Source organism: Nerophis ophidion, linkage group LG08, assembly GCF_033978795.1.
Source record: "Nerophis ophidion isolate RoL-2023_Sa linkage group LG08, RoL_Noph_v1.0, whole genome shotgun sequence".
Taxonomy (NCBI): Eukaryota; Metazoa; Chordata; class Actinopteri; order Syngnathiformes; family Syngnathidae; genus Nerophis; species Nerophis ophidion.
Window position 1 is genome coordinate 4950655 of NC_084618.1, and position 72089 is coordinate 5022743.

Consider the following 72089-nt stretch of genomic DNA (forward strand, 5'->3'; position numbering starts at 1 on the left):
GATCATAATATTAAGGAAGTAAAAATCCATGTTTGAATACTTAAATGTCTTATTAAACCCTTTTTTTTTTAGTTAAATTTGGTAGAATTTCCCATGTATTGAATTATAATACACGTAAAACAATCTTAAATACAATTAAATATGAATTTACATATGTCATAAAATGTGCTAAACAAAACAGTAGAAACTACTGACTTAAAAAAACAACAATTATTAAACCAAAAGTGTTGTTGATATAGTAAAAAAAATTAAATAAAAATGCCCGGGTTTAAACAGATCATAATATTAAGGAAGTAAAAATCCATGTTTGAATACTTAAATGTTTTATTAAACCCTTTTTTTTGTAGTTAAATTTGGTAGAATTTCCCATATATTGAATTAGAACACACATAAAACAATCTTAAATATAATTAGAAATGAAATTACATATTATAAAATGTGCTAAACAGGAAGAGTCAGAAACACGGACTTAAAAAAACATCAAATATTTAACTAAAAGTGTTGTTAAATATAGTAAAAAAATGCCCTGGGTTTAAACAGATCATAATATTGAGTAAGTGGAAATCCATGTTTGAATACTTAAACGTTTTATCAAACCCTTTTTTTTTTTAGTAAAATTCGGTCAAATTCCCCATATATTGAATTAAAATACACGTAAAACAATCTTAAATATAAATAAATATGAATTTACATATATCATAAAATGTGCTAAACAAAAGAGTAGGAAATACTGACTTAAAAAAAAACATCAATTATTAAACTAAAAGTGTTGTTGATATAGTAAAAAAATAAAAATAAAAATGCCCGGGTTTAAACAGATCATAATATTAAGGAAGTAAAAATCCATGTTTGAATACTTAAATGTTTTATTAAACCCTTTTTTTTTAGTTAAATTTGGTAGAATTTCCCATATATTGAATTAGAACACACGTAAAACAATCATAAATATAATTAAATATGAAATTACATATTATAAAATGTGCTAAACAGGAAGAGTCAGAAATACGGACTTAAAAAAACATCAAATATTTAACTAAAAGTGTTGTTGATATAGTAAAAAAAACAAAAACAATGACCTGGTTTAATTGGATCATAATATTAAGGAAGTAAAAATCCATGTTTGAATACTTAAATGTTTTATTAAACCCTTTTTTTTTTAGTTAAATTTGGTAGAATTCCCCATATATTGAATTAGAACACACATAAAACAATCTTAAATATAATTAGAAATGAAATTACATATTATAAAATTTGCTAAACAGGAAGAGTCAGACATACGGACTTAAAAAAAAATCAAATATTTAACTAAAAGTGTTGTTGAATATAGTAAAAAAAACAACAACAATGCCCTGGTTTAATTGGATCATAATATTAAGGAAGTAAAAATCCATGTTTGAATACTTAAATATTTTATTAAATTATTTAGTTCCCATGTATTGAATTACAATACACGTAAAACAATCTTAAATACAATTAAATATGAATTTTAGATATAATACTGACTTAAATAAAAACATCAATTATTAAACTAAAAATGTTGTTGAATATAGTAAAAAAAAAAACAAATTCCCGGGTTTAAACAGGTCATAATATTAAGGAAGTAAAAATCCATGTTTGAATACTTAAATGTTTTATTAAACCCTTTTTTTGTAGTTAAATTTGGTAGAATTTCCCATATATTGAATTATAATACACGTAAAACAATCTTAAATACAATTAAATATGAAATTACGTATTATAAAATGTGCTAAAATGGGAGGGGTGGGAAATACGGACTTAAAAAAAATCAAATATTTAACTAAAATTGTCGTTAAGTATAGTAAAACAACAACAATAACAACAAAAAACAATGCCCTGGGTTTAATTAGATCATAATATTAAGGAAGTAAAAATCCATGTTTGAATACTTAAATGTCTTATTAAACCCTTTTTTTTTTAGTTAAATTTGGTAGAATTCCCCATGTATTGAATTATAATACACGTAAAACAATCTTAAATACAATTAAATATGAATTTACATATGTCATAAAATGTGCTGAACAAAAGAGTAGAAACTACTGACTTTAAAAAAACATCAATTATTAAACTAAAAGTGTTGTTCATATAGTAAAAAAAAATAAAAAATAAAATGCCTGGGTTTAAACAGATCACAATATTAAGGAAGTAAAAATCCATGTTTGAATACTTAAATGTTTTATTAAACCCTTTTTTTTGTAGTTAAATTTGGTAGAATTTCCCATATATTGAATTAGAATGCACGTAAAACAATCTTAAATATAATTAAATATGAAATTATGTATTATAAAATGTGCTAAACAGGAAGAGTAGGAAATACGGACTTAAAAAAACATCAAATATTAAACTAAAATTGTCGTTAAGTATAGTAAAAAAAAAACCCAACAACAACAAAAAACAATGCCCTGGGTTTAATTAGATCATAATATTAAGGAAGTAAAAATCCATGTTTGAATACTTAAATGTCTTATTAAACCCTTTTTTTTGTAGTTAAATTTGGTAGAATTCCCCATGTATTGAATTATAATACACGTAAAACAATCTTAAATACAATTAAATATGAATTTACATATATCATAAAATGTGCTAAACAAAAGAGTAGAAACTACCGACTTAAAAAAAACATCAATTATTAAACTAAAAGTGTTGTTGATATAGTAAAAAAATAAAAATAAACAGATCATAATATTAAGGAAGTAAAAATCCATGTTTGAATACTTAAATGTTTTATTAAACCCTTTTTTTTTTTAGTTAAATTTGGTATAATTCCCCATATATTGAATTAGAACACACATAAAACAATCTTAAATATGAAATTACAAATGAAATTACATATTATAAAATTTGCTAAACAGGAAGAGTCAGAAATACGGACTTAAAAAAATATAAAATATTTAACTAAAAGTGTTGTTGAATATAGTAAAAAAAACAACAATGCGCTGGTTTAATTGGATCATAATATTAAGGAAGTAATAATCCATGTTTGAATACTTAAATGTCTTATTAAACCCTTTTTTTAGGTAAATTCGGTAGAATTTCCCATATATTGAAATAAAATACACATAAAAAATCTTAAATATAAATAAATATGAAATTACATTTATCATAAAATGTGCTAAACCGAAAGAGTAGAACATACTGACTTAAAAACACTAAAAGTGTTGTTTTATATAGTAAAAAAAAAAAAATAAAAAAAGGTTATATTATAATAGATTGGATATTATGACGTAAAAAGTAGACAGAGTTGTGAATTTTAAGAAATTAATACATAAAATGTACAATATTATATGCAATACATTATTATATTGATTGTATTGTTTCATAAGGAATATATTTATTGCACATATTATTTCTTTATATTCCGTGGCGCTGAATCTCTATTCAATGATCTATAGAAATAAAAGAACTATTTTTAAGTTTGAAAGTAAAATGATTTATCCCTTCAGGAAAGTCATGCCCCAGTGAGGAAAATATGTAAAAATATCTGCAATTTTTCAACACGTTCAAGAAAAAATATCAAAATAAATAAATAATATTGTGACCAGACACATGAGGGGAAACTACCCCCCTCCCCCCCACAAAAAGGTTCCAATGACCCCAATTTAGCTTTCTGTTCTACCTCATTAAAAATTAAAAGACAAAGAGGAAAAATCAATCATTGAACTTGCTGACGGAGATTCTGCTATCTGATATCAGCAAGGAGAGAAAGTCTAGCCAGCGGTTCATTATTCTCAAGCAAATTAAGATCAGCAGTAATCTCATTTAGCTGTAAAAAAAAAAAAAAAAAAAAAAAAAAAAAAAAAACCTGAACGTGGACAATGCTCCCTTTTTAAATGGTGCGGGAAGAGCAAAAAACAATAATAATAGTCCATTTAAGACTTTCTTTCATTTGTTGTTGTCAGCTTTATTTTGGATGAACACTTTCTTCTTAATGGGAGTGTTAACTGCACACTGTGCTGCGTTCAAGAACGCTGGGAAATATGCCACTTGACAATTTACTTACATCGAATACAGAATAATTCCGTTAATATTTCAATTACTTTTCTAGTAAAGTAACGAGTAATTGATTACTTTTTTATTTATTTAACTATCCCAATATGTAATGTGTTACATTATTTCATAAAACTACTGTAGTTGCTTGTAAAACATTTTATTGCAATGTTTTTATAAATACCGTATGTCCTTGAATTGCCGCCGGGGCGCTAACTCATTTAAAACCTCTTCTCACTCCTGTACTTACCAAAGGCATGCGGTAAAAGTAAGCATGCGCTAATTATTTTAAAACCCCTACTCACTCCGGCACTTACCAAAGGCATGCAGTAAAAATTTGAGTGTGATGTAAGCTCGGACCTTAAATGCTACTGAATAGCTCTTAATCTTCTTCCCTTTATGCGGCTTCAAATTAACGGTATTAAAATAACCTCATCCATTTTGAAAATGATGACAGGGGAAGTGTCACGGAACAAAAATAACAAAAAACTTGTATCCCGAGGTACTAGTGTATACTTACTGTACATGTTTGCACAGGATTTACGGGTACATAAACTACAGACATGAAAAGCTACTTTTAGAAATAATAATCGTGAACTATCAAAGAACTGTCAACTCACTCTTTTGAAAAAAGGGAATTAATTCATTTTTGTCCTCAAAATTCTACACACAATACCCCGTGTCATGGCCGGTGGAAGTTTATTTCGAACATGTAGACAATTTAAATATGATACATTACACATCATTTTTCTTAACAGCATGTCCGAAAAGGAGTAGGAAGAAGCAGAGCTTACTACCTTTTTTTCATTTCATAGCAATTCCAGCACTAACATGTTTACTTCCTGTCTTTCTTTTGTACATAATTTACATCAATTCATTTTCTACCGCCTGTCCCAGCTGCATACATAAGTAGATGTGATTCACATAATGAGATGAATGATATTTTATTTTCGATAAGTTCAATGTCTTTGTCATCATTCTTCCTTGTAGTTTGAACAGTTTCTTCAAATTAATCATATTATTAATGTCATTTAATTCCATATACTGATATGCTAAATGTTTTAAGTGTTGTACGTGCATCTTAAATGAGATTGTCCTCTAAACTTATATTTTTATCTCTTTTGTGGAGATGAATTGTTGTACATTCTTGGTTAGCAGCTTAAATTTGGATTTGTTCATCATTTTGCACCAAGTCGTTGAATTTCAATATTTTTGTATGTTCTCTATATCAAACATTATGGATTATTCTAACTCACTGGTGTCAAAGTCAAGGCCCGGGGGCCCGAGCTGGACCACCACATCCTTTTATGTGGCCCGCAGACACCCGAAATTTGTAAAGTACCTTATATTTTTCAATTAAACTTTTCAACTTGAATAGTATCTAACACTGCAACAAATATCATAGTATCATGCTGTTTTTTTTTTTTCAAAATACAAATAAATACAGAGCAAGCTATCTTTTAAATTGGACTGTGTGTATATGTATTTATATATATATATATATATATATATATATATATATATATATATATATATATATATATATATATATATATATATATAATGTATATATATATATATATATATATATATATATATATATATATATATATGTATATATATATATATATATATATATTTTTTTTTTTTTTACATATATATAGATAGATAGAGGCGCCTCCCCCCTGACCCCAAAAGGGACAAGCGGGAGAAAATGGATGGATGGATAGATAGATAGATAGATAGATAGATAGATAGATGGATAGATATAGTCGAGGTTACTGTGGTTTGTCCGTTATACAGTGCTCAATAATATAGTGTTAGAAATCCCCTGAAGAGCAGGGAAATCTGCGAAACAGGCTTGTAAGGATGAAATAGTCTGTGTTATTTCCCGACTTAATATTTATATATATATTTATATATATATATACATACATATACATATATATATATATATATATATATATACATGCATATAAATATATATTTTTACACACATATATTTATATATATATATTTATTTATACACACATATATATATATATTTCTCTATTTATTTATACACATATATATTTATACATACATATACACACATTATACATACACACACACACACACACACACATATATATATATACACATATATGCATGTATATATACACATATATACACACATATACATGTGTATATACACATATATACACGTATATATACACATATATACACGTATATATACACATATATACACGTATATATACACATATATACACGTATATATACACATATATACACGTATATATACACATATATACACACGTATATATACACATATATACACGTATATATACACATATATACACGTATATATACGCGTATATATACGCGTATATATACACGTATATATACACGTATATACACACACGTATATACACGTATATATACACATATATACACATATATATATACACATATATACACGTATATACACACATATATACACGTATATACACACATATATACACGTATATATACACATATATACACGTATATATACACATATATACACATATATATACACATATATACACGTATATATACACATATATACACGTATATATACACATATATACACGTATATATACACATATATATACATGCATATAAATATATATTTTTACACATATATATATATATATTTATTCATACACATATATATATATATATTTCTCTATTTATTTATACACATATATATTTATACATACATATACACACATTATACACACACACACACACACATATATATACACATATATGCATGTATATATACACATATATACACACATATACATGTATATATACACACATATACATGTGTATATACACACATATACATGTATATACACACATATATACATGTATATACACACATATATACACGTATATATACACATATATACACGTATATATACACATATATACACGTATATATACACATATATACACGTATATATACACATATATACACGTATATATACACATATATACACGTATATATACACATATATACACGTATATATACACATATATACACGTATATATACACATATATACACGTATATATACACATATATACACGTATATATACACATATATACACACATATATACACGTATATATACACATATATACACGTATATATACACATATATACACGTATATATACACATATATACACACATATATACATGTATATATACACATATATACATGTATATATACACATGTATATATACACATATATACGTATATATACACATATATGCATGTATATATACACATATATGCATGTATATATACACATATATGCATGTATATATACACATATATGCATGTATATATACACATATGCATGTATATATACACATTTTATGCATGTATATATACACACATATATACATGTATATATACACATATATACACGTATATACATACACATATATACATGTATATATACAATATATACATGTATATATACACATATATACATGTATATATACACATATATACACGTATATATACACATATATACACGTATATATACGCATATATACATGTATATATGTGTATATATACACATATATACATGTATATATACACATATATACATGTATATATACACATATATACATGTATATATACACATATATACACACATATATACACACATATATACACACATATATACACGTATATACACGTATATATACACGTATATATACAGATATATACACACATATATACACGTATATATACACGTATATATACACATATATACACGTATATACACACATATATACACGTATATACACACATATATACACGTATATATACACATATATACACGTATATATACACATATATACACATATATATACACATATAAACACGTATATATACACATATAAACACGTATATACACACATATATACACGTATATATACACATATATACACGTATATACACACATATATACACGTATATATACACATATATACATGTATATATACACATATATATGTGTATATATACATGTATATATACACATATATACATGTATATATACACATATATACATGTATATATACATGTATATAAACATGTATATATACACATATATACATGTATATATACACATATATACATGTATATATACACATATATACACGTATATATATACATATATACATGTATATATACACATATATACACGTATATATACACATATATACATGTATATATACACATACTTCCAAAGACATGCACCTGGGGATAGGTTGATTGGCAACACTAAATTGGCCCTAGTGTGTGAATGTGAGTGTGAATGTTGTCTGTCTATCTGTGTTGGCCCTGCGATGAGGTGGCGACTTGTCCATGGCGTACCCCGCCTTCCGCCCGATTGTAGCTGAGATAGGCGCCAGCGCCCCCCGCGATCCCAAAAGGGAATAAGCGGTAGAAAATGGATGAATACATATATACACACACATATATATATATAGGGGGGGGGGGTGTTGCCCACATATGTGGTCCTCTCCAAGGTTTCTCATAGTCATCATTGTCACCGACGTCCCACTGGTGTGAGTTTTCCTTGCCCTTATGTGGGCCTACCGAGGATGTGGTAGTGGTTTGTGCAGCCCTTTGAGACACTAGTGATTTAGGGCTATATAAGTAAACGTTGATTGATTGGTTGATATACACACACACACACATATATATATATATATATATATATAGTATATGAAAATTTACAGTGGTTTTAATAGCATATAACGCTAAATTGGAAAACTAGCACTTTTTCTTTTTACAGTAAAATTCTGTCGACTGAGCTGCTACTGTTTTACCATAAAATCTGTATTTGTTTTAACGGTGTTTTACTGTAAATGGAATTTAAAGTAAAAAAAAAAAAAAAAAGGTAGATCTTTTAATTTCCGCCTTCCGTAGGCTTCAAACTTGTACTTTTGCGCCCTTCCGGTTGACTTCTATCCCAATTCAGCAATCAATGAATGTTTATTTATATAGCCCTACATCACAAGTGTCTCAAAGGGCTGCACAAGCCACAACGATATCCTCGGTTCAGATCCCACATCAGGGCAAGGAAAAAACTCAACCCGACGGGACAATGAGAAACCTTGGAGAGGACCGCAGTTTAGGACCTTTCTCTTAGGAGGTGGGAATCGTCCGACAGATTTTTGCGCACTGGCTTTCTTATCACGCAGACGACATCGCCGAACGGCAAACCGCCGCCACAGAAATGGACGAGAGCGCGTTTTCAGGGATCAAACAGAGGCCACCGCGTAGATTTCATGTCTGGGCTTTGGCCAATTTCTCACAATAGCTTCTGGGATGGAAAGTCACAAGATCAAGAGCTTTTTCTTTTCTCCCCTCGCGTGTTTGGAATATTGGGGGAGGGGTTAATGCTGAGGAGGCCATTGCTTTTCTGCAGGGCTGCCATTAAGTAGCAGGTGAGGATGCCTTCTCTGTCGCCGTGGGCAACGGGCGAGCATCAAACTGATGAGATGCTGACTGCGACACAAAGGACTCGGTGAAGTAATGAAAGATTCAAACACGCCAGAGAAGGGAAGAAGAAAGTAATGACTCATCCAACAGATCGTGGCGTCGCTCCTTGGCTTCTCCTCATTACATTTGGCTCAGCTCTCGTTAAATAAATGATGAGGCCCAGGACTCAATAGCAGACATTAATAACAATAATAGCAACGGCGGCCACGTTCACGCCAAACAGCACGGAATGTAAACAAAGTCGGCATATTCCTGCTGCTAAACTGACCTGTGAGTCATCTGCAAACTACAAGCGGAAGAACAGAAGAGGAAGCTGGTCCTCAATCACATAAACTGAAAGGCAGCGCCCCCTGGTGTCTGGATGAGTCACCACCCAAGTAAGAAATAATGCAATATGCAGTTGACGGGCACTAATAGACTACGTCCTATTCTCCCCCGGTCATGTCCTCTTTTGCAGGGCTGTCCGGGCTGTCTGGGTGGAGTATCTTAAAGGCCTATTGAAAGCCACTACTACCGACCACGCAGTCTGATAGTTTATATATCAATGATGAAATATTAACATTGCAACACATGCCAATACGGCCTTTTTAGTTTACTAAATTGCAATTTTAAATTTCGTGCCGAAGTATCATGCTAAAACGTCGCGGTATGATGACCTGTGCGAGTGACGTCACGCATTGTATCAATCAATCAATCATCAATCAATCAATGTTTACTTATATAGCCCTAAATCACTAGTGTCTCAAAGGGCTGCACAAACCACTACGACATCCTCGGTAGGCCCACATAAGGGCAAGGAAAACTCACACCCAGTGGGACGTCGGTGACAATGATGACTATGAGAACCTTGGAGAGGAGGAAAGCAATGGATGTCGAGCGGGTCTAACATGATACTGTGAAAGTTCAATCCATAATGGATCCAACACAGCAGCGAGAGTCCCGTTCACAGCGGAGCCAGCAGGAAACCATCCCAAGCGGAGGCGGATCAGCAGCGCAGAGATGTTGAAGAGGACATTTTGTTCACGGAACCGTTCAGAGCTATAAGTCGTCTCTTTTCATCACATAAGTGTATATGTGTCTTTTAGTTTGTATTCATAGAAGTGGCTGGTTGTATCCACTGCTTTATGTCTTTGATGTCCTTTGATGTTTGATGTTTCCCTCTTACACACATGGCTATGAGTTGTTGTTTTTTTTCCCTTGGCCTCAGTCTGGACCCCCTCTCCAGGGCCCAGGCTTAGACGGATTTATTTTACTTTATTTTATTTGAATCTTCTATTTTTTTCTCCGATCCTCCCCCCTTGTTTACCTGTTTCTCATATTTTTTGTAAGGAGCGCTGGAAGCCGGCAGACCCGTCAGCGATCCTGTTCTGTCTCCCTGTAATGTTTGTCTGATCTTAAATGGGATTGTGCAGAAAATTTTAATTTTCCTGAAGGAACTCTCCTGAAAGAATAAATAAAGTACTATCCATCTATCTATCTATTTAATTCCACAGTATTCTGGACATCTGTGTTGCTGAATCGTTTGCAAGTTGTTCAATGAATAATGGAGACGTCAAAGAAGAAAGCTGCAGGTGGGAAGCGGTGTATTGCGGCCGCCTTTAGCAACACAAACACAGCCGGTGTTTCATTGTTTACATTCCCGAAAGATGACGGTGAAACTTTACTATGGAACAGAGCGGTCAAGCGAACACAGTTTCCCTTGGCCTCAGTCTGGACCCCCAGACTTAGACCGATTTTTTTATTTTATTTTATTTTAATCTTCTATTTTTTTCTCCCATCCCCCAGCCCCCTCCCACCCCACCGCTTGTTCACCTGTATCTCATCTTTTTTGTAAGGTGCGCTGGAAGCCGGCAGACCCTTCGGCGATCCTGTTCTGTCTCCCTGTAATGTTTGTCTGATTTTGAATGGGATTGTGCTGAACATTTTTATTTTCCTGAAGGAACTCTCCTGAAGGAATAAATAAAGTACTATCCATCTATCTATCTATCTATTTAATTCCACAGTATTCTGGACATCTGTGTTGCTGAATCTTTTGCAAGTTGTTCAATGAATAATGGAGACGTCAAAGAAGAAAGCTGTAGGTGGGAAGCGGTGTATTGCGTCCGCCTTTAGCAACACAAACACAGCCGGTGTTTCATTGTTTACATCCCCGAAAGATGACGGTGAAACTTTACTATGGAACAGAGCGGTCAAGCGAACACAGTTTCCCCTGGCCTCAGTCTGGACCCCCAGGCTTAGACCGATTTTTTTATTTTATTTTATTTTAATCTTCTATTTTTTTCTCCCATCCCCCAGCCCCCTCCCACCCCACCGCTTGTTCACCTGTATCTCATCTTTTTTGTAAGGGGCTCTGGTAGCCGGCAGACCCGTCAGCGATCCTGTTCTGTCTCCCTGTAATGTTTGTCTGATTTTGAATGGGATTGTGCTGAAAATGTTAATTTTCCTGAAGGAACTCTCCTGAAGGAATAAATTAAGTACTATCTATCTATCTATCTATCTCTATATCTATCTATCTATCTATCTATCTATCTCCACAGTATTCTGGACAACTGTGTTGCTGAATCTTTTGCAAGTTGTTCAATGAATAATGGAGACATCAAAGAAGAAATCTGTAGGTGGGAAGCGGTGTATTGCGGCCGCCTTTAGCAACACAAACACAGCCGGTGTTTCATTGTTTACATTCCCGAAATATGACGGTGAAGCTTTACTATGGAACAGAGCGGTCAGGCGAACACGGTTGGATTGGACCACACACACAAAGTACAGTGTATTATGCGGCGATCATTTCGAAAGATCGTGTTTCGAAAAGGGTCCCTTGCAAAGGGCAGAGATGGGCATCGTCACCACCTGTCGACTGGTGCTGAAGAAAGGTGCGGGGTCGACCTTCAGGTTGTACAAGTACGACCATATAATCTCACTAAAACACTAGTAAGACAATAAGCAGATAAGGGATTTTCCAGTATTATCCTAGTAAATTCGTCTGATAACATCTGAATCGCTCCCACTGTATAGTCTTTTTTTTTCTAGTCCTTCACTCTCACTTTCCTCATCCACGAATCTTTCATCCTCGCTCAAATTAATGGGGAAATTGTCGCTTTCTCGGTCTGAATCGCCCTCGCTTCTGGTGGCCATTATTGTAAACAATGTGAGGATGTGAGGAGCTCCACAACCCGTGACGTCACGCGCACATCGTCTGCTACTTCCGGTACAGGCAAGGCTTTTTTATTAGCGACCAAAAGTCGCAAACTTTATGGTCGATGTTCTCTACTAAATCCTTTCAGCAAAAATATGGCAGTATCGCGAAATGATCAAGTATGACACATAGAATGGAGCTGCTATCCCCGTTTAAATAAGAAAAAATCTCATTTCAGTAGGTCTTTAAAAATGCCTTAAATGCCCAGCATTTTGAGTCAGGGTTGCGTGTATTTTCAATGTACGTTCAGGGTTAAGAAGGGGTTGAAAACAAAACAAAATGTGAAGGTGTGCACACGCAGCAACATTCGTGAGGGAGGGGTAGAGACAGAGCAAGTGAAAGAGTTTTTATCGATAGATTTATCAGATTTAATTTTTCATTATCTATAGTAGGAGTGTCAGATGCCATTCGCGGCCCACAGCTAATGTTTTACATTCTAAAAATATGATTGAAATAAACAAAAACATAACAAAAGTAAAATAAAGTTTAAAGGTGCAATGTAATTTAGAAAAAGTTGCAATGTTGACTAATAAAAAAATGCTGTTTTTTTTTTCTTTCAAACTGCCATTGCTGAAAAACATAATATTGAATCAAAATTAATATTATTATGAAATATTGACCAATCCAAGGCTCCGATTACGTCACATCATATATTCCACTTTGAAAAATATTTTTGGGGCGGAAGATTTTGCATATTTTGTGTGTTTGCCATTTCAATCAATCAATCAATCAATGTTTACTTATATAGCCCTAAATCACTAGTGTCTCAAAGGGCTGCACAAACCACTACGACATCCTCGGTAGGCCCACATAAGGGCAAGGAAAACTCACACCCAGTGGGACATTGGTGACAATAATGACTATGAGAACCTTAGAGAGGAGGAAAGCAATGGATGTCGAGCGGGTCTAACATGATACTGTGAAAGTTCAATCCACAATGGATCCAACACAGTCGCGAGAGTCCAGTCCAAACACAGCAGCGAGAGTCCCGTTCACAGCGGAGCCAGCAGGAAACCATCCCAAGGGTAGCGGACCAGCAGCGCAGAGATGTCCCCAGCCGATACACAGAGGGACATAGAAGAAAAAGAAAAGAAACGGCAGATCAACTGGTCTAAAAAGGGAGTCTATTTAAAGGCATAGTTTTGAGATCTGTGTGCATGTGTGTATATATATATATATATATATATATATATATATATATATATATGTATGTTTGTATTTATCTTATTTTTTTTACGTTTATTATTATTATTAATGTATTATTATTAATGTATTATTTATTTTTTGTTCATTTAATTGATGTATTTGTATATACTACATAGTTTTTTTTTGTTTTTTTTTGCTTTTTTTGGGTAGGGGGTGGTATGATGGGGATTTGAAAAAAATACTTCTGACATTTAGGACAGACAACAGTTATATGATGTATGTGAATATGATGTTAGGGATAGAAATGTCTGATGCTGGATGACAATAAAAATAAAATGAAAAAAAATTAAAATAAAAACATAGTTTTGTTTGACAAAAAAGGATGGAAAACAAAAAAACAACATAAAAAAATACTAAAACATTCTAAAATGAGGGATGGATCAGTAAGACCAGACCTGTCTCCCATTGAAAATGTGTATAAAGTAGATGATTCGTAAGAAATAGCGATTGTTGAAGAACCATGAATGGCGTGTTTGCCACTAAGTTGTGAACATATGTGAGTTGAAAATTAACAACCATAAAAAACACATTTTATAGCCATTCATATGTTACATTTGTTTTCACGCATTTATTTTGCAAAGTAGTAGTAGTAGCGACTTCCTTGTTTATTTATGGAATCCGGTCAACTTGCTTTGTTTTCACTTTATCGAACTGCGCATGAATGTGACCACAATGGGGCCTGTGCACAAGTCTGATAAAGATCACTTTTTAGTTGTAATCTGAACAGTAAAGTGGAAAAAAGAAATCAGATTTGGTCCACTTTGGCCTGCAGTAAAATAAAATGGAATAGAATAGAATATAAGTACTCTATTGATGCCTGGGGGAAATTCAGCACCATAGTTCGCTCACAAAAGACAATAATAATAATAAATAATATAATATATATCATATATTATATATACAAAATATATGAATAATATAAATATATTCTAGATTTAAGTGCAGTCAAGAAGGAACAAGTAAAAAAACAGAACAAGTAAGTAAATTTAGGACAATTAAGGATGCTGTAACAAAAATGATCGATTCACATCCGAATCACGGTTCCTATTTATTATATGACTCATTTCAAAATTCACAACAAAAAAATAAATCATAATCTTTTTTTGAGACCATCTCCAAACTAACATTATAGAAGCTTTTGTGACCTGTTTTGAAAAGTTTTATTCAATCAATCAATCAATGTTTATTTATATAGCCCCAAATCACAAATGTCTCAAAGGACTGCACAAATCATTACGACTACAACATCCTCGGAAGAACCCACAAAAGGGCAAGGAAAACTCACACCCAGTGGGCAGGGAGAATTCACATCCAGTGGGACGCCAGTGACAATGCTGACTATGAGAAACCTAGGAGAGGACCTCAGATGTGGGCAACCCCCCCCCTCTAGGGGACCGAAAGCAATGGATGTCGAGCGGGTCTAACATGATACTGTGAAAGTTCAATCCATAGTGGCTCCAACACAGCAGCGAGAGTCCCGTCCACAGGAAACCATCTCAAGCGGATCAGCAGCTTATTGAAAAGTATACAACAAATGATATCGGTCTGAATAGAGCGGGGGTCTCACACCTGCGCCGCCCTAATGGTTCCCTGGAGCTTTTTAAAAAATGTATGAAAATTTAAAAAAAAAAGGGGGAAAATATATATTTTTGTTTTAATATGGTTTCTGTAGGATGACAATATGACACAAACCTCCCTAATTGTTAGAAATACCACTGTTTATACTAAACAAGATTAAATCATGAGATAATTCATTAAATATACTTTTACATTACATTAAATACAGACTCATTTAAAAACATGTATGTTTTTGATTATGATTAATCAATGAAGTTTAGGTAAATATTTTAATATGTATTTATTTAATTTTGTCCCATTTGACCCTCCATACTTATGAGTCCTATCACTCTTCCTCCTATCCAGGAGATCGCAAAAAGCCGCTGCCTGACCAAGGCTCTGTTTTCACTGCTGGACTCTAGGAAGAGGTTCCGCAGCCTCCGAAGCAGAACCTCTAGGTTCTGTAACAGCTTCTTCCCTCAGGCCGTAAGACTCTTGAACGCATCATAATTCAATTATTCCATCAACTCCCCCCAAAATGGATTAACTCGCTGGAATAAAAATACAATATAACATACATCCATAAACCTGGATGCAAAGTGCATATATTTATCTGTACAGTAATCTATTTATTTATATCTGCACCGTATTGATTTTTTTTTATCCTGCACCACCAAGAACTAATGCAACGAAATTTCGTTCTTATTTGTACTGTAAAGTTCAAATTTGAATGACAATTTAAAATAAATAAATAAATAAATAAATAAAATAAAACAGGAGTCTAATACTTTTCCTTTAAATCAGGGGTCGGGAACCTTTTTGGCTTAAAGAGCCACACTAGCCAAACATTTTAAAAAGTATTTCCGTGATAGCCATATAATATTTTTTTTTAAGACTGAATACAACTAAATGTGTGCATTTTTAAGTAAGACTAACATTTTTAGAGTATAATAAGTCTCTTGTTCTTTTTTAATAACGTTGTTATTCTGAAGCTAACCAACAATAAATAAAATACTTCTTACTATTAATGCGACTTCTTGAACAGTCCCTGACAGTTCGACTATGTCTTAGTTTTTCCTCTGCATTTGTCTTTGTCTCCCTGAGTGCTGTGTCCCCTCAGCTGTGGCTGATTGACATCCGGCCACACCTGGTGTCAATCAGCCCGAGACTATTTAGACCTGCTTTCTCATCCAATCAGGGCTGGATTATTGTTGCTAACACCTGTCGATGTCGTGCTACCACTTGTCGCTGTTCCTGTATGCCGTGGACTGCTTTTCGTCTTTTTGGTTCCTAGTTCCTGTTTGCTGGTTCCTGTTTCCAGTTTGTCCGTTCCTGGTTTGTGTTTTTCCTTTATATTTTGGACATTAAATCATGTTTTCCTTTACAATGCCTGCCACCATCCCTGCATCTTGGGGTTCGTCAACAACTCAACCTGACAGGATGGATAAATTAAAATGCATGAGAATGTTTTATATTTTGAACGTTATTTTTGTGATTACCAGCGGAATTATTCATTACTTACCATTTTAAGCAGTGTCAGCTAAGATTACAGTTGGTACAAAATGCGGCTGCTAGACTTTTGACAAGAACAAGAAAGTTTGATCATATTACGCCTGTACTGTATATACCTTTATATACATATATACATACATATATACCTGTACTGTATATACCTTTATATACATATATACATACATATATACCTATACTGTATATACCTTTATATACATATATACATACATATATACCTATACTGTATATACCTTTATATACATATATACATACATATATACCTGTACTGTATATACCTTTATATACATATATACATACATATATACCTATACTGTATATACCTTTATATACATATATACATACATATATACCTGTACTGGCTCACCTGCACTGGCTTCCTGTGCACTTAAGATGTGACTTTAAGGTTTTACTACTTACGTATAAAATACTACACGGTCTAGCTCCATCCTATCTTGCCGATTGTATTGTACCATATGTCCCGGCAAGAAATCTGCCTTCAAAGGACTCCGGCTTATTAGTGATTCCCAAAGCCCAAAAAAAGTCTGCGGGCTATAGAGCGTTTTCATTTCGGGCTCCAGTACTCTGGAATGCCCTCCCGGTAACAGTTCGAGATGCCACCTCAGTAGAAGCATTTAAGTCTCACCTTAAAACTCATTTGTATACTCTAGCCTTTAAATAGACTCCCTTTTTAGACCAGTTGATCTGCCGCTTCTTTTCTTTCTCTTTTGTCCCCCCCTCCCTTGTGGAGGGGGTCCGGTCCGATGACCATGGATGAAGTACTGGCTGTCCAGAGTCGAGACCCAGGATGGACCGCTCGCCTGTATCGGTTGGGGACATCTCTACGCTGCTGATGCGCCTCCGCTTGAGATGGTTTCTTGTGGACGGGACTCTCGCTGCTGTCTTGGATCCGCTTTGAACTGAACTCTCGCGGCTGTGTTGGAGCCACTATGGATTGAACTTTCACAGTATCATGTTAGACCCGCTCGACATCCATTGCTTTCGGTCCCCTAGAGGGGGGGGGGGGGGGGGTTGCCCACATCTGAGGTCCTCTCCAAGGTTTCTCATAGTCAGCATTGTCACTGGCGTCCCACTGGATGGGAATTCTCCCTGCCCACTGGGTGTGAGTTTTCCTTGCCCTTTTGTGGGTTCTTCCGAGGATGTTGTAGTCGTAATGATTTGTGCAGCCCTTTGAGACATTTGTGATTTGGGGCTATATAAATAAACATTGATTGATTGATCTGAGAGCCAGGTGCAGTCATCGAAAGAGCCACAGGTTCCCTAGCCCTGCTTTAAATGAATGCCAAAAAATATTATATTTCAAGAACTTTTTTTTTTATAATTATAAGGTGGCAACTTTTGGTGTAAGAAGATCCCAAAAAAAAACATTTGCATAATTAACAGCAGCAGCCGGAAGCGAACAGCTCTGACGTCATGAGCGTCACAAGATAAGCGTGACGTCTGTAATTTAAGCAGCCAACCCCCCACCCGGCATAAAAAAACCGAATGATTTTATTAAGACGCAAACAACACGAACGTCATAGCCAAATAATGAATCAAAGAAATCAAGCATAGTAAAAAGGTCATCTCCTAAAACAACCATTTTGTCTGTATTGCGCCAGCACAATGACAGGTGCGAACGCTAGCTTGCCAGAATAAACGTCCGGTTTGGACAGAGAAAACTTCAAAACAAAAGCTTCGAACGTTCCGTTAAACTCGTTCAACTGTACATCCTGAAAATATTATTTCCGTATAAATATTGAAAAATGGTGTTGTTGTTTTTTTTTAATTAACTCAGCGCATTCTGGTTGTTATTTGTCTTAAAATTCTGCTTACAATGAACGGCAAAAGCTTTATTGTGAAAATCTCACTATCTAAGTTGGCGTTGACACCGAGCCGCTTCATAATGTCAAACGGAATAGTATTTATTTGTTACTTAATGCTCTGTAAAGGACATTTTTTATTTTTATTTGAACCAAATAGTGGGCTTTTGACATTTATTGTGACGAGCATCAAGGTGAACACCATGTGGGTCTTCGGCTACGGCTCCCTCATTTGGAAGGTTGATTTCCCTTATGAGTTGAAAAGAATAGGTTACATTAAAGGTTTCAGCCGTCGCTTCTGGCAGGGGAGCACCGACCACCGGGGAGTGCCGGGGAAAGTAAGTCCGTCCAACTAACGTCCGGCGTTTTTTGTTATTTTACCAATCATGAACGATGGTTGGTAAAATAACAGACTTGTGATGCGTTTGGGGGTCGATCGGACATCTGAGTTGCGTCATACACTCTGTTAATAGTTACGCAGATATTACAAACCCCGTTTCCATATGAGTTGTGAAATTGTGTAAATATAAACGGAATACAATGATTTGCAAATCCTTTTCAACCCATATTCTATTGAATGCACTACAAGGACAAGATATTTGATGTTCAAACTCAATTTTTTTTTTTTTTTTGCAAATAATCATTCAGTTAGAATTTCATGGCTTTAACACGTGCCAAAGTAGTTGGGAAAGGGCATGTTCACCACTGTGTTACATCACCTTTTCTTTTAACAACACTCAATAAACGTTTGGGAACTGAGGAAAGTAATTGTTGAAGCTTTGAAAGTGGAATTCTTTCCCATCCTTTTTTTATGTAGAGCAGGGGTGTCAAACGTAAGGCCCGCGGGCCGAATCAGGCCCTCAAGCAGGTTTTATCCGGCCCGCGGGCAGAGGTGGGTTGTAACGCGCAACATTTACTCCGTTACATCTACTTGAGTAACTTTTGGGATAAATTTTACTTCTAAGAGTAGTTTTAATGCAACATACTTTTACTTGAGTATATTTATAGAGAAGAAACGCTACTTTTACTCCGTTCCGCTACTTTTTTTTAATCGATCTATTAATGTTTGTTTTGGTTTTACAAAGTAAGATCTATGCATGCCTGCGTTTCACCAATCACATGCAGTCACTGGTGACGTTGGACCAATCAAACAGAGCCAGGCGGTCACGTGACCGTCACACGTAATACCCGACTTAAACAAGTTGAAAAACTTATTTGGGTGTTAAAACATTTAGTGGTCAATTGTACGGAATATGTACTGAACTGTGCAATCTACTAATAAAAGTTTCAATCATCCATCCATTTCTACCGCTTATTCCCTTTTGGGGTCGCAGGGGGCGCTGGCGCCTATCTCAGCTACAATAGGGCGGAAGGCGGGGTACACCCTGGACAAGTTGCCACCTCATCGAACAATCAATCAAAAATGTAAAGGAAAAACGACACTTTCTATTTCAACCATACTTTCCATCAAAAGCCTGAAGAATGATCGCACAGTTCCTGTCTTCACAATAAAAGTGCCGCTCCATCGCGCCTGCGTTGACAAAATAAGAGTCTCCGAAAGCCAGCGCAAACAAGCTAGCAAGCTACGGAGTTTGCCGCCAACGTATTTCTTGTAAAGTGCATGAAAACGAATATGGAAGCTGGACAAATAAGGTGCCAAAAACCAACGACTTTCATGTGGTATTAGACAGAAAGGAGGAACTTTTTTTCTCCTCCATTTGAAAACGTGGACGTTATCAGCACTATACTGTCTGATTCCAATCAATGCAAGTCATCAGAATCAGGTAATACACCAACTTATATTCTTGTCTTCATGAAAGATAAGAATGTACATGTTAAACATACATGTATATTCATTAAAACACCTTCAATATGTGAACAAAAACGGCAAAATAAATAAATATAAATTATATACTGTAAATATAAATGTGTATATATATATATATATATGAAATGTGTGTGTATGTATATATGAGGTAGACCTCGACTTGGTCATTTATTAAGCAATTAATTAACGTTGAAAAACTTATTGGGGTGTTACCATTTAGTGGTCAATTGTATGGAATATGTACTGTACTGTGCAATCTACTAATACAAGTTTCAATCAATCAATCAATCAATCAATCAATCAATGCCTACTGAGCCTGTTGTGCTGTTATGTTATTGTGGCTCAAAGTGCCCTATTTTTTTTTTATTTTAATGTACTATTATTTAATATATATTATTGTTTTAGTTGCTTAAGAGATATCCCCGGCTCTGAATTTGCTCGTTGCTATTTTTATGTTTTTGTGCATTACTTGTTGCCGTAATCATTTAACAAACAGGTTACTCATCAGTTACTCAGTACTTGAGTAGTTTTTTCACAACATACTTTTTACTTTTACTCAAGTAAATATTTGGGTGACTACTCCTTACTTTTACTTGAGTAATACATCTCTAAAGTTACAGTACTCTTACTTGAGTACAATTTCTGGCTACTCTACCCACCTCTGCCCGTTGGATGAGTTGCCTAAGTATGAAAATGAGCCAAAATGTTTGAATGAAGGAAACTGCTGTTCTAAATGTGTCCACTAGATGTCGCAATAGCAATTATTTGTATCTTTGTAGATTATGCTACGAATGTAGACAAAAAACAGACCTGTCAATGAAAATAATCAAACTAAATAAATAACACCCTGTAATTTGATTTTAATACTATTTTTTTATATTGATAGATTGAAAATTAACACCCAACCAGTTGACTGATGAACATTATCACATAATTTATTCAGAAAGTATAAATAACGAGAAATAAAGATAGAAGTGTAAAATTAAAGTTATTTTCAGAATGTGCTTGTTCTATTTTTGAACAAAGAAAACAATCTAAAGTTGTCTTTATTTTTAAGTTTTCATGCCACGAGTTTACCAGTCCGGCCCACTTGGGAGTAGATTTGTCTCCATGTGGCCCCCCCCATCTAAAATGAGTTTGACACCCCTGATGTAGAGCTTCAGTGGTTCAACAGTCGTATTTTACGCTTCATAATGCGCCACACATTTTCGATTAGAAACAGGTCTGGACTGCAGACGGGCCAGGAAAGTACCCGCACTCTTTTTTTTACGAAGCCACGCTGTTGTAACACTTGTCTTGCTGAATGAAATAAGCAGGGGCGTCCATTATAACGTTGCTTGAATGACAACATATGTTGTTCTAAAACCTGTATGGACCTTTCAGCATCAATGGTGCCTTCACAGATGTGTAAGTTACCCATGCCTTGGGCACTAATAAAGTTAAAGTTAAAATACCAATTATTGTCACACACATACGAGATGTGGCAAAATTATTCTCTGCATTTGACCCATCACCCTTAATCACCCCCTGGGAGTTGAGGGGAGCAGTGTGCAGCAGCAGTGCCGCGCCCGGGAATCATTTTTGGTGATTTAACCCCCAATTCCAACCCTTAATGCTGAGTGCCAAGCAGGGAGGTAATGGGTCCCATTTTTATAGTCCTTGGTATGACTCGGCCGAGATTTGAATTCACGACCTACCGATCTCAGGGCGGACACTCTAACCACTAGGCTGTATTCAACGATGCCAGAAAAAGATCTCTTCTATGCCACTCCTCCTTTTTCTCAGTTTGTCCACCAAACTTTTTATACTGTCACAGATGCTGGCTTTTGAACTTTGCGCCTATAACAATCCGAATGGTTATTTTCCTCTTTGTTCTGGAGGACACCACGTCCCCTGTTTCCAAATATAATTTGAAATGTAGACTCATCAGACCACAGAACACCTTTCCACTTTGCATCAGTCCATCTTAGTTGAGCTCGGGCCCAGCCAAGCCGGTGGCGTTTCAGGGTGTTGTTGATAAATGGGTTTGGCTTTGCATAGTAGAGTTTTAACTTGCACTCACAGATGTAGCGACAAACTGTAGTTACTGACAGTGGTTTTATGAAGTGTTCCTGAGCCCATGTGGTGATATCCTTTACACACTGATGTCGATTTTTGATGCAGTACCGCCTGAAGGATCAAAAGTCCGTAATATCATCGCTTACGTGCAGTGATTTCTCCAGATTCTCTGAACTTTTTGATGATTTTTACGGACCGTAGATGTTAAAATCCAATAATTCCTTGCAATAGCTCGTTGAGAAATGTTGTTCTAAAACTTTTCGACAATTTGCTTACAAATTGGTGACCCTCACCCCATCCTTGTTTGTGAATGACTTAGCATTTCATGGAAGCTGCTTTTATACCCAATCATGGCACCCACCTGTTCCCAATTAGCCTGCACACCTGTGGGATGTTCCAAATAAGTGTTTGATGAGCATTCCTCAACTTTATCAGTATTAGTTTGAACATCAATTATGTTGTCTTTGTAGCATATTCAACTGAATATGGGTTGAAAAGGATTTGCAAATCATTGTATTCTGTTTATATTTACATCTAACACAATTTCCCAACTCATATGGAAACGGGGTTTGTACGCAAGCGACTTCAAAGTCGCTGGGAAATTACATAACTGTGTTGTTTTTTTATTTAATGTATTTAAAGTGTTCATTTTGATATTGGTTTACACGTTTCTATTTTCTTTTTTTTTTTAACAGCCTGGCCGAGTCGTGACTCTCGTTGAGGATCCTGAGGTAAGTAAAACCATCATAAAAAAATAACGAACACATTATTTTAAAAGCACAAACCCCTAAACCAGTGAAGTTGGCACGTTGTGTAAATGGTAAATAAAAACAGAATACAATGAACACCATCGTGGAACGGCAAAACGCCGCTTCAAACGTGTGCTTTTGCGCCCTTCCGGTTGACTTCTATCCCCGTTTAGGACATTTTTACCAGAAGGTGGGAATTGTCCGACAGATTTGTGCACGCCAAGCAGCAAAAATTGCGCATTAACTTTCTTATCCGGAACGGCAAAACGGCGCTTCAAATGTGTGCTTTTGCGCCCTTTTGAGTGACTTCTATCCCCGTTTGTGACATTTTTACGAGGACGTGGGAATTGTCCGACAGATTTGTGCACGCCAAGCAGCAGAAATTGCGCATTGGCTTTCTTATCACGCAGACGACATCGTGGAACGGCAAAACGCCGCTTCGAACGTGTGCTTTTGCGCCCTTCCGGTTGACTTCTATCCCCGTTTGTGACATTTTTACAAGGAGGTGGGAATTGTCCGACATTTTTGTGCACGCCAAGCAGCAAAAATTGCGCATTAACTTTCTTATCCGGAACGGCAAAACGGCGCTTTAAATGTGTGCTTTTGCGCCCTTCCGGTTGACTTCTATCCCCGTTTAGGACATTTTTACCAGAAGGTGGGAATTGTCCGACAAATTTGTGCACGCCAAGCAGCAGAAATTGCGCATTAACTTTCTTATCCGGAACGGCAAAACGGCGCTTCAAACATGTGCTTTTGCGCCCTTTTGAGTGACTTCTATCCTCGTTTAGGACATTTCCCCCAGAAGGTGGGAATTGTCCGACAGATTTGTGCACGCCAAGCAGCAGAAATTGCGCATTGGCTTTCTTATCACGCAGACGACATCGTGAAACGGCAAAACGCCGCTTCCAACGTGTGCTTTTGCGCCCTTCCGGGTGACTTCTATCCCCGTTTAGGACATTTCACCCAGGAGGTGGGAATTGTCCGACAGATTTGTGCACGCCAAGCAGCAAAAATTGCGCATTAACTTTCTTATCCGGAACGGCAAAACGCCGCGATGTACGTGTGCTTTTGCGCCCTTTTGAGTGACTTCTATCCCCGTTTGTGACCTTTTTACGAGGACGTGGGAATTGTCCGACAGATTTGTGCACGCCAAGCAGCAGAAATTGTGCATTAACTTTCTTATCCGGAACGGCAAAACGCTGCTTCAAACGTGTGCTTTTGCGCGTTTTTGAGTGACTTCTATCCCCGTTTAGGACATTTCACCCAGGAGGTGGGAATTGTCCGACAGATTTGTGCACGCCAAGCAGCAAAAATTGCGCATTAACTTTCTTATCCGGAACGGCAAAATGCCGCGATGAACGTGTGCTTTTGCGCCCTTCCGGGTGACTTCTATCCCCGTTTAGGACATTTTTATCGTTACCATGAATTGATTAACATGGACCCCGACTTAAACAAGTTGAAAAACTTATTCGGGTGTTACCATTTAGTGGTCAATTGTACGGAATATGTACTGTACTGTGCAATCTACTAATAAAAGTATCAATCAATCAATCAATCAATCAATCAATCAATCGTCCGACAGATTTGTGCACGCCTAGCAACAGAAATTGCGCATTGGCTTTCTTATCACGCAGACGACATCGCAGAACGGCAAAACGCCTCTTCAAGCATGTGCTTTTGCGCCCTTCCGGTTGACTTCTATCCCCGTTTAGGACATTTCTTACACATCTGTGAAGGCACCATTAATGCTGAAAGGTACATACAGATTTTGGAGCAACATTTGTTGCCTTCCAAGCAACGTTATCATGGACGCCCCTGCTTATTTCAGAAAGACAATGCCAAGCAACGTGTCACAACAGCGTGGCTTCATGCTAAAAGAGTGCGGGTACTAGACTGGCCTGCCTGTAGTCCAGACCTGTCTCCCATTGAAAATGTGTGGCGCATTATGAAGCCTAAAATACCACAAAATACCAACTTACGCTGTACATCAAGCGAGAATGGGAAATAATTCCACCTGAAAAGCTTCAAAAATGTGTCTCCTCAGTTTCCAAATGTTTACTGAGTGTTGTTAAAAGGAAAGGCCATGTAACACAGTGGTTAAAATACCCCTGTGACATCTTTTTTGCAATGTTTTGCTGCCGTTAAATTCCAACGATTATTTGCAAAAATAAATAAAGTTTCTCAGTGTGAACATTAAATATCTTGTCTTTGCAGTCTATTTATTGGAATATAAGTTGAAAAGGATTAGCAAATCATTGTATTTTGTTTTTATTTACCATTTACACAACATGCCGACTTCACTGGTTTTGAGTTTTGTAGAATGCATTAAAAACATGTGTTCTTGTGTTACATATAAATTGTGAGTAATAGGCAAAAATCCCCTCAAAAACTGCAGTTTCCCTTTAAGTATACGTCAATGTTTCCGTACGAGGAGGCCCTGGCAGGAAATAGCTGATACGTACAGTATGACTTACAGTATAGTGCAGGGGTCAGCAACCTTTTTGAAAGCAAGAGCTACTTCTTGGGTACTGATTAATGCCAAGGGCTACCAGTTTGATACACACTTAGATAAATTGCCAGAAATAGCCAATTTGTTCAATTTACGTTTAATAAATAAATCTATATATATATATAAAAAATGGGTATTTCTGTCCGTCATTCCGTCGTACATTTTTTTTTCCTTTTACGGAAGGTTTTTTGTAGAGAATAAATATGAAAAAAACACTTAGTTGAACGGTGTAAAAGAGGAGAAAACACAAAAAAAAATGAAAATAAAACTTTGAAACATAGTTTATCTTCAATTTCTACTCTTTAAAATTCAAAATTCAACCGAAAAAAAATGAATAGAAAAACTAGCTTATTCGAATCTTTTTGAAAAAAATGAAAATAGAATTTATGGAACATCATTAGTCATTTTTCCTGATTAAGATTAATTTTAGAATTTTGATGACATGTTTTAAATAGGTTAAAAATACAATCTGCACTTTGTTAGAATATATAACAAATTGGACCAAGCTATATTTCTAACAAAGACAAATCATTATTTCTTCTAGATTTCCCAGAACCAAAAAATTTTAAAGAAATTCAAAAGACTTTGAAATAAGATTTAAATTTGATTCTACAGATTTTATAGATTTGCCAGAATCTTTTTGAATTTTAATCATAATAAGTTTGAAGAAATATTTCACAAATATCCTTCGTCAAAAAACAGAAGCTAAAATGAAGAATTAAATTAAAATGTATTTATTATTCTAAAAAAAAATATTAAAAAAAATACTTGAACATTTATTTAAATTGTCAGGAAAGAAGAGGAAGGAATTTAAAAGGTTAAAAGGTATATGTGTTTAAAAATCCTAAAATCATTAAGGTTGTATTTTTTCTCTAAAATTGTCTTTCTGAATGTTATAAGAAGCAAAGTCAAAAAATAAATGAATTTATTTAAACAAGTGAAGACCAAGTCTTTAAAATATTTTCTTGGATTTTCAAATTCTATTCGAGTTTTGTCCTCTTAGAATTAAAAATGTCGAGCAAAGCCAGACCAGCTTGCCAGTAAATAAATGAAATATTAAAAAATGGAGGCAGCTCACTGGTAAGTGCTGCTATTTGAGCTATTTTTAGAACAGGCCAGCGGGCGACTCATCTGGTCCTTACGGGCTTCCTGCAGTATGTGATACGTCTGCACAAAAAGCAGAATAAACCAGCGATGAATCTTCACGCTTGGCTCAATATTTTAACAGCTAATGACCTTTTTTCAAATTACAACGGCGTGTGTGCACGCATAACATTTACTGCGCGTATACTTCCCTTCACCTTTTGATGCAATGGCATAAAAATTAATGGGACAACGCCCCCGTTATGCGGCCATTAAACCACCACCTGACAATCATTTTATTTTACCACCTTGTCATCTGTCACTTGTGTTCATTAAGAGTGAACTTGGAGGGAAGACAATGCAGAAAATTCACGACTGGAATGGAAAAAAAAACATGCAGTAGTATCCTTAGAAGGTCAATAATAGTGCGCACGGATGCAGGAAACAATAGATATGCATCTCGCTCGGCTGAAACAAAAGCCAGGAGGACGCCTCGTATGGCGACCTTGGACGGGAGATCATTTGGCGATAAAAGAAATATGCACTGAGTGGGGAGTGATGCATATCTGAGAACATTACGCTGTGTTGACGATGTTTAGGAGAGAAAAACATACAAACCCTGTTTCCATATGAGTTGGGAAATTGTGTTCAATGTAAATATAAACAGAATACAATGATTTGCAAATCCTTTTCAAGCCATATTCAGTTCAATATGCTACAAAGACAACATATTTGATGTTCAAACTGATAAACATTTTTTTTGTGTGTGCAAATAATCATTAACTTTAGAATTTAAAACCAGCAACACGTGAAAAAAGAAGTTGGGAAAGGTGGTAAAGTTGAGGAATGCTCATCAAACACTTATTTGGAACATCCCACAGGTGTGCAGGCTAATTGGGAACAGGCGGGGTGCCATGATTGGGTATAAAAAGCAGCTTCCATGAAATGCTAAGTCATTCACAAACAAGGATGGGCCGAGGGTCACCAATTTGTAAGCAAATTGTCAAACAGTTTAAGAACAACATTTCTCAAAGTGCAATTGCAAGGATTTTAGGGATTTTACCATCTACAGTCCGTAAAATCATCAAAAGGTTCAGAGAATCTGGAGAAATCACTCCACGTAAGCCATGATATTACGGACCTTTGACCCCTCAGACGGTACTGCATCAAAAAGCGACATCAGTGTGTAAAGGATATCACCACATGGGCTCAGGAACACTTCATCAAACCACTGTCAGTAACTACAGTTGGTCGCTACATCTGTAAGTGCAAGTTAAAACTCTACTATGCAAAGCGAAAGCCATTTATCAACAACACCCAGAAACGTTGTCGGCTTCGCTGGGCCCGAGCCAAATATAAGATGGACTGATGCAAAGTAGAAAAGTGTTCTGTGGTCTGACTAGTTCACATTTCAAATTGTTTTTGGAAACCGAAGACGTCGTGTCCTCCGGAACAAAGAGGAAAACCATCTGGATTGTTACAGGCGCAAAGTTCAAAAACCAGCATCTGTGATGGTATGGGGGTGTATTAGTGGCCAAGGCATGTCGTGTCCTCCGGAACAATTAGCCTGTTCACCTGTGGAATGTTCCAAATAAGTGTTTGATGAGCATATATATATATATATATAAATATATGTATAAACACATTTCCTCAATTAAATATTTATCCTGAAAATGGGACGGGATAATCTTTCTGTGAATGTTCTGATCTCCTGTTTCCATGCCAGTGTCTTACTGGTAATGCAGAGTAAAACCATTATGGTCTTTTTGCTCTTTAGAATTCCAGTTACACTAAAGCAACAGCGCCTGTGCTGGCCTCAGGCAGGTACTGCGTTCCATTTGGACTTCTTAATGATCAATTAAATTGATTAGTATGCCCGTATCTGGGTGTACCTTACAAAAATGACGGTAACCGTTAACTCCTCCTGTGACGTTTGGGTCGCATGGTGATGCGGAGTCATTGCATCCCAATGATGCAGTCGGGCTTCGAACATAGCGTGGCGGTAAAAAACAAATGATTTCCATCGTCTTCCGGTCATCCGAGGTCGGGTCGCGGGGGCAGCAGCCTAAGCAGGGAAACCCAGACTTCCCTCTCCCCAGCCATTTCGTCTAGCTCTTCCCGGGGGATCCCGAGGCGTTCCCAGGCCAGCCGGGAGACATAGTCTTCCCAACGTGTCCTGGGTCTTCCCCGTGGCCTCCTACCGGTTGGACGTGCCCTAAACACCTCCCTAGGGAGGCGTTCGGGTGGCATCCTGACCAGATGCCCGAACCACCTCATCTGGCTCCTCTCCATGTGGAGGAGCAGCGGCTTTACTTTGAGTTCCTCCCGGATGGCAGAGCTTCTCACCCTATCTCTAAGGGAGAGACCTGGAAACTCATTTGGGCCGCTTGTACCCGTGATCTTATCCTTACAGTCATGACCCAAAGCTCATGACCGTAGGTGAGGATGGGAACGTAGATCGACCGGTAAATTGAGAGCTTTGCCTTCCGGCTCAGCTCCTTCTTCATCAAAACAAATAATTTATTAAAAATAAATCAGACTTTGACAAAAACAAACAGAACTAGCATGGGAGCAAGAAAGAATAAAGGGACTTAGCATGGAAGCCTGCACAATCAGAACTGGTAACCAAAGTCGTCACTGTTGTGTGAACACAAACTACGAAGCAAGAACAAATGAACAAAAAAAGCAGGTTTAAAGGCCTACTGAAAGCCACTACTAGCCACCACACATTTTGATAGTTTATATATCAATGATGAAATATTAACATCGCAACACATGCCAATACAGCCTTTTTAGTTTAGTAAATTGCAATTTTAAATTTCCCGGGAGTTTCTTCTTGAAAACGTCGCGTAATGATGACGTCACGGGCTGTTAGGAAATATGAGCGCTGCGCACACACACAGCTAAAAGTCGTCTGCTTTAACGGCATAATTACACAGTATTTTGGACATCTGTGTTGCTGAATCTTTTGCAATTTGTTCAATTAATATTGGAGAAGTTAATGTAGAAAGATAGAGTTGGGAAGCTTTAGCCTTTAGCCACACAAACACACGGCGATTCCTTGTTTAAAATTCACGGAGGTGAAACTTTACTATGGATCGGAGCGTTCAAGCGAACATGGATCCCGACCGAATGTCAACCAGCCGGTTTCGGTGAAAAAAATTGTGGTAAAAAGTCGGTTCCATAAAGCTACCGTCGACTTCCCTGAGACATTGGCGTCAAAACACCTGTGGACACACGCCTCCGACTATCAGGTACTGTTAAACTCACTAAAACACTAGCAACACAATGGAAAGATAAGGGATTTCCCAGAATTATCCTAGTAAATGTGTCTTAAAAGATCTGAATCCGTCCCAATGCAATTGTGTTTTTTTTTTTTACTTTTTTTTTTTCTAGTCCGTCGCTATCAATATCCTCAAACACAAATCTTTCATCCTCGCTGAAATAATGGGGAAATTGTCGTTTTCTCGGTCCGAATAGCTATTTTTGTTGGAGGCTCCCATTAAAAACAATGTGAATATGTGAGGAGCCATCAACATGTGACGTCAGCGTCTGCGACTTCCGGTAGAGGCAGGGCTTTTCTCTTAGCACCGAAAGTTGCAAACTTTATCGTGGATGTTCTCTACTAAATCCTTTCAGCAAAAATATGGCAATATGGTGAAATGATCAAGTATGACACATAGAATGGACCTGCTATCCCCGTTTAAATAAGAACATCTCATTTCAGTAGGCCTTTACCTCAAGACAGTAATCACAATGAGTAACCATGGAAACAAACTTAGAGGTGCACAGACAGGAACCGAAAGAGTCCAAAACAAACAGACAAGCCAAAAGACTCAAAAATAGGATCCGGGCAGGGGATCATAACACCTCCTCCAACATTTAGTGTGCAGAATGACCTATTTTCTGACTCCTGCTACTCTCTGCCGTCGAGTAAACAAACAGGCGTCGTTTTTCATTAGGGCTGCGTTTGGGGCGTGGCCTACAAGCTCCCCACGGGCCGCGAGCAGGAAGTGAAGCGCTACCTGGACTACCGGGAGAAGGGCGGCTACCGGGTCATGCCCGTGGCCTTCCACCCCAGACGGGACGACGGCCTCACCCCCGCCCAGACGCTCCTCTACATCGGCGCGCGGGACAACCCCGACTACCTGGGCCCCGCCCCCCTGGAGGAGATCGCCGAGCAGATCGTGGGCTCCAGGGGGCCGAGCGGGCAGAACACGGAGTACCTGTTCCAGCTGGCCCACGCCGTCAGGAGCATCCTGCCCGAGGACAAGGACGCGCATCTGTTCTCGCTGGAGACCCTCGTGCGGCAGAAAGTGGAGCGGGAATAACAACTCCCAAGGTGACAATGGAGATCAGGGGTTCTCCATCTCTCTCTACTACACCAGTGTTTTTCAACCACTGTGCCGAGGCACACACGCCGTGGGAGATGATCTAATTTCACCTATTCTGGCTAAAAATATTGCTATGGGAGAGTGTAATACTCTTCCATAGCAGTAGGTGGCAGCCGGTAGCTAATTACTTTGTAGATGTTGGGAACAGCGGGAGGCAGTGTGCAGGTAAAAATGTGTCTAATGCTTAAAGAAAAAATAAACAAAAGTAGAGTGCCTCTAAAAAAAAAAAGGCATTGAAGCTTAGGGAAGGCTATACAGAACACAACTAAAACTGAACTGGCTATAAAGTCAACAAAAACAGAATGCTGGACGACAGCAAAGACTTACTGTGGAGTAAAGACAATGTACATCCGAACATGACATGACAATCAACAATGTCCCCACAAAGAAGGATAAAAACAACTGAAATATTCTTGATTGCTAAAACAAAGTACTGTATTTTTCGGAGTATAAGTCGCACCTGCCGAAAATGCATTATAAAGAAGGGAAAAAACATATATAAGCCGCACTGGAGTATAAGTAGCATTTTTGGGGGACAATTTTTTTGATAAAACCTAACACCAAGAATAGACATTTGAAAGGCAATTTAAAATAAATACAGAATAGTGAACAACAGGCTGAATAAGTGTACGTTATATCAGTGGTCCCCAACCTTTTTGTATCCGCGGACCGGCCAACGCTTAATAATTTGTCCAGCGGCCCGGGGGTGGGTGGGGGAGAATCGTTTTTTTTTTGTTTTTTTTTTCTTTATCATGAAAAGGTGAGTTTTTTGTGGTTGGTGCACTAATTGTAAGTGTATATTGTGTCTTTTATGTTGATTTAATTAAAAAAAATAAAAAAAAATGAATAAAAAAAAATTCTGCGGCCCGGTACCAATCGGGCCACAGCCCGGTGGTTGGGGACCACTGCGTTATATGACGCGTAAATAACCAACTGAGAAGGTGCCTGGTATGTTATGGTAAGAGTCATTCAAATAACAATAACATATAGGGCAGGGGTGTCAAACTCAAATACAGAGTGGGCCAAAATTTTAGAGTGAACTAAGCCGCGGGCCAAGGTTGAACAAATTAACCTTTTAACAGGGACCCAAACAAGTTTTGAATTGAATATTGAACGAGCAATGCTTGTATAACTTTATGTTGACATGTAAAATCGATTTTCAAATAATAATAATAATAAAATATCAATGGTATATTAAATAAAATGGAAATAAAAAATTGAATGCCTCTTTCCTATTTGCAGCTTTCTGATGTAAATATCAACAATAACTTGGCGGGGTTTGGTGGTAGCGGAGGGGTGTATATTGTAGCATCCCGGAAGAGTTAGTGCTGCAAGGGGTTCTGGGTATTTGTTCTGTTGTGTTACGGTGCGGATGTTCTCCCGAAATGTGGTTGTCATTCTTGTTTGGTGTGGGTTCACAGTTTTGAATTGAATATTGAACGAGCAATGCTTGTATAACTTTATGGTGACATGTAAAATCGATTTTCAAATAATAATAATAAAAAAATATCAATGGTATATTAAATAAAATTGAAATAAAAAATTGAATGCCTCTTTCCTATTTGCAGCTTTCTGATGTAAATGTCAACAATAACTTGGCGGGGTTTGGTGGTAGCGGAGGGGTGTATATTGTAGCATCCCGGAAGAGTTAGTGCTGCAAGGGGTTCTGGGTATTTGTTCTGTTGTGTTACGGTGCGGATGTTCTCCCGAAATGTGGTTGTCATTCTTGTTTGGTGTGGGTTCACAGTTTTGAATTGAATATTGAACGAGCAATGCTTGTATAACTTTATGGTGACATGTAAAATCAATTTTCAAATAATAATAATAAAAAAATATCAATGGTATATTAAATAAAATTGAAATAAAAAATTGAATGCCTCTTTCCTATTTGCAGCTTTCTGATGTAAATGTCAACATTAACTTGGCGGGGTTTGGTGGTAGCGGAGGGGTGTATATTGTAGCATCCCGGAAGAGTTAGTGCTGCAAGGGTTTCTGGGTATTTGTTCTGTTGTGTTACGGTGCGGATGTTCTCCCGAAATGTGGTTGTCATTCTCGTTTGGTGTGGGTTCACAGTGTGGTGCATATTTGCAACAGGGTTAAAAGTTGTTTATACGGCCACTCTCAGTGTGACCTGTATGGCGATTGGCCAAGTATGTCTTGCATTCACTTGTTTGTGTGTAAAGTCCGCATATAGTATATGACTGGGCTGGCACAATGTTTGTATGGAGAAAAAGCGGACGGGACGACAGGTTGTAGAGGACGTTGAATGCAATGATGTTGTTTGGGTGGAAATCGAGAGAAATTCGGGAGAATGGTTGCCCCGGGTGATTTTTGGCAAGGGCACTGAAATTCGGGAGTCTCGTGTTATAATAACGGCGGGCCAGCTCTAATGTTAATTTGATATTGCCTCAAGGGCCAATTTAAATAACACGGTGGGCCAAATTTGGCCCACGGGCCAGAGTTTGACACCCATGATATAGAACATGCTATAGGTTTACCAAACAATCCGTCAATCCCGATCGCTAAATCCCATGAAATCTTATACGTCTAGTCTCTTACGTGAATGAGCTAAATAATATTATTTGGTATTTTACAGTAATGTGTTAACAATTTTACACATAAGTCGCTCCTGAGCAGGGGCGTCACTAGACCTAATACTTTACTGGGGCACACCTGGGGCACAAATAATTCATGTGAGCGTGCAAAGCGCGCAAGCAAAAACATTTTTAGCACTTATTTATCATAAAAAAATACATAAATAGTGCTTTAAACTATGAAATCATATCAGATGATGTTGTATGGATCTTTGATGAACCACCTGAAATTAACTCATGCATTTGACCTACTTGTGCACTTTTTTACTCCAGACTTCTAAACTGCTACTGGTAAAATCAAAAAGGAAGAGCAATGAATCTTTTGGAAATATATATTGCAGTAATCATCTGCAAATTTAACATCTACAAAAGTAAAACCAAAAATAAAGCAGCCCTACATCTCTGGGTTCTTTTATATTATTTAATTTCCATTTATGGCAATGTGGCTAATCCTATTTCAGATACACAAAACTATAAAATATACACAAAACAATAAAGCCACAGTAGTAGAATAAATGAACAACTGTTGTGTGTCTGTTCAGGGAATCATTTTCTGAGAAGTAAACTGGAACGTCTCCTTTTCATTTTTGCAAAGTGGTCAATCACTCTGGACAGACATGGAAATATTACAGGAACTGTTATACAGTTGACCAGTGGTTCCCAACTGCTGGCTCCTCACATAAAAGTGGATTGTGTGTCATTTTCAGTCAGATGTGTGCATGAAAAAAAAAAAGTTTAGGGAGAAAAAAATCAAAATGTGGATATTTTTAGCCATTTTTCTAGTGATTATTAGTGAGTATTTTAGCAAAAGGCAAAGCGACTAACAAGTTGGAGGAGGACTCAGGACAGACATGGAAATATATTTTTTTAAAATCTAAATGGGGCAACAAAACCCGATATTTTCAGCCATCTTTCTGAAAACAAATACAGAAATGTTACTATTTTTTCTGGAAACAAAACCAGATGCTTTAGCTGTAGCCATTTTTCTGGTGACAAAACAAGATTATTTTAGTCAAAGTCGCACCGATTAACAAGACAAGTCTACTGTGCTATTTTTCTGTGAAATAAACTTGAATGATTTAAAAATTTGTCTCACGACTTGATGATATGGAAAAATGTTTTTCTTCCTGAAGATAAAGCATTTGACTCACACATGCTGACTCCAAATCATCATTGATGCAGAAGCAGCAGACAATAACCAACATGATGTTTCATGTTCATTGGAAATTCCCCCGACAGCTCGTACAGCAAATGAATATGTTTGTTTTGATACAAGGAATAACGTTAGCTAACTTAGCATCAACTTAAGACAATGATGTTGCCTAGCTAGCTAGGACTTCACTTACATCTCTCATTCCTGCTGCTTCTTCTCTGCTGCGGGCGGATAACTTTCTTAAATCCATCTAGGAGTTACAGTTTGAGTCAAATCAAAATCAAAATATTGTAATTAACAAATTGTTGTTGGCTAACGTCACCTACCTCACGCAGTGATTCGAACCCCCCAACCCCCCTCTCTCTCAACCGAAGTCTCGATCCACACATGAATAAATTACCATATTAAGTAGCCATGTGCTCATTGTCACGTGGAGTGAATACAGTAGCAATCAATTACCATACTAAGTAGTATGTGCGCGGTTGTCTATGTTATCTAGACTTAAAACTCTGAATTTTTTTTTTTTATTGGTGAAATTTTTACTGGGGCACTGCAGATCAACAGTGGGGCACGTGCCCCAGTGAAATATGTCTGGCGACGCCCCTGCTCCTGAGTATAAGTCGCACCCTCCGCCAAACTATGAAAAAAAAAACTGCGACTTACAGTCTGAAAAATACGGTATATGCGGGAAATATCGCTCAAAGGAAGACATGAAACTGCTACAGGAAAATGGCAAAAAAAAGACACCAAAATAGGAGCACAAGACAAGAAGTAAAACACTACACACAGGAAAAGAGCAAAATAAGTGCAAATAAGTCAGGGTGTGATGTGACAGTACACCTACTTTGAGACAAGAGCTATAGTGATGCATGCTTGGTTATGCTTTAAAGTCATAGCTAACAATTGCGACAACGACTTTTTTACCGTCAACGGAGTTTACTTTTTTTAATGATTTCTGCTGGTGGTGTGCCACTGGATTCTTTAAACGCAAAAAAAAAAGGTTGAAAAACACTGTACTACACCAGATGTAAATAAACACATGCCACAGTACCTTTCTCTTCCTGGTGCTGCACAACACACACACACTGGAAGCCAGGAGGAGCGTGCAGGAGACCACAAGTGATGCGTCTTCTCCAAACTTCAATACGAAGCCCTGGAAAATGGAAAAATTGTGCTATAGACAGTTGGTTCAAAGTTTGGATTCACACTTTTCCCACATTTTCTTATGTTGCAGCCTAATTCCAAAATGGAATACATTTATTGTTGCCCTCAACATTTTTTGCACAATACCTTATGACAGTGTGAAAAGGTTTTATATATATATATATATATACATATACATATATATATATATGTATATATTAGGGCTGGGCAACGATTAACATTTTTAATCGAAGTTAATCGCGATTAACTGCATTGTATATGCAAAGCCCAATAATGAATTCAAAAGTAGTGTGTAGTGCACCTTTATTGGAATATTCTCCCACATGAACAAAAGCGCCAAAACATTTGTTGTGCAAACACAATTTAAATCAGTCCTTGTTAAACAGTAGCAGTTAAATAGCATATTTGATGAAAATCAACTCCAAAAAATGTAAATACAAACATTTAAGCTTATTGCCACTGCCAGGGTATTTAAGTTATCCTGTTTGTTATGGAAAATAAATATAATCTACATACAAATCTCTGAGCCACAATCATAACATCTGAACAGGCAATTTCTGAGGAAACATTTTTTTTTATCAGGGATCTTATGTTTAAAAAACCTATATTATAGGTAGTGGGCTGTTTTAGGGAATTTTGGATCAAATTATCCGTAGTAGCAATATTAATAATGTTGTGTTTATTCTGCGTAGTGCACTTAAAATAATTATGACCATATCTAGGAATTGATATGATGGGAATTTTCCGATTGTTTGCTTGGTGCTTTGATAAACTGAAGGCATCATATACATGGTACTATATTGTGATGTTATGAGCCAGGGAATAAAAGAACTACCCTACCCAGCATGCAACAGGAGTGAGGAGCATGCGCGGTAGCCCGGTATAGGTTGTGTCGCCATGACGACATCTTGTATGTTGTGATATGCACGCTCTGAAAGTAAACGTTAAGAAGTCAGCCAACACTCCTGGTCTGCATTATTCATAAATAGACAGACAACACATATACTCCGCTGCTTCACAGGCCGCTGGATGTAGCCGGCAAAGTATTCCCATGCTAGCTAGCACGCCTCATTCAGTCCAAAACGGCCCGATCTATCCACATCCAGAATTGTCTGGCGGTCGTAAGTGATCCCGGAGTGACCACGCTGTAAGCCAGCCATGACATTTGCAGAATTGTCCGGTATTTTTGCCAAATGTTCCATCTTTACCAAGAGCCCCTCCACGCCATCTTGTTAAGAAAAGGCGTTAACAAAATAAAAGCATGTAAAAAACATACGCAAATGTGCGATAAAATAATTGTCGGCGTTAATAGATTGATGAGTTAACGCTTAATTAACGCATTAATTTGCCCACCCCTAATATATATATATATATATACACATATATATATATATATATGTATATATATATATATATGTATATATATATATATATATATACAATAAAATGCAACTTAGATTAATCATGATTAATCACGTGTGATTACTTAACTGCATTATTTAAAATTATTTAAGAAAACACCCCAATAGTCGGACCCAAAATGCAATTTTATTGTCAAGATGTCATTCAGGAACACACATTTCATTGATTTGCACAAAACTTGTGATTAATAACATGAGTAACCTCGTTAATTTGGACAGCCCTAATATATATGGCTTATCGTTTTTGTTAAAAAGAAATACAAAAAAATTGAATGAGGAATTAATCTGCAAATGTCAACATTTTGACAGCCCTAATATACTGTATATGTCAAAAATAACGACAACTCAATCATACAAATTTATCGCAATTATCAAGGATCTCAAAATACATTATAAAAAATTAAATGCGTAATTAATCTAATCAATGCAATATTTTTGGTGATAAATCATATGTTAATTTGTTAAAATTTGACATTCCTAATATAGTGGGCTGATAATTAAAAAAAAATATTATTGTAAGGGTAAATAAATAAATAAAAAATTAAATAAAATGAGGAATTAATCTGCAAATGTCAACATTTGGACAGCCCTAATATACTGTATATGTCAAAAATAACGACAACTGATTAATCATAGACATTTATAGCAATTATCAAGGATCTCAAAATACCTTGTAAACAATAACAAAATGCGGAATTAACCTTATAATGCGATATTTTTTTGTGATAAATCACATGTTAATTAGTTAAAATTCGACATCCCTAATCTAGTAGGCTAATAATTTAATAAAATGCATTATTGCAAGGGTTAATAAATGTAAAAAAAAACTAAATAAAATGAGGAATTAATCTGCAAATGTCAACATTTTGACAGCCCTAATATACTGTATATGTCAAAAATAATAACTCAATCATAAAAATGTATCGCAATTATCAAGGAGATCAAAATACATTGTAAAAAATAATAAAATGCGGAATTAATCTAATTAATGCAATATTCTTGGTGATAAATCACATATGTTAATTTGTTAAAATTTGACATTCCTAATACAGAGGGCTAATAATTTAATAAAATGTATTATTGGAAGGGTAAATAAAAAAAAATTAAATGAGGAATTAATCTGCAAATGTCAACATTTGGACAGCCCTAATATACTGTATATGTCAAAAATAACGACAACAACTCAATCATACAAATTTATCGCAATTATCAAGGATCTCAAAATACATTATAAAAAATAAAATGCGTAATTAATCTAATCAATGCAATATTTTTGGTGATAAATCATATGTTAATTTGTTAAAATTTTACATTCCTAATATAGTGGGCTAATAATTAAAAAAATATATATATTGTAAGGGAAAATAAATAAATACAAAATTAAATAAAATGAGGAATTAATCTGCAAATGTCAACATTTTGACAGCCCTAATATACTGTATATGTCAAAAATAACAACTCATTAATCATAGAAATTTATAGCAATTATCAAGGATCTCAAAATACCTTGTAAACAATAACAAAATGCGGAATTAATCTTATAATGTGATATTTTTTTGTGATAAATCACATGTTAATTAGTTAAAATTCGACATCCCTAATCTAGAGGGCTAATAATTTAATAAACTGCATTATTGCAAGGGTTAATAAATAAAAAAAAAATCTAAATAAAATGAGGAATTAATCTGCAAATGTCAACATTTTGACAGCCCTAATATACTGTATATGTCAAAAAATAATAACTCAATCATAAAAATGTATCGCAATTATCAAGCAGATCAAAATACATTGTAAAAAATAATAAAATGCGGAATTAATCTTATTAATGCAATATTATTGGTGATAAATCACATATGTTAATTTGTTAAAATTTGACATCCCTAATACAGAGGGCTTATAATTTAATAAAATGTATTATTGGAAGGGTAAATTAAAAAAATTAAATGAGGAATTAATTTGCAAATGTCAACATTTGGACAGCCCTAATATACTGTATATGTCAAAAATAACAACTCATTAATCATAGAAATTTATAGCAATTATCAAGGATCTCAAAATACCTTGTAAACAATAACAAAATGCGGAATTAATCTTATAATGTGATATTTTTTTGTGATAAATCACATGTTAATTAGTTAAAATTCGACATCCCTAATCTAGAGGGCTAATAATTTAATAAAACGCATTATTGCAAGGGTTAATACATTTAAAAAAAATCTAAATAAAATGAGGAATTAATCTGCAAATGTCAACATTTTGACAGCCCTAATATACTGTATATGTCAAAAAATAATAACTCAATCATAAAAATGTATCGCAATTATCAAGGAGATCAAAATACATTGTAAAAAAATAATAAAATGCGGAATTAATCTAATTAATGCAATATTTCTTGGTGATAAATCACATATGTTAATTTGTTCAAATTTGACATTCCTAATACAGAGGGCTAATAATTTAATAAAATGTATTATTGGAAGGGTGAATAAAAAAAATTAAATGAGGAATTAATCTGCAAATGTCAACATTTGGACAGCCCTAATATACTGTATATGTCAAAAATAATAACTGATTAATCATAGAAATTTATAGCAATTATCAAGGATCTCAAAATACATTATAAAAAATAATAAAATGCGGAATCAATCGTATTAATGGGATATTTTTTGTGATAAATCACATATGTTAATTTATTGAATTCAACATCCCTAATAAAGAGGGCTAATCATTTAATAAAATGTATTATTGTAAGGGTTAATGAAAATCTAAATAAAATGAGGAATTAATCTGCAAATGTCAACATTTTGACAGCCCTAATATACTGTATATGTCAAAAAATAATAACTCAATCATAAAAATGTATCGCAATTATCAAGGAGATCAAAATACATTGTAAAATAATAATAAAATGCAGAATTAATCTAATTAATGCAATATTCCTGCTGATAAATCACATATGTTAATTTGTTAAAATTGGACATCCCTAATACAGAGGGCTAATAATTTCATAAAATGTATTATTGGAAGGGTAAATAAAAAAATTAAATGAGGAATTAATCTGCAAATGTCAACATTTGGACAGCCCTAATATACTGTAGATGTCAAAAATAACGACAACTGATTAATCATAGAAATTTATAGCAATTATCAAGGATCTCAAAATACCTTGTAAAAAATAATAAAATGCGGAATCAATCGTATTATGCGATATTTTTTGTGATAAATCACATATGTTAATTTGTTAAATTCGACATCCCTAATATAGAGGGCTAATAATTTAATAAAATGTATTATTGTAAGGGTCAATAAATTAAAAAAATCTAAATAAAATGAGGAATTAATCTGCAAATGTCAACATTTTGACAGTCCTAATATACTGTATATGTCAAAAATAACGACTTAACTCATGTAAATAATAATAACAATCAAGGAGCTCAAAATACATCGTGAAAAAAAATAAAATGCGGAATTAATCTAATTAATGCGATATTTTTTGGTGATAAATCACACATGTTCATTTGTTAAATTAGACAGACCCTAATATAGAGGGCTAATAATTTCATAAAATGTATTATCTGTAACGATGTGTCACTTCATTTCTGTTAGTTTTTTGTGTTTTTGTATTTACTTCCGGTTCAGTGCTCTTATTTTGTTGTATTTCCTGTTTTTATTCACGGAGCACTATTTTTCTCTTTTCGTTGATTGGCAGCGGTTCACACCTGCTGTCAATCACACTAGTCTATTTATGTTTCACTCGAGCACTCCTCAGTGCTCGATGATAATATTATGTTGAGAACGTTTATCTGCACGACTGCTTTATGTTTGCTTTTGTTATTTTCTTTTGTGTATTAAATTCATCTTACCTCCACGCAACTCTCCTGGATTCTTGCATACTCGGGGACACACAACTGCAGCCATGCGACATCCCAACAGTATCATCGAGCCAGAAGAAAGTGTCCTCGCGAGAATCCCTGTCGGCAATCCTCAGCCGACGTTCTGGACCGCACAATTCCTGGAGGACTTGAAGGCCAGGTTTGTGCGGTCCCAGCCAACAGATGCGGACCCTCTCCCCGCGGCAACGCCACCGGCTTCGGCTCTCCGACCGGCGCGTCCCCCGCCGCCATCTTTCCTCTCGGCTCGACGGCTGACTACGGCTCTCCGACCAGCACGTCCGCCACTTCCTGCATGCCTCGCGGCTCCCGCGGCAACGCTACCGGCTACGGCTCACCGACCGGCGCGTCCTCCGCCGCCATCCTTCCTCTCGGCAACGCTGCCGGCTACGTCTCACCGACCGGCGCGCCCACCTCCTCCTTCACGTCTCGCGGCTCCTGCGGCTCCGTCGCCTACTGCGGCTCTCCGACCGGCACGTCCGCCGCCGCCATCCTTCCCGTCGTCTGCTGAGCTGCTTCTCCCTGCTCCTACGCAGCTTCCAGCGGCTGCTCCCCGGCTGCTCTTTCTGCCAGCTCCCGCTCTCTTTTTTGGATCGCCGAGAGCTCCAGTGGAGCCCACAGTGAGGTCACTTTTGTCCTCCTGCTGGGACTCGGCGCGGGACGTGTCTTCGTCCCTCTTCCTGGCCTCCTCCCGCCCGTCCCTGGTTTTCGCACCGGGGGACGCCGACGAGCAGGCATGTCTTCCCGCAAGTGTGGACGGTTTCTGGCAGCCGCCTAGTGGAGGGGGGCCCACAATACACTGCGGTGCAGCCAGGCACACACTGCTGTCATCTTCGCAAGCGTCTCCTTCCACGGAGACATCTACGTGCCTGGCGGGCTTTCGCACAGCCCCAACGCCGGCTCCACGCCGAGCCCCAACGCCGGCTCCACGCCGAGCCCCAACGCCGGCTCCACGCCGAGCCCCAACGCCGGCTCCACGCCGAGCCCCAACGCCGGCTCCACGCCGAGCCCCAACGCCGGCTCCACGCCGAGCCCCAACGCCGGCTCCACGCCGAGCCCCAACGCCGGCTCCACGCCGAGCCCCAACGCCGGCTCCACGCCGAGCCCCAACGCCGCCAAGAGCAGCACCACGCCGGGCTTCGTCACCGCCGGCATCCGCTATTCCTCGGCCAGCATTTGCTGCTCCTCGCCCGGCGTCATCTGCCGCTTTCACGCCGCCGATGACATCTGCAACAATCACGCCGCCGATGACATCTGCAACAATCACGCCGCCGATGACGCCTGCCGCTTCAACGCCGCCGATGACGTCTGTTGCTTCCACGCCGTTGATGACGTCTGCCGCTTTCACGCCGCCGATGACGTCTGCCGTTTTCACGCCGCCGATGACGTCTGCCGCTTTCACGCCGCCGATGACGTCTGCCGCTTTCACGCCGCCGATGACGTCTGCCGCTTTCACGCCGCCGATGACGTCTGCCGCTTTCACGCCGCCGATGACGTCTGCCGCTTTCACGCCGCCGATGACGCCTGCCGCTTTCACGCCGCCGATGACGCCTGCCGCTTTCACGCCGCCGATGACGCCTGCCGCTTTCACGCCGCCGATGACGTCTGCCGCTTTCACGCCGCCGATGACGTCTGCCGCTTTCACGCCGCCGATGACGTCTGCCGCTTTCACGCCGCCGATGACGTCTGCCGCTTTCACGCCGCCGATGACATCTGCCACTTCCACGCCGTTGATGACGCCTGCGGTTTCCACGCCGCCGGTTACGTCTTCTGCTTCCCGGCCTGCTTCAGCGCGCCCGCTTCTACGTCGGCCGTGGATGTGGCCGTGCCCTGCGCACTCTCCTCTTTTTCGGCCAGTGATTTGGCCGTTCCCTGGCCGCCCGCCTCGCCAGTTCCAGCGGCGCTCTACGCGGCGCCGCCACCTGACTTTCCCTCGCTGGCTGCGGGGACACGAGGTTTGGCAACCCTCCACCAAATCCTCCCTCCACCCTCCCTTACATTTTGGACTTTTTTCCATTTTTTTTTCTTTCCCAGGGAACATCTGGTATCTGTTCCTTGAGGGGGAGGTCCTGTAACGATGTGTCACTTCATTTCTGTTAGTTTTTTGTGTTTTTGTATTTACTTCCGGTTCAGTGCTCTTATTTTGTTGTATTTCCTGTTTTTATTCACGGAGCACTATTTTTCTCTTTTCGTTGATTGGCAGCGGTTCACACCTGCTGTCAATCACACTAGTCTATTTATGTTTCACTCGAGCACTCCTCAGTGCTCGATGATAATATTATGTTGAGAACGTTTATCTGCACGACTGCTTTATGTTTGCTTTTGTTATTTTCTTTTGTGTATTAAATTCATCTTACCTCCACGCAACTCTCCTGGATTCTTGCATACTCGGGGACACACAACTGCAGCCATGCGACATCCCAACATTATCGTAAGAGTTGATAAATAAAAAAAATCTAAATAAAAAGAGGAATTATTCTTTCACTTTCAAAATTTTAATCATACAAATTCATAGCATTAATCAAGGTCAATGAGCTCAAAATAAATTATTGTAAAAAATTCCACATCCCTAACATAGAGGGATAATAATCTAATAAAATGTATTATTGTAAGGTTAATAAGTAAAAAAAAATCTAACTAAAATGAGGAATTATTCTGCCATTGTCAACATTTTGACAGTCCTAAAATACTGTATATGTTAGGGAAATCAAAAATAATGCCTTAACTAATGTCATTGATCATACAAATTTATAGCATTAATCAACGTAAAGGAGATCAAAATAAAATGCGGAATTAATCTAACTGTACATGATTAATGTGATATTTTTTGTCATTAATCACATAAGTTAACTTGTTAAATTTGACATTCATAATATATAGAGATGGCTGATAATTCAATTAAATGTATTACTGTAAAAGTTGATTAAAAAGAAAAAAAAATCCTAATAAAATGAGGAATTATACTTCTACTGTCAAAATGTTGACAGTCCTAATATACTACATATATTAGGCCGGTCAAAAAGAATGACTTAACTCGCATAATTAATCATACACATTTATAGCATTAATCAAGGAGCTCAAAATAAATGATTGTAAAAAAAAATAATAAAATGCAGAATTAATCTAACTGTATTGCTAATGCGGTATTTTTTGGGGCGATAAATCACATAAATTAACTCTTTAAATTTGACAGCCCTTATATAGAGGGCTAATTATAAAAATATATTTTTGTAAAAATTTAAAATCGAAATAAATTAGGAATTATTCTGCAACTGTCAAAATTTTGACAGCTCTAACATATAGGGCTAACATTTTAGGACTTATGTTTTAACTCATATGATTACTCACACAAATTATTACAGGAATCATGTATAGTTGCATCATTTTTTTTTTTAAATAGTTGATTTTAAGCTACTTAAATCTGACAGCCCTAATATAAGGGGCTAATGATTTATCAAAATATATAAATATTTTTAAATGATAAGAAAAAATCTAAATAAAATGTGGAATTTAAAAATACATATTAACTAATGTAATTAATCATTCAAATTTATAGCATTAATCCGATTAAAGGAGCTCAAATTAAATTGTAAAAAATAATTAAATGCGGAATTAATCCGACTGTACATAATTAGTGCGATATTTTTTGCGATCAATCACAGAAATGATGACATCCCTGATATAGAGGGTTAATAATTTAATAAAATGTATTATTGTAAAAGTTAATTAAAAACTCACACATATATATATATATATATATATACATACATATATATTTGTAACTGTCAACATTTTGACAGCTCCCATACATAGGGCTAATATATTAGGACTGTCATAAATAATGAAAAATTATCACAATCATGTACAATTGCAGAATTTAATTAGATTTTTTTTTTAAATAGGTAATTTTAAGCTCCTTAAGTTTGACAGCCCCAATATATAGGGCTAATATATTAGGCATGTCATAAATATCCATCCATCTTCTTATATATAGAATTATCACAATCACGGAAAATTGCAGAATTTATTTTATTATTATTATTTTTTTAAATAATTGAATTTAAGCTCCTTAAGTTTGACAGCCCCACCATATAGGGCTAATATATTAGGACTGTCAAAAATAATGAGTTAGCTCATGTGCTTAATCACAAAAAAATAACTAATAAATTATGTATAGTAGCAGATTAATTTCCCATTTTGTTTGGATTTTTTTTTAATTATTATTTTTTTTAATGTCTTGTCCAGCTACTCAGGCAAATTATATAGTTGATGTAGATCCCCGTATTGGCTGTACAGATTTACTTTACAAAAGAGAAGTGTGGGGTACTTCTCTTGTTGCCTGATTTGTATTTGACTTTATTAAATGGATTTGTATATTTATTATAAGGATTAAAAAAAATAAAAAATAAAATACTTTAAAAAAAAAATCACAGACACGCTGACAGAAAAGGTAACCTACCCCAGCATGCACCAAGCCACGATAGACGCTGGAACTAGACCCAGCAGGCCCCAACAAAGATGGCCATCCGGAAGGGGTGGACTCTAAAAAAAAAAAAAAAAGATTTTACAGCACTTCTGCATTTCATTATTTTTTTTTTTACAAATACTGTTGTTATAAGGTCAGTGATCAGGTCAATGCACACACATTTAAAAATGAACCCTGACATAACATTTGAGAAAACTTTTACTGGGTTTTGAGCTAATACATTAAATGCATTCAAGTAAAACATTTTTAAAAAATGTTTGTGGATGAAATTCTGCAGTTGTGTCCTTTTTTCGGTTGATTTAAACGATGTACAGCAGGGATATCAAACTGGTTTTCATTGAGGGCCACATGGCAGTTATAGCTGCCATCCAAGGGCCACTTGTAACCTTAATAATGTATGAATTTGCCTCTGGATTTCATTATTAACTATATACAGGGTTTTAAGTAGACTGTCAATTTTACAGTCAAAACTTTACATTTACAAAATTTTACTGTAAAACAGTGTTTTTAAAAAAATGTATTTTTAAAAACATTTTATCATTATTAACTATATACAGGGTTTTAAGTAGACTGTCAATTTTACAGTCAAAACTTTACATTTACAAAATTTTAGTGTAAAAACAGTGTTTTGAAAAAATGTATTTTTAAAAACATTTTATCATTATTAACTATATACAGGGTTTTAAGTAGACTGTCAATTTTACAGTCAAAACTTTACATTTACAAAATTTTACTGTAAAACAGTGTTTTTAAAAAAATGTATTTTTAAAAACATTTTATCATTATTAACTATATACAGGGTTTTAAGTAGACTGTCAATTTTACAGTCAAAACTTTACATTTACAAAATTTTAGTGTAAAAACAGTGTTTTGAAAAAATGTATTTTTAAAAACATTTTATCATTATTAACTATATACAGGGTTTTAAGTAGACTGTCAATTTTACAGTCAAAACTTTACATTTACAAAATTTTACTGAAAAACAGTGTTTTTAAAAAAAATGTATTTTTAAAAACATTTTATCATTATTAACTCTATGCAGGGTTTTAAGTAGACTGTCAATTTTACAGTCAAAACTTTACAGTTACAAAATTTTACTGTAAAACAGTGTTTTAAAAAAAAATGTATTTTCAAAAACATTTTATCATTATTAACTATATACAGGGTTTTAAGTAGACTGTCAATTTTACAGTCAAAACTTTACATTTGCAAAATGTTACTGTAAAACTGTTTTAAAAAAAATGTATTTTTAAAAACATTTTATCATTATTAACTATATACAGGGTTTTAAGTAGACTGTCAATTTTACAGTCAAAACTTTACATTTACAAAATTTTACTGTAAAACAGTGTTTTTTTAAAAATGTATTTTTAAAAACATTTTTTCATTATTAACTATATACATGGTTTTAAGTAGACTGTCAATTTTACAGTCAAAACTTTACATTTACAAAATTTTACTGTAAAACAGTGTTTTAAAAAAAAAAAACAATTTAAAAACATTTTACGGTAAATGGAAAAACAGTACCACTGTTTTTTGGGGCGTTTTTAAGGCAGCTTAGTTTCCAGAATGGTGTTGAATTTTTACAACATTATAATGTTAATGAAAAAACAGTACAAGTTCTTTTTTTTATTCTGGCAACTTAGCTACCAGTTTTTTTTTAGCGTAAAAACAAATGTACCGTGTTTCCATTTAAAGTATTACACCGTTACAAACTACAACCGTAGATTTTACAGTCAAGAACTGGCAGCTCAGTCAAAAGAATTTCAAGGCAAAAAACAGTAGTGTTTTCCTTTTTTAAATTAACAATAATATGCTGTAAAGAACACCGTAAAATGTATTGTCATTTTTATTACTTTGATGGGTGGTTGGCTGTAAAGTTAACTATTTTTATTTAGACAAAAACATGTTTGGAAAGTATGATAATATACTGTAATATTGGATACAGTTAAAGTTGAAAATGTATGCGATTTCAAGCAGTACGTATATTTTTTCTGTCAAAATGAAAAATTTTGTGAGAAAATATTAAGCACTTTATTACCAAATATAATTTCCATGAGTTTGCGGGGCAGATAAAATTATGTCGCGGGACAGATGTGGCCCCCGGTTTTTTCATCAGATCGCAATTTTTGCCAGACCTGATGTGTGTGTCAAGTTTGGTGAGTTTAGAAGCATTTTAAGGGGGTCAAATAACAGCTCAAAGAGGCAAAAATGAAATTTTTTAGGAGACTTTGCACAGGGGTTCTTTGAAGGCGCGTAAAATCAAAAGCTGAGAACTTATCAAAACTCTGTTCTATACTTTTAATCAGAAGGGTTCAATCTCTCTCCTGTGCGAGTTTGAAGCCAAAACAACAAACGCACTCAGAGGAGATAATGTTTGAAGAAAGGTGACCGGTTTTTACAAAACTTTTGTTTTGAAGGGGGGATTGCAAACTTCCTGTTGATTTTTGTTGGGGGTTGTCAATCTATGAAATGTAGGTCTAAGCGAGACCTACATAGAGGTTTTTGTTTCATGTCTCTCCGACATTCTTACCGGAAGTTACAAGCAATTTTGTCTGTTTTCTTCCTAGGAGCAGTTTGTCCGTGTTGTACTCCTAGGGGGGCGGTAGAGCGCAATTTTGAGTTTTGAGGTTAGGTTTTTTCATCAGATCGCAATTTTTGCCAGACCTGATGTGCGTGTCAAGTTTGGTGAGTTTAGAAGCATTTTAAGGGGGTCAAATAACAGCTCAAAGAGGCAAAAATGACATTTTTTAGGAGACTTTGCACAGGGGTTCTTTGAAGGCGCGTAAAATCAAAAGCTGAGAACTTATCAAAACTCTGTTCTATACTTTTAATCAGAAGGGTTCAATCTCTCTCCTGTGCGAGTTTGAAGCCAAAACAACAAACGCACTCAGAGGTGATAATGTTTGAAGAAAGGTGACCGGTTTTTACAAAACTTTTGTTTTGAAGGGGGGGATTGCAAACTTCCTGTTGATTTTTGTTGGGGGTTGTCAATCTATGAAATGTAGGTCTAAGCAAGACCTACATAGAGGTTTTTGTTTCATGTCTCTCCGACATTCTTACCGGAAGTTACAAGCAGTTTTGTCTGTTTTTTCTTCCTAGGAGCAGTTTTTTCAGTGTTTTATTCAAAAATAGCGCTAGAGCGCAATTTTGAGTTTTGGGTTTGGTTTTTTCATTAGATCGCAATATTCGCCAGTCCTTATGTGTGCGCCAAGTTTGGTGACTTGTGAAGCATTTTAAAGGGGTCAAATTACAGCGCAAAGAGGCAAAAATGGCATTTTTTGCGAAAATTTTATTTTGAAGGGGTTTTTGCCAACTTCCTGTAGATTTTTGCTGAAAGAAGTGAGTGTATGAAAATTGGGTCTAAGTCAGACCTACATAGGAGTTTTTTGTTTCATGTCGCTATGACATTCCTAACAGAAGTTACATGCAGTTTTGTCTGTAATCTTTTCCTAGGGGTTCGCTAGAGCGCAATTTTCATTTTGGGGGATTGGTTGCTTAATATGTTGGGAAGGTTTGCTATACCGACGTGTGTGTCAAATTTGGTGAGTTTTGAAGCATGATAAGGGGGTCAAATTACAGCGCGTAGGTGCGGAATAATAATAAAACACAGCAGTTTCAATAGGGTCCTTGGCCCATGGCAAAGGACTCCACAGGAGTCTTTTGCCATGGGCCAAGGACCCTAATTGTGGAGTCCTTTGCCATGGGCCAAGGACCCTAAAAACGTGGCAACTATAACGACAACGAATAGAGCGCAATCGAGCTGGCACGCCACTTCCTGTTCAAGCAAGTCAGCAAAAGAGCAGACTACTGTTGTTGTGACAGTATTTGCTAGAAAGTCACTTCCTGCTTCACGCAAGAGGACATAAAATAACAAAACGTCTTTGATCCTGTAAGCAAGCAAGACGGCCACGACCTCAATTGATTAACTTGGACCCCGACTTAAACAAGTTGAAAAACTTATTGGGGTGTTACCATTTAGTGGTCAATTGTACGGAATATGTACTGTACTGTGCAATCTACTAATAAAAGTATCGATCAATCAATCAAAGGTGAGACCAGGTACTACACGACTTTCCCTTCATATTTCCGCTGATAAATATTAGGAATATTCAAAAGTGATTATTCACATAGTCTATAGTGAACTCATAATTGATTGTGATTAATCACAGATAGTTTAATACAGCAGAACCTTGTTTTACGAACTTAATTAGTATATGTGGAAGGGGGGGTGGCCCGCGTGTCCCCTGCTGGCAGGGCGTGTGACAGGTGAGTGGATTACCCAGCTGGAACGGGTCATCTAATCACCTGTCTTCTTTATTAGCAGCGTCCGAGGCCATGAGAGGGGGGAGCGAAAGACAGAGAGAGAGGAGAGCCACGAGCAAACAAACGAACAAATCGAAAATAAAAGTCTCGTTGTACCCTGCACTTGGGCCTCATCCCTGAAACCACCACCAAAACAACCCAGACGCCAGCACCAGCGTGACTGTTGGTAAATTGGAAAGTTTGTATAATGAAGCACATTTGGCCATAAGAAACAATGTCAATATGAAATAGTGGGTTCTCTGCGAAAAGTCCATATTTTAGTGAAGGTTTGATCTCTGAACACAACATAGTGTTGTGTTATATGCAGGGCTGTATGTCAAACAAACATAAGAACAAGTTTTTTAAAAAAGTACCAATGATTGTCACACGCGCTCTACGTGTAGCAAAATTCTTCACTGCATTTGACCCCCGAGAGGTGAGGGGAGCAGTGAGCAGCAGCCCGGGAATCACTTTTGGTGTTTCAACCCCCCAATTCCAACCCTTGATGCTGAGTGCCAAGCAGGGAGGTAATGGCTCCCATTTTTCAGTAGAAGCATTTAAGTCTCACCTTAAAACTCATTTGTATACTCTAGCCTTTAAATAGACTCCCTTTTTAGACCAGTTGATCTGCCGTTTCTTTTCTTTTTCTCCTATGTCCCACTCTCCCTTGTGGAGGGGGTCCGGTCCGATCCGGTGGCCATGTACTGCTCGCCTGTGTATCGGCTGGGGACATCTCTGCGCTGCTGATCCGCCTCCGCTTGGGATGGTTTCCTGTGAACGGGACTCTCGCTGCTGTGTCGGATCCGCTTTGGACTGGACTCTCGCGACTGTGTTGGATCCATTATGGATTGAACTTTCACAGTATCATGTTAGACCCGCTCGACATCCATTGCTTTCCTCCTCTCCAAGGTTCTCATAGTCATCATTGTCACCGACATCCCACTGGGTGTGAGTTTTTCCTTGCCCTTATGTGGGCCTACCGAGGATGTCGTAGTGGTTTGTGCAGCCCTTTGAGACACTAGTGATTTAGGGCTATATAAGTAAACATTGATTGATTGATTTTTATAGTCTTTGGTATGACACGGCCGGGGTTTGAACTCACAACCTACCCATCTCAGGGTGGGTCTGCCTAGTGGTTGGAGCGTCCGCCCTGAAGGAAGGTGATGGCTCAACTTTCTCTTTCTTAAGATCCAAAGCAACGACAAGTTCGACTGTGGTGTATGCGCTGCTCGGCCAACACGCACGCAGAGGTCTCTTTGGTGCCCTCACAAACGATCAGAAGTCACAAAAATCCTCAATCATATTTCTACGATAAGAATATGTTGAGAACTGCAATCCCCTTACGTTAACGTAAACAACAATTATCTTGTGAGTTGGTGAGAAAGGGAGAGGCGGGTCTGTGAAATAAATGATAATAAATAAATGGGTTGTACTTGTATAGCGCTTTTCTACCTTCAAGGTACTCAAAGCGCTTTGATACTACTTCCACATTCACACACTGATGGAGGGAGCTGCCATGCAAGGCGCTAACCAGCACCCACCAGGAGCAAGGGTGAAGTGTCTTGCTCAGGACACAACGGACGTGACGAGGTTGGTACTAGTTGGGAATTGAACCAGGGACGCTCGGGTTGCGCACGGCCACTCTCCCACTGCGCCACGCCGTCCCTTTGGCATATTTTTTCAGAAAAATCTGTTTATATTTAAAAACTTGCTATGGTACGAAGCCAGCTTCCTCTGATCTTTTAATTACCATCCATCCTGTTCCGCCTATCCGAGGTCGGGTCGCGGGGGCAGCAGCCTAAGCAGGGAAGCCCAGACATTCCTCTCCCCAGCCAGTTCTTCCCGGGAGATCCCGAGGCGTTCCCAGGCCAGCCTGGAGACATAGTCTTCCCAACGTGTCCTGGGTCTTCCCCGTGGCCTCCTACCGGTTGGACGTGCCCTAAACACCTCCCTAGGGAGGCGTTCGGGTGGCATCCTGACCAGATGCCCGAACCACCTCATCTGGCTCCTCTCCATGTGGAGGAGCAGCGGCTTTACTTTGAGTTCCTCCCGGATGGCAGAGCTTCTCACCCTATCTCTAAGGGAGAGACTCATTTGGGCCGCTTGTACCCGTGATCTTATCCTTTCGGTCATGACCCAAAGCTCATGACCATAGGTGAGGATGGGAACGTAGATCGACCGGTAAATTGAGAGCTTTGCCTTCCGGCTCAGCTCCTTCTTCACCACAACGGATCGGTACAACGTCCGCATTACTGAAGACGCCGCACCGATCCGCCGGTGGATCTCACAATCCACTCTTCTTCACTCGTGAACAAGACTCCGAGGTACTTGAACTCCTCCACTTGGGGCAGGGTCTCCTCCCCAACCCGGGCGAGAACCATGGACTTGGACTCTTTAATACCAAACTGGCTGCAAGAAGAGCACAAAAGATTGAAAAGTTTGTCAACTGAATAGTTTACAAACAATCTCTGTCACTCGTACTTACCGACACAGGCTCACCTAAAACAAAACTACGATAAACGACAATTGACAAAACGGATCGTTTTAGGTGGCTCCAAGTCCTCTTGGTGAGTTTTTACCACAAGGGATGGAAGTCCGAGAGCACGAGCCATGCAGTGACTGTGCTACTCTGGCTCCATCTAGTGGCCCGCCAATGAATCACCTGATTAAAGTAGAGTGTTTTATTTTCCTACATTCAAACACAGTGTTACTGTTCAAAATGTGTCATGTTACTGTTAGGCTTGCCACTGACAGTTTGTTTGTGTTTAGTATTTCCTGTCAGCATTCTTGTTTTGGTTCATCTTCCTGTGAGCTGTTTTCCCTCAGCTGTGGCTGATTGGCACCTGTTGTCAAGTACCCGCTCCTATTTGTACCTGCTCTGTCTTGAGTCAGTCGCTGGATTATTGTCATGTCGATGTCGCTCTTGTCGTTGCTACCTGTCGTGTCGTATCTTGTCTTGTCCACGCGGCGTTGCGGTAAGCTATGTTTGATTGCGGTGTTTAGCGTACGGCCTTTTGTTCCCTGCTTCCAAGTTTGTTTTTATATTACATGTACCACTTCTGTTGCCTGCTCGATTCTTGCAAGCTTCCATGCTAAGTTCATGTTTGTTTTCTAGCTCCCATGCTAGCTCCCTTAGTTTGTTATCCGCCTCATCCGCGCTTTGTGTTTATACCCTTTTGGTTTTGTTTTAGTATTTAATTAAAAAATGTTTTGTTTTCTAGATCCCATGCTAGCTCCCTTAGTTTGTTATCCGACTCGTCCGCGCTTTGTGTTTGTACCCTTTTGGTTTTGTTTTTGTCGTAGTATTTCATTAAATCATGTTTTGTTTTCTAGCTCCCATGCTAGCTCCCTTAGTTTGTTATCCGCCTCGTGCGCGCGTTGTGTTTGTACCCCTTTGGTTTTGTTTTTGTCTTAGTATTTAATTAAATCATGTTTTCTTTTCTAGCTCCCATGCTAGCTCCCTTAGTTTGTTATCCGCCTCATCCACGCTTTGTGTTTGTTTCCTTTTGTTTTTGTCTTAGTATTTAATTAAATCAGGTTTTGTTTTCTAGTTCCCATGCTAGCTCCCTTAGTTTGTTATCCGCCTTGTGCGCGCTTTGTGTTCGTACCCTTTTGGTTTTGTTTTTGTCTTAGTATTTAATTAAATCATGTTTTGTTTTCTAGCTCCCAAGCTAGCTCCCTTAGTTTGTTATCCGCCTCGTCCGCGCTTTGTGTTTGTACCCTTTTGTTTTTGTCTTAGTATTTAATTAATCATGTTTTGTTTTCTAGCTCCCATGCTAGCTCCCTTAGTTTATTATCCGCCTCGTGCGCGCTTTGTATTTGTACCCTGTTGGTTTTGTTTTTGTCTTAGTATTTCATTAAATCATGTTTTGTTTTCTAGCTCCCATGCTAGCTCCCTTAGTTTGTTATCCGCCTCGTGCGCGCTTTGTGTTTGTACCCTTTTGGTTTTGTTTTTGTCGTAGTATTTCAATAAATCATGTTTTGTTTTCTAGCTCCCATGCTAGCTCCCTTAGCTTGTTATCCGCCTCGTGCGCGCTTTGTGTTTGTACCCTTTTGGTTTTGTTTTTGTCTTCGTATTTCATTAAATCATGTTTTGTTTTCTAGCTCCCTTAGTTTGTTATCCGCCTCGTCCGCGCTTTGTGTTTGTACCATTTTGGTTTTGTTTTTGTCTTAGTATTTCATTAAATCATGTTTTGTTTTCTAGCTCCCAAGCTAGCTCCCTTAGTTTGTTATCCGCCTCGTCCGCGCTTTGTGTTTGTACCCTTTTATTTTTGTCTTAGTATTTAATTAATCATGTTTTGTTTTCTAGCTCCCATGCTAGCTCCCTTAGTTTGTTATCCGCCTCGTGCGCGCTTTGTATTTGTACCCTGTTGGTTTTGTTTTTGTCTTAGTATTTCATTAAATCATGTTTTGTTTTCTAGCTCCCATGCTAGCTCCCTTAGTTTGTTATCCGCCTCGTGCGTGCTTTGTTTGTACCCTTTTGGTTTTGTTTTTGTCGTAGTATTTCAATAAATCATGTTTTGTTTTCTAGCTCCCATGCTAGCTCCCTTAGCTTGTTATCCGCCTCGTGCGCGCTTAGTGTTTGTACCCTTTTGGTTTTGTTTTTGTCTTAGTATTTCATTAAATCATGTTTTGTTTTCTAGCTCCCTTAGTTTGTTATCCGCCTCGTCCGCGCTTTGTGTTTGTACCATTTTGGTTTTGTTTTTGTCTTAGTATTTCATTAAATCATGTTTTGTTTTCTAGCTCCCATGCTAGCTCCCTTAGTTTGTTATCCGCACCGTGCGCGCTTTGTGTTTGTACCCTTTTGGTTTTGTTTTTGTCTTAGTATTTAATTAAATCATGTTTTGTTTTCTAGCTCCCATGCTAGCTCCCTTAGTTTGTTATCCGCCTCGTGCGCGCTTTGTGTTTGTACCCCTTTGGTTTTGTTTTTGTCTTAGTATTTAATTAAATCATGTTTTGTTTTCGAGCTCCCATGCTAGCTCCCTTAGTTTGTTACCCGCCTCATCCGCGCTTTGTGTTTGTACCCTTTTGGTTTTGTTTTTGTCTTAGTATTTCATTAAATCATGTTTTGTTTTCTAGCTCCCATGCTAGCTCCCTTAGTTTGTTATCCGCCTCGTGCGCGCTTTGTGTTTGTACCCTTTTGGTTTTGTCTTAGTATTTCATTAAATCATGTTTTGTTTTCTAGCTCCCATGCTAGCTCCCTTAGTTTGTTATCCGCCTCGTGCGCGCTTTGTGTTTGTACCCTTTTGGTTTTGTTTTTGTCTTAGTATTTCATTAAATCATGTTTTGTTTTCTAGCTCCCATGCTAGCTCCCTTAGTTTGTTATCCGCCTCGTGCGCGCTTTGTGTTTGTACCCTTTTGGTTTTGTTTTTGTCTTAATATTTAATTAAATCATGTTTTGTTTTCTAGCTCCCATGCTAGCTCCCTTAGTTTGTTATCCGCCTCGTGCGCGCTTTGTGTTTGTACCATTTTGGTTTTGTCTTAGTATTTCATTAAATCATGTTTTGTTTTCTAGCTCCCATGCTAGCTCCCTTAGTTTGTTATCCGCACCGTGCGCGCTTTGTTTGTACCCTTTTGGTTTTGTTTTTGTCGTAGTATTTCAATAAATCATGTTTTGTTTTCTAGCTCCCATGCTAGCTCCCTTAGCTTGTTATCCGCCTCGTGCGCGCTTAGTGTTTGTACCCTTTTGGTTTTGTTTTTGTCTTAGTATTTCATTAAATCATGTTTTGTTTTCTAGCTCCCTTAGTTTGTTATCCGCCTCGTCCGCGCTTTGTGTTTGTACCATTTTGGTTTTGTTTTTGTCTTAGTATTTCATTAAATCATGTTTTGTTTTCTAGCTCCCATGCTAGCTCCCTTAGTTTGTTATCCGCACCGTGCGCGCTTTGTGTTTGTACCCTTTTGGTTTTGTTTTTGTCTTAGTATTTAATTAAATCATGTTTTGTTTTCTAGCTCCCATGCTAGCTCCCTTAGTTTGTTATCCGCCTCGTGCGCGCTTTGTGTTTGTACCCCTTTGGTTTTGTTTTTGTCTTAGTATTTAATTAAATCATGTTTTGTTTTCGAGCTCCCATGCTAGCTCCCTTAGTTTGTTACCCGCCTAATCCGCGCTTTGTGTTTGTACCCTTTTGGTTTTGTTTTTGTCTTAGTATTTCATTAAATCATGTTTTGTTTTCTAGCTCCCATGCTAGCTCCCTTAGTTTGTTATCCGCCTCGTGCGCGCTTTGTGTTTGTACCCTTTTGGTTTTGTCTTAGTATTTCATTAAATCATGTTTTGTTTTCTAGCTCCCATGCTAGCTCCCTTAGTTTGTTATCCGCCTCGTGCGCGCTTTGTGTTTGTACCCTGTTGGTTTTGTTTTTGTCTTAGTATTTAATTAAATCATGTTTTGTTTTCTAGCTCCCTTAGTTTGTTATCCGCCTAGTGTGCGCTTTGTGTTTGTACCATTTTGGTTTTGTTTTTGTCTTAGTATTTCATTAAATCATGTTTTGTTTTCTAGCTCCCATGCTAGCTCCCTTAGTTTGTTATCCGCCTCGTGCGCGCTTTGTGTTTGTACCCTTTTGGTTTTGTTTTTGTCTTAGTATTTAATTAAATCATGTTTTGTTTTCTAGCTCCCATGCTAGCTCCCTTAGTTTGTTATCCGCCTCGTGCGCGCTTTGTGTTTGTACCCTTTTGGTCTTGTTTTTGTCTTAGTATTTAATTAAATCATGTTTTGTTTTCTAGCTCCCATGCTAGCTCCCTTAGTTTGTTATCCGCCTAGTGCGCGCTTTGTGTTTGTACCCTTTTGGTTTTGATTTTGTCTTAGTATTTAATCAAATCATGTTTTCTCATTCTATGCCTGCCTCCATCTCTGCATCTTGGAGTTCGTCACAAACAAACTTTGACAGTTACAGTGGCGTAAAATATTGAATATACCTGCTTGGGCAATTATTTTGACTCGGGGGGGCCAAATTTAGAGAAAAAAAAATGTGTCTGGGGGCCGGTATCATTTTTAGGAACACTAATACAAAACCTCAGAAGGGGTAAAAAGGAAGCAGCAGAGAACGACGATACAGAAGAAAAAGACACAGAAAAAGAAGACAAAGTCGAAGAACAAAGACAAAGAAGAAGACAAAAGAAAACATGAAGAAAAAGATAAAGGAAAACACAAAGAAGACAAAGAAAAAGACGAACAGGAAGAAATAGAACAGGCCAAAGAGGAGATAGTGGGAGCAGGAGAGACACAAAGAAGCTGAAAAGCAACAAAGAGCGGAACAAGAGGAACCCGCACGACAGACAGAGTCTGTCACAGGCAGCTACACTTTACATCTTAAAGATCTAAAAAAAAATTTTTGGGGAATGTCCGGCGAGCTGGATTCAAAAGCCTGAAAGGCCGCATGTGGCCCCCGGGCCTTAATTTGCCCAGGTCTGCTCTAAAGGCCTTATGGCCACATGTGTGGTGACGGAGATAGATATCTACTTATATCCATATTCAAAGGTTATTTCTTTTCTTTAGTCATATTTGAAATAGCTGGTGTTCCATCTTTTTATCTTTTCTTTATCTCATGACCGATGGCACATTGTAGACTACCTTGAACTTGGAATGCAGGAGTAGCAATACTCCTTTTTCCTATCTCTTTCTGTCTCCAGCGGAGGAAAACAATAGACATGTGTATTCGCTCTGAAGGGTGGGGGCTAGTGGTGTGTTGAAAAAGACAAGACTTCCTTAGTGTTTTCAGATCAACTGGGCGATGCGAATTGAATGTGTTGTTTTTCAGGTTGGTCTCTCCAAAGCTTTGGAATAAATTGCAAAATACCTATTCTGTTCTGGGTTATCATTTAACACCAGCATATGTGTCATCAAAAGAATTTGGGATTGACCAGCAACTTAAATTCCCTCGGAGGAACATCTGGTCCAAACGCAACAGTACCTTTTAAAGTTAAAGTACCAATGATTGTCACACACATACTAGATGTGGCGAAATTATTTTCTGCATTTGACCCATCACCCTTGATCACCCCCTGGGAGGTGAGGGGAGCAGTGGGCAGCAGCGGTGGCCGCGCCCGGGAATCATTTATGGTGATTTAACCTCCAATTCCAACCCTTAATGCTGAGTGCCAAGCAGGGAGGTAATGGGTCCCATTTTTATAGTCTTTGGTATGACTCAAGCTGTTATTTCCAAAATTGTGTACATTACTGAATTGGGGTCTTATGGCCTCTTATGTGGACACTGATACTGCCATCTGGTGGTGTCAGAAGAGTATAACATACAATGGAATTTGGAAAAAAAAAGTGTAAAAATAAGAATGAGCACGTCACTACACATGAAGTACACATTTGTGTACTTATGGACCGAGTAGATCATATCAAAAGATAATTCATAGTTTTTTATTTTAATTAGGGTCCAATAAGCCCAGAGAAATAAAAAAAGCATGTAAACATACAGCTTGGGCCTTAATAGGTTAAATAAAACCTCTGCTTCTTTTCTAATGTATTGTATATTTATAATTTTTGACTGTACTTAAATGGAGAATATATTTATATTATTCATATATTATATATAATATATATGATGTAAATTATATTATTTATTATTTTGTCTATTGTGAGCGAATTGTGGTGCTGAATTTCCCCCAGGGATCAATAAAGAACTTTCTATTCTATTCTACTGTACTTTAATGTCTGTCAATATGGTCATGTTGGTACTTGGAGAGTGGAGTTTTGTCTTAGGTGGCACTTGGTGGAAAAAAGTTTGAGAACTAGGGCAGCGACATGATTTATAGCAGTAATCAAGGTCAAGGAGTATGCAGGTCCCAAAAAAATTATACAAGAATGAAAAGTGCACGAAAACTGCTGAAACACAACTTTGTTAGTAGAGAAACAGCATTGGAGTATAAATGGGTCAAGTTAATAGTAAACTGGTCAAACTAGTTTTATTTTCCTGCGGCTTTTGTGCCGCAAACATTCTTAAGTCTGTTGTTGTGCAGTCGACCATGACTCACAGCTCGGTCGGGAGAGAGGCCCTTCGATCCAAGTCACTGCCGTTGTGTCCTTGGGCAAGAGTCTTTACCCACACTGGTTTAAATGGAACTTAGATATTGGGTTTCACTATGTGAAAGCGCTTTGAGTCACTAGAGAAAGGCGCTATGTAAAAACGCTTGTGAATTATATTTTTGTGAATTATATTTATATAGCGCTTTTCTCTAGTGACTCAAAGCGCTTTACATAGTGAAACCCAATATCTAAGTTACATTTAAAGCAGTGTGGGTGGCACTGGGAGCAGGTGGGTAAAGTGTCTTGCCCAAGGACACAACGGCAGTGACTAGGATGGCGGAAGCGGGAATCGAACCTGCAACCCTAAAGTTGCTGGCACGGCTACTCTACCAACCGAGCTATACCGACCGCCCCATTGTCTTGCCTCTTGGTGAGGGCGGTCGTGTGTTTCTCCTTCCCTGCTTGCTTTCTGTGTCCTTGTCTTTGTCGGAACTTTTATGAAACCTCTTTCTTTGCGCTGTCCTCCTAATCTCCATCCATCCATCCATCTTCTTCCGCTTATCCAAAGTCGGGTCGCCTAAGCAGGAAAGCCCAGACTTCTCTCTCCCCAGCCACTTCGTCAGAGGCGTTCCCAGGCCAGCCGGGAGACATAGTCTTCCCAACGTGTCCTGGGTCTTCCCCGTGGCCTCCTACCGGTTGGACGTGCCCTAAACACCTCCCTAGGGAGGCGTTCGGGTGGCATCCTGACCAGATGCCCGAACCACCTCATCTGGCTCCTCTCCATGTGGAGGAGCAGCGGCTTTACTTTGAGTTCCTCCCGGATGGCAGAGCTTCTCACCCTATCTCTAAGGGAGAGACCCAAACTCATTTGGGCCGCTTGTACCCGTGATCTTATCCTTTCGGTCATGACCCAAAGCTCATGACCATAGGTGAGGATGGGAACATAGATCGACTGGTAAATTGAGAGCTCAGCTCAATTCTTCACCGCAACGGATCGATACAACGTCCGCATTACTGAAGACGCCGCACCGATCCGCCTGTCGATCTCACGATCCACTCTTCCCTCACTCGTGAACAAGACTCCTAGGTACTTGAACTCCTCCACTTGGGGCAGGGTCTCCTCCCCAACCCGGAAGATGGCATTCCACCCTTTTCCGGGCAAGAACCATGGACTCAAACTTGGAGGTGCTGATTCTCATTCCACTCACTTCACACTCGGCTGCGAACCGATCCAGAGAGAGCTGAAGATCCCGGCCAGATGAAGCCATCAGGACCACATCATCTGCAAAAATCAGTCCTCTAATCGAAACATCAAATATGAATATGATCAGCTGGACTCTCGACGCAATTGACAAAGTCTTTTCGACAATGAAAAGAAGCTGCCCTGATGGAACCACTGCTGCGGGGTACGTGAGAGATTCCTGGGATAGATGTAGACCCATGTGCCTCTCAGTTCTTTCCATCCAGGACGTGGAAGACATCTAGCTATTTGGAACTGTGATCGCAGGGAACCTGCTGATTGGGCCGGGCATTGCTCTGGTGTATCGACAAATTTGGAAGACGATGGCAGCCACTTAAGGGGCCCAACGGCTGTTCAACGCAATGGAAGGATTGGGTCGGGCTGTGGGAACACAGACTGGAGCGATTTCTGATTTGAATCGCAAAACGGATCTCATCTTGGAGAAGTTTGCTGAGAAGTAATAATTAAATTGAATTGGAGAGATCCAGCATGGACTCAGAGCAGACTGCTCAAAGAAAAACATCTCAATCTACGATTTGACTCCCTTCGAATGGCCTTGATCTGTTCTGAAGAACTCCCCCGAGGACTCCTAAAAGATGGACGCTTTTGACCTTCCTTTTTTTCAACGACACCTGGTGTCGAACTTTGAGATCTGCCCCAGTCCACAAAAAACATTTCAACATCTCACCCAAATTAATTGGGCATACATGCACGCACACGCCCCTTCCCAAATCAACGCCTTCACCACTGCTTAATTCCTCCGGGGCTGTGGATGGCTGAGTAGTGTTTATAGCGGCAGCCGGCCTCCAGGGCCCCCCCTCTGTTGCGAGTTGTTGTGATTACATGTACCATGTTTATATGTGCCATGCTATGATATATATATATTTTTTTTTCCCAAGATGGCGCTGCTGTTGGCAGGAGCTCTGTGCTCTTGTGTCATCCTTTTGTGTTTCCCTCTTGTTTTCGTGTTATTATATATTTTTTGCCTTTTGGTCCGGGACCCTTTGGGACTGTGTGACAAGGGGTGTCACTTTCGTGACCTCTGTGGTGCTTTTTTTGTGGACTTCTGGATCTGCCTCCCGGGAGCCTTTTGGCCATGGAGACCAGCTGCAGGGTGTCTGCCACACCGGAGTCGGTTTGGAGGGACTGGAGGAGATGCGGATGAGGGGTCAGGGCTGCGGAGCTAGCACTGAGCGCTGGGACGGAGAGGCTTTGTGGTGTCTCGGCTGGGTGAGCAGGGGTCGGACACCTCAGTCATGCGGACTGGACACTGGCCGAGAGTGGAGTCGGCTGTTTTGGTTGCTTTGTTGGGTCTGCTTCTGTCTCTGGTCAGGCTCCCTCCTCCCCAGCGGACGATGGCGTGGAACACCACAGAGGCCACCACAGTGGACATGTTTCTTTTACTTTTTATTCATAGCTGTATGTAGAAGTTGTATCTGCTGCTTTAATGTCTTTAATGTCCTTTGTGTTCTTTGATGTTTCCCTCTTACACACATGTGTACTATGGCTATGAGTTGTTTTTTTTCCCTTGGCCTCAGTCTGGACCCCCTGTCCAGGGCCCAGGCCAAGACCGATTTTTTTATTTTATTCTAATTTTCAATTTTTTTCTCCCATCCCCTCCCCCCTTGTTTACCTGTATCTCACCTTTTTTGTAAGGGGCGCTGGAAGCCGGCAGACCCGTCAGCGATCCTGTTCTGTCTCCCTGTAATGTTTGTCTGATCTTGAATGGGATTGCGCTGAAAATTGTAATTTTCCTGACGGAATAAATAAAGTACTATCTATCTAATCTAATGTGAGTTTTTTTTCCCTCGGACTCAGTCTGGCCCCTCTCCCCCCTTTCCTAATGTCACCCTTTTCTCACCTTTTTAAAGGAGCGCCATTAGTGGCTGATCCGTCGGCGGTCCCATCTTGTCCCCTTGCTCTTGGTGGGACTGTGCCGAACATGTAATTCCAGTTCTTGTGTGTCTTCTACATGATAAGAATGGACAACAATAAAGCTGCTATCTCACTTCGCGGCAAATTCGTGTTTAGTCTTGTTGCTTTGCTTGGGATGCGGACTGGACTGAAAGTGAAGGACGTTATTCGTCGACTGGGTCATGTTTTAGGCTGTAAAGAAAGTGGGGAAAAAAGTAAAATGTTAGCTCAAATTAGGGATGCACCGATTAATCGGTAACCGAATATATTCGGCCGAATATGGCAAAAAAAGCCACATTCGGCCTTCGGTGGAATGAGTTAAAAACAAGGCCGACGCAATTTTTTGACGCGGTGACGCAATCAACCAACGTGCAGTGACGTTGGGGTATGTTGTGTACCTGTATAAGTGTATGAGGTTACAATGTTGTGTACCTGTATAAGTGTATGAGGTTACAATGTTGTGTACCTGTATAAGTGTATGAGGTTACAATGTTGTGTACCTGTATAAGTGTATGAGGTTACAAGCACACACTTATTGAGATTTACTTGAGCCTTCTGTTTACATTATTAGCATATCTATTTAATAATACAACTCTAACATTTGACAACCAAACAATTAAACAAGGCGACACGGTAAATAATCTGGGTATTATCTTCGACCCAACTCTCTCCTTTGAGGCACACATTAAAAGCGTTACTAAAACGGCCTTCTTTCATCTCCGTAATATCGCTAAAATTCGCTCCATTCTGTCCACTAAAGACGCTGAGATCATTATCCATGCGTTTGTTACGTCTCGTCTCGACTACTGTAACGTATTATTTTCGGGTCTCCCCATGTCTAGCATTAAAAGATTACAGTTGGTACAAAATGCGGCTGCTAGACTTTTGACAAGAACAAGAAAGTTTGATCACATTACGCCTGTACTGTATATACCTTTATATACATATATACATACATATATACCTATACTGTATATACCTTTATATACATACATATATACCTATACTGTATATACCTTTATATACATATATACATACATATATACCTATACTGTATATACCTTTATATACATACATATATACCTATACTGTATATACCTTTATATACATATATACATACATATATACCTATACTGTATATACCTTTATATACATATATACATACATATATACCTGTACTGTATATACCTTTATATACATATATACATACATATATACCTATACTGTATATACCTTTATATACATATATACATACATATATACCTATACTGTATATACCTTTATATACATATATACATACATATATACCTATACTGTATATACCTTTACATACATATATACATACATATATACCTATACTGTATATACCTTTATATACATATATACATACATATATACCTGTACTGTATATACCTTTATATACATATATACATACATATATACCTGTACTGGCTCACCAGCACTGGCTTCCTGTGCACTTAAGATGTGACTTTAAGGTTTTACTACTTACGTATAAAATACTACACGGTCTAGCTCCATCCTATCTTGCCGATTGTATTGTACCATATGTCCCGGCAAGAAATCTGCCTTCAAAGGACTCCGGCTTATTAGTGATTCCCAAAGCCCAAAAAAAGTCTGCGGGCTATAGAGCGTTTTCCGTTCGGGCTCCAGTACTCTGGAATGCCCTCCCGGTAACAGTTCGAGATGCTACCTCAGTAGAAGCATTTAAGTCTCACCTTAAAACTCATTTGTATACTCTAGCCTTTCAATAGACTCTCTTTTTAGACCAGTTGATCTGCCGTTTCTTTTCTTTTTCTTCTATGTCCCACTCTTCCTTGTGGAGGGGGTCCGGTCCGATCCGGTGGCCATGTACTGCTTGCCTGTGTATCGGCTGGGGACATCTCTGCGCTGCTGATCCGCCTCCGCTTGGGATGGTTTCCTGTGAACGGGACTCTCGCTGCTGTGTTGGATCCGCTTTGGACTGGACTCTCGCGACTGTGTTGGATCCATTATGGATTGAACTTTCACAGTATCATGTTAGACCCGCTCGACATCCATTGCTTTCCTCCTCTCCAAGGTTCTCATAGTCATCATTGTCACCGACGTCCCACTGGGTGTGAGTTTTCCTTGCCCTTATGTGGGCCTACCGAGGATGTCGTAGTGGTTTGTGCAGCCCTTTGAGACACTAGTGATTTAGGGCTATATAAGTAAACATTGATTGATTGATATCTACTGTGGCTAAGCAGACTTTTGCCAAAAGGACAATAATTCATTTGTTGTGGGTTTATCCACTTTAATGCACTTTATTTTTTTTTTGGAATGCATGTTTTGTTTGAAGGCCTAATATAAATGAAAAACTTTGTGCTTTTTTCTGAAAAGCAAAGGCGACTGGAATATTTAAAAAATGTCAATATTTAATAAAAAATTACTTTATTTGAAAAACATGTCTAAATATTTATTCTAGGGTATTTATGCAATATAAAAAAAATTGTGAAAAACTGCATTCATTATTCGGTATTTTTTATTTTAAGTTTTATTCGGCTTCGGCCACAAATGTTCATTTCGGTGCATCCCTAGCCCAAACTTTTTTTTTTTTTAGGTGCTGGACGTCCATCATGAGCTAATAGACATTCAACTCAATAGGAATGTATTTATTAACCTTCAACATAGAGTTATTAGCATTGTGTACATACATATACACACACTTTGGAATAACACACAATAATGTGATTATTACATAGAGTTGCATCAGGTGTGCAAAGTGCACTACAATTCAACACGGCTTGCATCAGAACACTAATTAAAACAAAATGTAAAAGCCATGAAAAATGGCTTCAACAAACCAAAATGGCTGAGTTCAAACTTTTTCCACTGGAAAATCAAAGCCTGCGGAGAAATATTGATATTTTTCATTTTTAAAATCATTACAATGTATATATATATATATATATTTTTTTTTTTTTACCATCCATCCATCCATTTTCTACCACTTGTCCCTTTCAGGGTCGCTGGAGCAAATATCAGCTGTGTTTTTTTTTCACCGTTTATTCATAAAACATTCAAAATAACATTAATAATAATGTTCTATTCAGATCTATCTGTTAATATTATTTTTGCATGTTTTACGCTATTTTTGTGAAGAAAAAACAAAAAATAAACATAATTTTTAGGTCGTTTTTAAGTCTACAATTATTTCACATCAAATATTCCACTTTAGAAGTTTTTTTGGAGGAAATGTTGCATATTTTTTAGTTATTGCCATAAAAATTACAATGTTTTTTTCCACCAAAAAATAGTGTAAAACATGAAAAAATAATATTGACGGATCTGAATAGAACATTATTATTAATGTCATCAAACATGATTTTTGTAAAAAATAAATACTTACGTTGAATTTTTGGAAAAATCATGTTTGATGACATTAATAATAATGTTCTATTCAGATCTGTCAATGTTATTTTTTCATGTTTTACGCTATTTTTGGTAAAACAAAACAAAAACAACGTAATTGTTAGGTAGTTTTTAGGTCTACAATTATTTTACATCAAATATTTCACTTTAAAAGTTTTTTGGGGAGGAAATGTTGCATATTTTTTTAGTTATTGCCATAAAAATTACATATTTCTTATTTTTCATCAAAACATGAAAAAATAATATTGACAGATCTGAATAGAACATTATTATTAATGTCATCAAACATGATTAAAAAAAATACTTATGTTGAATGTTTTTAAAAAATCACATTTGATGACATTAATAATAATGTTCTATTCATTTTCATGTTTTACGCTATTTTTGGTAAAAAAAAAAAAAAAAGAAAACAATTTTTAGGTAGTTTTTAGGTCTACAATTATTTTGCATCAAATATTCCACTTCAACATTTTTTGGGGAGGAAATGTTGCATAGTTTTTTTTAGTTATTGCCATAAAAATTACATTTGGATTTTTTTGTTTTTTTCCCCCCAAAATAGCGTAAAACATAAAAAAATAATATTGACAGATCTGAATAGAACATTATTATTAATGTCATCAAACATGATTAAAAAAATACTTATGTTGAATGTTTTTAAAAAATCACATTTGATGACATTAATAATAATGTTCTATTCAGATCCGTCAATATTATTTTTTCATGTTTTACGCTATTTTTGGTAAAAAAAACAACTACTAAATGTTTAGGTAGTTTTTAGGTTTACAATTATTTCACATCAAATATTCCACTTCAAAAGTTTTTGGGGAAAAAATGTTGCATAATTTTTTAGTTATTGCCATAGAAATGTTTTAATTTTTTTTTTATTTACCAAAAATAGCGTAAAACATGAAAAAATAATATTGACGGATCTGAATAGAACATTATTATTAATGTCATCAAACGTGATTTTTAAAAAATAAATACTTGTTGATTTTTTTTAAAATCATGTTTGATGACAAATAATGTTCTATTCAGATCTGTCAATATTATTTTTTCATGTTTTACGCTATTTTTGGTAAAAAAAACACATTTTTAGGTAGTTTTTAGGTCTACAATTATTTCACATCAAATATTCCACTTCAAAAGTTTTTGGGGGAAGAAATGTTGCACATTTTTTTAGTTATTGCCATAAAAATTACATAGTTTTTTTTGACAAAAATAGCTTAAAACATGAAAAAATAATATTGACAGATCTGAATAGAACATTATCATCAATGTCATCAAACATGATTTTTTTTTAAAATAAATACTTAAGTTGATTGTTTTTTAAATCAAGTTTAATGACATGAATAATAATGTTCTATTCAAAATATATCTGTCAATATTATTTTTTCATGTTTTATGCTATTTTTGTTAAAAAAAAACAAAAATAAAAACGTAATTTTTAGGTGTTTTTAGGTCTACAATTATTTCCTATGAAATATTCCACTTCAGGTTTTTTGTGAGGAAATGTTGCATATTTTTTTAGTTATTGCCATAAAAAGTTTTTTGTTTTTTTTTACCAAAAATAGCGTAAAACATGAAGAAATAATATTGACAGATCTGAATAGAACATTATTATTAATGTCATCAAACATGATTTTAAAAAAAATAAATACGTTGAATTTTTTTTAAATCATGTTTGACAAATAATGTTCTATTCAGATCTGTCAATATTATTTTTTCATGATTTACGCTATTTTTGGTTAAAAAAATAATTAAACAAATGTAATTTTTAGGTAGTTTTTAGGTCTACAATTATTTCACATCAAATATTCCAATTCAGAAGTTTTTTTCGGAGGAAATGTTGCATATTTTTTAGTTATTGCCATAAATATTACATTTTTTTTGTTGTTGACAAAAATAGCTTAAAACATGAAAAAATAATATTGACTGATATATTTTGAATAGAACATTATTATTAATGTCATCAAACATGATTTTTTTAAATACTTAAGTTGATTTTTTTTTTAATCATGTTTGATGACATTAATAATAATGTTCTATTCAAAATATATCAGTAAATATCATTTTTTCATGTTTTATGCTATTTTTGTTAAAAACAAAAGGAAAATAAAAACGTAAGTTTTAGGTGTTTTTAGGTCTACAATTATTTCACATCAAATATTTCACTTCAGAAGTTTTTTTGGGGAGGAAATGTTGCATTTTTTTTTAGTTATATCCATAAAAATTACGTAGTTTTTTTTTTTACCAAAAATAGCGTAAAACATGAAAAAATAATATTGACAGATCTGAATAGAACATTATTATCAATGTCATCAAACACGATTTTTTAAAAACTTAATACTTGAGTTGGATTTTTTTAAAAAATCATGTTTGATGACATTAATAATAATGTTCTATTCAAAATATATCAGTCAATATTATTTTTTCATGTTTTATGCTATTTTTGTTAAGAACAAAACAAAAATAAAAACGTAAATTTTAGGTGTTTTTAGGCCTACAATTATTTCACATCAAATATTCCACTTCGGAAGTTTTTGGGGGGGAAATGTTGCATATTTTTTAGTTATTGTCATAAAAATGGGTTGTTTTATTTTTTTTAAATCAAAAATAGCGTAAAACATGAAAAAATAATATTGACAGATCTGAATAGAACATTATTATTAATGTCATCAAATATGATTTTTGTTCAAAATAAATACTTATGTTGAATTTTTTTTTAAATTCATGTTTTCTGACATTAATAATGTTTTATTCAGATCTGTCAATATAATTTTTTCATGTTTTATGCTATTTTTGTTAAAAACAAAACAAAAATAAAAACGTAAATTTTAAGTGTTTTTAGGTCTACAATTATTTCACATCAAATATTCCACCATAAAAATTACGTTGTTTTTTTTTTTTACCAAAAATAGCGTAAAACATGAAAAATAAAAATAAATACTTATGTTGAATTTTTTTTTTTTTATTCATGTTTTATGACATTAATAATGTTTTATTCAGATCTGTCAATATAATTTTTTTATGTTTTACGCTATTTTTGGTAAAACAAAACAAAAAACACAGCGTAATTTTTAGGTAGTTTTTAGGTCTACAATTATTTCACATCAAATATTCCACCATAAAAATTACGTTTTTGTTTTTTTTTTACCAAAAATAGCGTAAAACATGAAAAAATAATATTGACAGATCTGAATAGAACATTATTATTAATGTCATCAAATATGATTTTTGTTAAAAATAAATACTTATGTTGATTTTTTTTTTAAATTCATGTTTTATGACATTAATAATGTTTTATTCAGATCTGTCAATATAATTTTTTCATGTTTTATCCTATTTTTGTTAAAAACAAAACAAAAATAAAAACGTAAATTTTAAGTGTTTTTAGGTCTACAATTATTTCACATCAAATATTCCACCATAAAAATTACGTTTTTTTTTTTTTAACCAAAAATAGCGTAAAACATGAAAAATACAAATAAATACTTATGTTGAATTTTTTTTTTAAATTCATGTTTTATGACATTAATAATGTTTTATTCAGATCTGTCAATATAATTTTTTCATGTTTTACGCTATTTTTGATTTAAAAAAAATAAAACAACCCATTTTTATGACAATAACTAAAAAATATGCAACATTTCCTCCCAAAAAACTTCCGAAGTGGAATATTTGATGTGGAATAATTGCAGACCTAAAAACTTTTCAAAATAAAAGCCTGCCATATTACCCCCCACCTCTGCATCTGAGTCCTATACTCTAACATTAGAGTATAAATAAAATATGTATTTGTCCATATTCCATAATGAAAGGATGAATAGCACATGTTCTGTATAATAATGCTGTACAGTAAGTACAGTACAAGCATGGCCAGAAATATGACATCTGTTCTTAAAAGTGCATGAGACCTCAGCATTTTCTCACAGGCACGCCCCCGTCGTCAAAATGTCGGCGTGACAGATCGGACGAACAAAAGCGGTGGCGTCTAGGCGTAGTAGCACGGCGACACCAGCAGGTCGGTGAGGACCAGCAGCTGGTCGTCGGTGAAGCGCTGGCGGTGCTCCTGCCAGTTGTCGTGGTGCGTGCGCCTGAACTCCGACAAGGTCTTCTTCACCGTCATCTTGGGAGCACAAACAACACCTTCGCAACTCCGGAAGACTCCGCGCCCGGCGGCACACGCAAGTATTGGGACACCGTTTAGACCAGGGGTGCCCACACTTTTTCTGCAGGCGAGCTACTTTTCAATTGACCAACTCGAGGGGATCTACCTCATTTATATATATCATTTATATTTATTTATTTATGAAAGAGACATTTTTGTAAACAAGTTAAATGTGTTTAATGATAATACAAGCATGTGTAACACATATAGATGTCTTTCTTTCACAAAGACAAGAATATAAGTTGGTGTATTACCTGATTCTGATGACTTGCATTGATTGGAATCAGACAGTAATGATGATAACGCCCACATTTTCAAATGGAGGAGAAAAAAAGTTGTCCTTTCTGTACAATACCACATGAAAGTGGTTGGTTTTTGGCATCTAATTCATCCAGCTTCCATACACTTTACAAGAAAAACATTGGCGGCAAATTCCGTAGCTTGCTTGATTGACATTCACGGCACCCGAGGGTCTTGTGAGATGACGCTGGCTGCTGCCAGTTCATTATTATGAAAAAATGACAGAGAGGAAGGCCAGAAACACTTTTTATTTCAACAGACTTTCGCGCCGTCCCTTCCGTCAAAACTCTGCACATTTCCTATCTTCACAATAAAAGCCCTGCTTCATGCTGCCTGCGCTAACAAAATAAGAGTCTCGGAAAGCTGCCGTGCACAAGTGATGTGCACGCCAGCTTTCTGAGGGATCGCTTGTGCACGCCAGTTTTCCGAGACTCTGTATTTAGTTAGCGCAGGCAGCATGAAGCAGGGCTTTTATTGTGAAGATAGGAAATGTGCAGTCGGCCTTTAGAGTTTTGACGGAAGGTACGGCGCGAGAGTCTGTTGAAATAAAAAGTGTTTCTCGCCTTCCTCTCGGTCATATTTTCATAATAATGATCTTGCAGCAGCCAGCGTCATCTCACAAGACCCTCCGGTACCGTGAATGTCATTTAAGTGACGTCTTGGTGAAGATTGATGATCACTCATTTTTAGGTCTATTTTTTTTAAAAGCCTGGCTGGAGATCGACTGACACACCCCCCGCGGTCGACTGGTAGCTCGCCATCGACGTAATGGGCACCCCTGGTTTAGGAGGTCGGGCGCTACCCGGACGTGTTTTCTTCCACACCACACTCAAGTCAAGTTGACCCCCTTTGTCGTTGCAAATATAAAAAAATAACAATGCCATTCCTTAGAGCTGCTTAGTGCTTAAAAATAGTATTTACCGTATTTCCTTGAATTGCCGCCGGGGCGCTAATTAATTTAAAACCTCTTCTCACTCCGGCGCTTACCAAAGGCATGCGGTAAATTTAGGCCTGTGCTTATCAATTTGAGTGTGATGTAAGGATACTATCATGAAAAGCACATTTCATAAAAAAAACTTTACTATGGTCTTTTACTTATAAAAGAAGTCCATGCGCAGCTCCTTCTGATCAAAAGCATCGATAACTTGTTTATAGAAGTCTTCCTTATCTTTCTTCAGTTTTAAAAGTCTCTCTGTCTCGATGGAGATCTTCCTTTATTACCTCCTGCTTCGATTGAAAGTCCAGTTTAGAAAACGGTTTTATTTTAGATATGTAATCCTCCATGTTAAAAGTGCAAGCGAGAGGAAAAAATAAACACGCTGCTTGTTGTCACTTCTACTGGAGCCGAGTAGTCGCAAGAAGGATCACTAGCGCCCTCTACCACCAGGAGGCGGGAGTCATTTAATGACTCGTATTTGACACACGCAGCTACGGTATATTAATAAAACATAGCTGCCTACTGTTCTTTATAACATATTCAATAGCTTGGACCTTAAATCCTACTGAATAGCTCTTAATCTTCTTCCCTTTATGCGATTTCAAATGATTGAAATCAGCCTCCTCCATTT

The 72089-nt window shown here is 37.0% G+C and overlaps 1 protein-coding gene and 1 pseudogene across 3 annotated transcripts; one reads left to right on the top strand and one right to left on the bottom strand.

Moving 5' to 3' along the window:
• Nucleotides 1–18944: 18944 nt before the first annotated feature.
• On the top strand, nucleotides 18945–51012 carry LOC133557226 (putative glutathione-specific gamma-glutamylcyclotransferase 2). Of its 3 annotated transcripts, none has more exons than XM_061907533.1 (4): nucleotides 18945–19226; nucleotides 23470–23505; nucleotides 31078–31457; nucleotides 50545–51012. In XM_061907533.1, exons 1-3 carry the CDS (start codon nucleotides 18972–18974, stop codon nucleotides 31444–31446), a joined length of 660 nt encoding a protein of 219 aa, XP_061763517.1. In that variant the 5' UTR covers nucleotides 18945–18971; the 3' UTR covers nucleotides 31447–31457; nucleotides 50545–51012. The 3 variants fall into 3 exon arrangements, with proteins under 3 accessions (XP_061763517.1, XP_061763514.1, XP_061763516.1); XM_061907530.1 differs by having other exon boundaries at nucleotides 50542–51005; XM_061907532.1 differs by lacking the exon at nucleotides 50545–51012 and having other exon boundaries at nucleotides 31078–35193.
• Nucleotides 51013–69550: 18538 nt separating this feature from the next.
• LOC133557227 (proteasome activator complex subunit 4B-like) overlaps nucleotides 69551–72089 on the bottom strand; it is a 199170-nt pseudogene continuing 196631 nt past the window's right edge.

Bases quoted from the DNA above. Each gene is read 5' to 3' on its own strand.
- LOC133557226 (XM_061907533.1), top strand. From the start codon at position 18,972: ATGTCAAACGGAATAGTATTTATTTGTTACTTAATGCTCTGTAAAGGA. The intron at 19,227-23,469 runs GTAAGTCCGTCC...TTTTTTTAACAG, and splicing joins ACCGGGGAGTGCCGGGGAAA to CCTGGCCGAGTCGTGACTCT. The intron at 23,506-31,077 runs GTAAGTAAAACC...GTTTTTCATTAG, and splicing joins CTCTCGTTGAGGATCCTGAG to GGCTGCGTTTGGGGCGTGGC.